Genomic DNA, 60931 nt, shown 5'->3' on the forward strand with positions numbered 1-60931 from the left:
TCCCACCTTCCCCTGGGTCTTTCCCCAACTTTTGCTCCAAAACCAACTGTTATGGTCACAGCAATCTCACATATTCCCTGAATTTTTGAAATTGAGAACAATGCAGCTTGACTAAGATATTTCATTACAAAGATGTGCCAGAGTCATCTCTGACCTTGCTGTGTTAACACTTCCCCTGATTTAGCCTAGAATATCTTTTTGGTCTGTGCCTTTTAAGAAGACCAGTAGTTTAACTGGAGCTCTTCAGGGAAGGGAATGTATTTATTTAATTCTTCAAGCTCTCAAAATCTCAGCAGAAGCTCTTTTTTAAACTTCACAATTTAAGTATTTTGAGTGACACAAGCCACCTTAGTCTGTACAGTTTATATTAGACAAATATAGTCTAGATCATGGAAAACGTAGCGCACAACCAACCCTTTTCCTCTCTCTCAGTAAAAGTACAGTGGATTTATATTGACTATAGCCACTGAATGACAAACACAAAATATTCCATTGCCCACTAGGTGTTGCTATATCACAGAATGAAGACCCAACACACACTTGCTGTTGTACACAGAATCAAATGTTACAAGGGAAGCAATCAGTGTACACATATGATGAATCTGTTGGAGAAGTCATTCTTTGGCAAAGCAGGAAAGAAAGATTCTTCACAAATCTACTCCTTCCTCTCTACCTCTAAACAAGAGGGCATATTGCTTTTTTTATAAAGGTTTGGAGATGCACTCATTTCACCCTGCAATGTCAGTATTCTTATAGATTTCCAGGTATGAAATTCAGAAACATTGGTGACTGTGGTTATAGTTGCAGGGGCACAGTAGGTTTTAATACCTTTTTTAAGGCAAAAGTTGTCAACTATGTAAATACCATACATACATTCAAAAAAAAAAAAAAAAAGACTACTAAAGTCATTTACCGATATTGGAATAACAAAATCTTGAACCGTGTCAAACCTAAAATACAGGCATCATTTAGACAAATAAAAATAGTCATATGAGAAAACACACTTTAAAAAGGTCTCACATGTTAAAAAGCTACTATGATCTTGGGACTCAGTACATTCAACCCTGTAAAGACTTAATCACAGTTAACTGGAAAGTGTCTGACAATATTAAGTTTCAACTTCATTCACAGCAAGTTTGTGCCAAGTTTAGTTCCAAGTCACTTAAATAATTTCAAGTACTTTTACAAAATAATTTAAAAAAATTTACATTTAATTATAGTCTTAGTATCAAAAATCTTTTTGATATCAAAATATTTCAGTTTAGCTGGCACTTAAAGTGATTAAAACACCCTCAAACTTCTGTATTTGAGCCATGCTACGTTTAAGTGACTAATACATCTTTTCCACATTGTTAATTTAAACCTTTACCCCACACAGTTTATGTCCAAGTTACATTTCACATATATACTAGCTTTGTTACCAAGTAACAAGAATTCAGATGGGGGTGGATCGTTGATGAATTACTAGCTGCAGTCCATTTCTTGATCATCTACTTCCGGCTCAGGAGGATACAACTCATCCAAAGCCAGCTCTGAAACAGAATATCGTTTTACAAATGAACATCAGAAGCTAATTTTAGTCAGATGCCATCGTCAATGTATTCAAGTATAACTAAATCAAAGATATTAAAGGAAACAACAACAACACTCTGCTCAGGAAGTCTCCTCCTCCCAGAACAGGTTTAACAAGATTGCTATACTGGCAGAGTTTTCATTTCACAAAAACATTTTGCAGCCTAACAACGCTAGAATCATTTTCAGTCCCTTAAATTTAGCTGAGTGTTTCCAAATCTTCCTTTGGAAAATTCTACAACCTCTCCGTAGTACGTACAGTACTTTAGGGCTACGTTTCGTAGCTTACCAATTAAACTTACAGTTCCATCTTAAAAAATATAGGCTACGTCTACACGTGCCCCAAACTTCGAAATGGCCATGCAAATGGCCATTTCGAAGTTTACTAACGAAGCGCTGAAATGCATATTCAGTGCTTCATCAGCATGCGGGCGGCAGCAGCGGTTCGAAATTGACGTGCCTTGCTGCCGCGCGGCGCGTCCAGACAGGGCTCCTTTTCGAAAGGGCCCCACCTACTTCGAAGTCCCCTTATTCCCATGAGCTCACGGGAATAAGGGGACTTCGAAGTAGGTGGCGTGCTTTCGAAAAGGAGCCCCGTCTGGACGCGCCGTGCGGCGGCAAGGCGCGTCAATTTCGAACCGCTGCTGCCGCCCGCATGTTGATGAAGCACTGAATATGCATTTCAGCGCTTCATTAGTAAACTTCGAAATGGCCATTTGCATGGCCATTTCGAAGTTTGGGGCACGTGTAGACACAGCCATAGTGTTACATGGAAATACAGAAAGAACTTCAGCATCTCCAGTATGTAAGCTAGAGGAAAAACAAACACTTATTTGGTAAAAATGAATATTAAGGAGCTGGAATATACAGCCCACTGTTCAGCAATGCCAGAGGCAACAATATTGGCATAAGAAAAAGACTACTGTCCAAGAAAGTAACCCTGAAGAAAAGAATGTGAACTTGATCAGGCAGATACTGAGATCCAGCAACCGGTTATTTAAATATTGTGGTGTAACTAGCAGCTCAGTGGATTTCTACAACCTAATGTGATATGTCAGCATCAGTTACAAGATGCACATTCCAAATTTAATTAAAAATCATTTGGTGCCTGCTGTGGGCGCATTCATTAAGAACTACATCTACCCTGGAATACAAAGGCCAGTAAAACATGCTGGAGAAGGAGGCAGCTTCCTGCAGGACGGCAAAGAGCTGGACCTTCTTATGAAACTGTTACAAATTCAAGCAGCAAAAAGCCCATGAAAAGTTCCCCTTGAGACTGGCAAGGCAGTAAGAATGGATATTGTGCATTTGATTTCTAAGCTTTTAGTTTTAGCCAGGTTCTTACCTTCAGAGGCCTTCAGATTTGGAGTTTTTCTGAGGATGGCTCTGACACCAGACATGGCTTCATCATATTGATGGAGAACTTCCAGGCAATGTTCTTGAAACAGTTTATCTTTTTGAGACAGACTGTGCAAGAGCAAAACAGTGTCCCGTAAAAACTGAACAATTCGTTCTTTATATGCATTCAAGTTGCTCTCAGATCTTCTAATCTTCATCCATTGTCTATGCAACATTATAATAAGTGCTTTGACTATCTGCAGAATAAAAGAGTGAGTAATTTAGAAAACTATTAATATGTAATTTTATTCCGTTATTTTGTTATGACTTTTACTGGAATCAGTCAAACAAATGTCCAAGTTTCAGACAGAGTCTTGTGGAAAAATTCAAGCTTCATATTAGAAGGCATCTTTTAAAGGCTCCTAAGTCACAATGTATGTTGGTACCATGAAAATTTTAAGTGGAACTTGTCAGCTTTAGTATGTTTGTTTAAAACAGTTCTACTTACATACAGTAAAAACTCCGGGACCAGGAGGCTGCTGGATATTTAAATATGCCAATTAAGTTAATTCCCTCCCCCCTTCCGCCAAGCACCAGCTCCTATTCCGATGCTTGCAGGGCTTGAGCATGGCAGCACCACACGGGGAGCCATTGTTGTCAGTGGACACGTGATGGGGAGCTGCTCTGAGAGTAGCCGCAGCTGCTCAGTGAGCTGTTGAGGTGGCAGGCACTGGCCAGGGAGCCACTACTGGGGTCACCTGCCTCATGGCTACTTAGGGAGCGGTGGCTGGCACTTGGCAGGGAGATGCTCTGGGGGCAGCTACTGCGCACGGGAAAGCAAAGGAGCTGACTCTCTCTCTCTCTCTCTCTCTCTCTCTCTCTCTCTCTCTCTCTCTCACACACACACACACACACACACACACAGAGAGAGAAATGGCAGGGTGAAACAGAATGCCGGTTAATTGAGAATTCCGGTTTGAATATTGCATAAAGCAGCATTTACTGTACCTCAAGACTGCACTGGCAATCTGTACCAATGAGTAAAATCGATGGACTGGAGCAGCGCACACACTTTGTCAGGAATCGAACAGTCTAGTACAAAAAGACGTAGATTGCGTTACTCGGAGAACGCGGATTCTAGAGATCTGGCAAACATGATTAGGCCACAAACAAAGTGGGAGTATTTCACTGTAGTTATAACAATGTTTGGAACTACTACTGTGTACATTTTTATTGAAATTTAACAATTTTTGACGGCTACTTTATATTTTAGTCCTCTCTCTGACCAGCAAGCAAAACCTCCCCCACCCTGAAAAGAAAAGGTGACCGTGTTTGCAGACAGCCATAAAACAGATGTATTTACTTTTCACAGCAAACCCAAGCCTCCAGCTGCCTTTTAAATTCACATGGAAGTTACATTAACAGCAGCACAATAAAAAGGTAAAAACATGCTGAAGTTTAAGAGCTCAAGGTGAACTGTTTATCTCACTGTGATCAGGAAACAAGCAAACGTGTGAAAAGGAAATCTGTTTACCTCCTGTTCCAGCTGAAGCCAAAGTGTTTCAGACGCAGACTTATCTGGTCTTGAAGTGATATACATGTACAGTGCGAGAAGAAAACAGGTTTCTGAAAGGATATTTAAATAATTTCATTAATTCCTCTATTACATAGTAAGTTTGTTGATACAAGTATCTCTCCTCCCAATCAGGAAGGGTGGTCCAGTGGTTAGGATGCTCACGGGACTTGTGTTCAAATTTCTGAGACAAAGTGATTTCGTACATTCATTAGGAATAAAATGGGGATAGTCCATCCCTACCTCACATGGGGGTTGCAAGTGTAAAGACTGCTAGGCACTCTGACACTATGGTGAAGGGATCCTAAATACCTAGAAAAATTAAAATGCTGTAACAGGTTCTGGAAATCTGACCTAGGCAAAGGACACTGCTAGTGGTTCCATCTTCACTATGGGAGGTAAGAAGGAGTTGACCTCTCTCTGTCCTTTTATACCCAATCATGGAGCAAGGAAACTTAAGGTGCAGGCAGGGCCCAAAGGACTGCACATGTGCATAAAGAGGGAAGAGGAACAGGCTGAGGGTAGGAGTCTGGGAGGGGAGGGAGGGAGGGAGGGAGGGGGGGTACAGAAGCAGGATTGGGGGGCGAGTCTGGAAGGGAAGGTGGAGGAATAGGTTGAGAGGATGAGAGGAAGTGTGCAGGAGCAAGATGGGGTGTAGGGGGTGGTTGCTGGAAGGGAGGGTGCAGGAAAAGACTTGAGGACGGGTGGTCTGGATGGGTGGAGAGGGAGGGTGCAGGAGCCGGGGGGGGGGGGGGGGGCGCAGGGGCGGTGGCAGAGATCTGGGCAGGAGGGTAGGCACAGGAGCAGGCTGGGGACCTGGGGGTGGGGGATACTTGAGGCACACACCTTTGCACATCGCCACCCCCACTCCCCCGGCTGAGGGAACAGCTGCTCACTGCTCCATAGGGATGCTTTTTTTCCCCCCACCTCCCCCAGGCACTACCCCCCGCTGCTCTGACTGGATGGAATGCCACTGCTTCCTGCCCCACCAGGCAGAGCCTGGGGCCAGATCCAGCCCTAACATGCCCGAGCCAACCCGTGAGGCTTGGGCCTCCTCATCCCCCACAAGCCAAATGCTGGGGAGGGGAGCCAGGAGCCTCAGGGTCTAGATCCAGACAAGCTGTGTTCCACATTTGGACTGTAGACCAGAAGTTCCCCATCCCTGAACTAAGGAAACACTAGGGAGAAGTGGAGCACTTGAAATTTAAGAGAACTACAGTTCTAACAATCATCAGCGGTGGTAAAAAGCAGCTCAGTGGCAGTCAGGTGAGCAGGATCATATATAGAGCACCATGCTGGTACCACTCCAGGGGGTGGCACAGCTGACCTGACACATAGTCACCACAGTATATCTTCCTGAGAGCTGTGCATGCAGTGTGTGCACACCTCACTGGAATGGATACGAACAAACATTTGAAAAAAAAAATAAAAATAAAATAAAAAAGTCAACTTTTCTTTAAGGAATTTTTTTAATATTATATATGTATATTTAGATATACACACAACTATAAAACCAAATTAATGTAAACCCAGTTAAAATCAAGGTTTACTGTATGATCTTAATCATGAATAAAATCAAATCATTTAAGATCAATCCACTCTCTTACAGCTACCTCTTGTAAGCATTACCGAAGAAATGCTATTTCAATACATTCTGCATCATGACCAGACATGTCTGCTGCAGTTTTCAATTAGTAACAGAGAGGTACCCATGTCAGTCTGTACGCCAACAAAACCAAGCAGCAGAAATGTAGCACTTTAAAGATTATGAAAATGGTTTATTCAGTGATGTCCCATGAAAGCTCATCACCGAATAAATCATTTTGTTAGTCTTTAAAGTGCTACATTTCTGCCATTTGGTTTTGTTGTAGTTTTCAATAGTTCATTTACATGGCTTCGGGCAGCTGATACTCTGAATCCCACTATCAACTGGAATCTTTGAAAAAGACCTTCTACTTGACACTGGTGATATGATCTAGAATCCCCAAAGATCCAATGACCAGTGTCATTTGAGGTCAGGTACCAACTAGCGGGAAACTGATTTACTTCTCAACAGCACCTTTTCATATTAACATCTTGAATGCAGACCTGGAAAGTAGCGAGGAGAAATCCATGTGGTTATTAAAACAACAGATTGCTGAAAACTAGCACCAACTGGCCAGTTCTCAGGTAATATTGCAAAATTTGCTTTTCCAAGTTAGTAAGTGGAGCAAGACTTATGTACAAACATCCATAATTCAAAATACTAGTATTTTCAACTAAGGTTCACAATCAGATATTTAAGAAGCGTAATGATGATTAGTTATTTCTCTCCTACCTGAGTGACAACAAAATTGAGCAGCTAGCTTCTGACGATGAATAAACACGGCCAATAGCCGCACAGTCAGATGGACAACAGACAAAGGTGCCTCAGGACTCACACAGCGAAGCAGCATCTGGCTACTGGGCAAGTGACAAAAGCTTTTAAAAGGAAATCAGAGTTAGAAATTTGCAATACAGTGACTGTGGGAAGCAAATCATTTTATTCAGGACGTTAGACACGGATGTGAACATGACGATCTAATTCAGGTGTCGGCTGAGTGCTGAAATTTGACCTTTTGTCCTCTGTGTACAGTCCAAGTGCCAGTGATACTTTTTAAAGTCACTAGTTGTCCTACTTACAACAGCTTCGTTAATAAATAAGTTAAGATGCAGAGCGTTATCATTTAGGGGACGGTTGGTAGCATTAGCTGGTCTTTAGTTAATCCACAGGCTTTGAGCAAGCTCCCCGCTGCATGGGGGAGGTGGAGCCGGGCTGAGCTCCTGCCTCCCATGCCAATGAAAAATTAAATCAGCTTGCATGCCACTCTTGGCACCCATACTAGGGATTGCTGATCTCTGATCTAACTCATACCTGCTGTGTGTAAAAGACTATAGCCAAACAAAGCACAAATCTGCTACACAGCTGTTTCTCTAGCTTAGGAGAAAAGCTCTTTGTCAGAAGAGAAACCACTCAAACATACTCAATCAGCTACAATTCCAAAAGATTCTCTAATCCAGGGGTGGGGGGGGGAAGGAACACCCGGGGGGGGGTGAAATTTTATAAAGGGGTTGCACCATGATTGGCTGCTCAGTCTCAGGCTCATCCATATCAAAAAATTTAAATAGGTTACTGTTTGTATGTACGTGTACAGTAAACCCTTGATTTAAAATGGACTAAGGGGGCGGAGGGGTGTCCGTTAATCCCAAAAGTCTGTTAAATCCAAGGCTTTGCTACCCAACCATCCCCACTAGGCTCCCCCCAGCCCCAGTCCCTCTCCCTACCCCCTCCAAAAAAAAGAAAGCTGGCGACTCACCAGACTGCAGCTGCTAGAACTGCTGGACTGCGGCTGGGACCCGCCGTGTGGCAGCTCCTCCAGCTGCGAGCAGCATCAACGCCAGAGCTGCCACGTGCTCCTCTCACCAAGAGTGGGGCATGTAGGCGGGCACACAGCACTCGCATACGCACCTCACCCTGGCGGGGAGGAGCATGTGGCAGCTCTGGCACCTATGACTGGTCCTCCAGTCACATGCAGCTCTGGTGGTGGCTCCCCCAGGAGGCAGCAGTAAGTCCCTTAACTCTGTGTGGGGGGGGGGGGACGGGGGTGGCACAGGAAGGATAGTATTTTATGCGCCCCCTATGCACTTTGGGAACAGGGTTGTCTGTTGTTTCTGAAGTCCTCTAAATCAGGGTCCATAAAATGGAAGGATTCCTGTATTTACATTTATAAACTGATAATAAAGTTTTTATGTTCTATATATTTATTTTCTTACATGTGCTGAAAGGGTTTGGTTTTTTTTTTTAAATGAACATAAAACTGAAATTTCCATTGGTTTGGATGACATTAAAACAGGCTGGGAGTGGGTGGGGGTGCTGCTAACTGCAGGGAGAAAAGGTGGGACCCAATGTAAAAGGTTTGCTCACCCCTGCTCTAAAGCCAAGCCTGCAGTTATGCACATAATCACTTCTCATTTAGAGGTCTCCTGCATTCACTAAGAAATGGGATTTTATTCACTTATCACAATGCAAGATGTCTGCCTTCTGTACACATTTACCACATGACTGACGATGTAACAAGACATATTTAGGGGCATTAGGACCACGACAAAGGCTTGAAAAATTTTCACTTGTCAGGGGCAAATGAGCTAGTCTGCCATCAAGGGCAACAGCAACTGTGAATTATAAGCATAGCTGAATCAGTCCAGTTTTACTACTGTCGGGCACTTACAATGTTCATGAATAGAAGAGGCACTGATGTGATCCTCTACTGCTACTAGAATTAGCAGCAGAGAGACATCTGTGATCACCTCACACACATAACAAATTTTGCTATCATCTGTGTGAATCACAGTTTTAAAGTGGAAAATAGGAATTGTTTGGGAATGTAAAATGAAAGATATGGAATATTTTATAAACAAACATTCACAAACTGTTTTACCTTATTAGTAACTCAGCTGTTGAATTCTCAGCTAGTTTCACCAAAACCTTTAGGCTTAGATTCATGATACTGTCAGCCTGGGAGCCTGTTGCTGTAGAACACAAAGTTAGCAGCTGAAGCAACTTTTTGAACAAAGAAAGTCGGGACTGGTCGTTATTAGCAGCATCTTGTGGTTCTACAGTTAAGTCTTGTGGTCTGGAGTTTTCTTTTCTATCATCAGACTGATTATTGCACACCATGTTCTTCTCCATCTCAGATGACAATAATGTATAAACAACATCCCAGCTGTAATATACCAAATAATAAAGAATCCCTAGAGATGTAATTGTAGTCTCTTGCAGAGCAGATCTAAAATCCTCTGTACTTGATATTATACTTGAGCTAGTTCTAGAGGAACTAACTGACTGGTCTTCAGAAGGACTATTTCTTGACTTTGGCCACAACTGCAGAGCTTGACAATATGCACTGATATGGTATTCCACTAGTGGTAGAAGATGCACTGCCCCTGGGATCTTATAGCGTTTCAAAAGCAATAATCCTCGCTCACTTTCTGCTAGGTCTCCCTCAGATGATCCTTCATCCAAAGCAATCAAGTTCAGTCCTGTTATTGCAAGTTTTTGAATTTCTTTTAAAGCAGCCAGAGAAGGAGCCACATCCTGAGGATAAGTTGTCCTGATGCTGGATATTGCTGTAGATCCTCTAGTTTAAAAAAAAAAAAAATACTCAATACATGCAATGTACCAAAGATAGCAAAATGACTATACATATCTTTTGATCCCCTGATTATTCAGGTTCTATACGAAATACAAACTATTAATTTTATTAAGATGTCCAATTTCAAAGTAAGACAGTTAAGTCATTGCTTTATGAACATGTGGGAGAAAGAAAACTCCACTAGAGCACTCTTCCCTACCATGCAAGCAACATAAACTTGCCATTTGAGCTTGCCTTTAGTCCTCCCAGTGAAGTTGCCACTGAGAAGCCATTATTGCATTGCCTCAGTCAGCTACCTCGTGAATAAATGCAAGTCAGTTTTATTTAAATTGAAAAACATAAAATAAAATGTACTGTTTAAACACCTCAAAATTTAGGCATACGTTTTCAAAATCTCATTTGCATCCTTAATCTGCTGACAGTGGCACTGGGACTTCTGAGGTATTCCCCTCCTGCCCCCCCCACTAGTAACGTGAGGAATTAGCTTGCACATTTTTAATAAAGGTGTCTCTACTGTACTTCATAAAAATGTATTGTAAATGTTCATTAGATATATTATTTAGCAGGATTGCCAATAAGCATGAATAAAATTAAACGGATGTATTGCTCACTTATTTCCATTGTCTTTGGCAGAAGAACAATTTATATTTAAGGCCTATGCAGTTATCTCTTAGTTTCAGGAGACATGGTAACCAACAGGTCATTTTCATTATTGCACAGTTCTGCTGAAGTTTCAAACGCTTTTTCAAGAGTCATTTTTGTTTTTAGATCTACCGAAGAGGCTCATTTGCCAACACTTTGGGAACGGAAGCTGTTTATGACACTGAGCACCACATTACAGTTGTTCTTTCAAAAGTTTACAAATGAACACTGACTTAGTACAGCCTGAAGCTTTACTATGCGGAGCAAAACTGCTCATTTTCCTTTTTTCAATATTTTACATTTAATACTGTACTGTATTTGCCTTTTTGTCACTATTGTTCAGCTTCCACTTCTGCCCCAATTACATACTTCTAACTCCAAGTGAGATGTACGGTTGACTGGTCAGTTCAGAACTCTGAGATTCCACTGTACTTCCTGTCCCAAGTATCAGAGAGGTGGCCGTGTTGGTCTGTAGCTTTGAGAACAACAAGAAATCTTGTGGCACCTTACAGACTAATAGATATTTTGGAGCATAAGCTTTTATGGGCAAAGACCTGCTTCATCAGATGCATGAGTTGGGGGATGGCTTGCATCGTGCGTCTTTGCCCATGAAAGCGTATGCTCCAAAATATCCGTTAGTCTATAAGGTGCCACAAGACTTCTTGTTGTTCCTGTCCCAAGTTTGTTCTTAACAAATGATGATGCATAAAAAATAAATGACAGTGTCATGCCCTTTTCTTCAGGATGATCAGGAGTGGCCAAAAGAATGGATGCTAAAATACCATGAAACCTGAATTTCCATACAAGCATTCACATTGTAACAGTATTTCAATTGCACAAAAATTGCAGAGCCTTAGAAAAAGCAGCAGGGCTAGGGGCTGGCTGCCCAGTCACCAACAATAGCCGCAGAATTGGGGGCCAGCAGCAAGGCTGGGGGCTAGCTGCCCAGCCAGCCAGCAGCAGAGGGTTTGGGCGCTGGGAACCAGCTGCCCGTCACCAATAGAATCATAGAAGAGTAGGACTGGAAGGGACCTTGAGAGGCCATTGAGTCCAGCCCCCTGCCCTCATGGCAGGACCAAGCACTTTCTAGACCATCCCTGAAAGCCATCTATCTAACCTCTTCTTAAATATCGCCAGTGATGGAGATTCTACCACCTCCCTTGGCAATTCATTCCAGTGTTTGATCACCCTGACAGTTAGGAACTTTTTCCTAATGTCCAACCTGAACCTCCCCTGCAGCAATTTAAGTCCATTGCCTCTTGTTCTATCCTCAGAGGCAAGGAAGAACAAGTTCCCTCCCTCTGCCTTATGACACCCTTTTAGATACCTGAAAACTGCTATCATGGCCCCCCTCGATCTTCTCTTTTCCAAACTAAACAAGCCCAATTCTTTCAGCCTTTCTTCAGAGGTCATGTTCTCTAGACCTTTGATCATTCTCGTTGCTCTCCTCTGGACTCTCTCCAATTTCTCCGCATCCTTCCTGAACTGCGTTGCCCAGAACTGGACACAATACTCCAGTGGAGGCCTAACCAGCGCAGAGTAGAGCGGGAGAATGACTTCTCGTGTCTTGTTCACAACACACCTGTTAATGCATCCTAGAATCATGTTTGCTGTTTTTGCAACAGCATCACACTGTTGACTCATATTTAGCTTGTGGTCCACTATAACCCCTAGATCCCTTTCTCCTGTACTCATTCCTAGGCAGTCCTTTCCCATTCTGTATGTGTGACACTGATTGTTCCTTCCTAAGTGGAGCACTTCGCATTTGTCCTTATTAAACTTCATCCTGTTTACCTCAGCCCATTTCTCCAGTTTATCCAGATCCTTTTGAATTATGACCCTATCCTCCAAAGAAGTCGCAACCCCTCCCAGCTTGGTATCATCTGCAAATTTAATAAGTGTACTTTATATGTCAATATCTAAACCGTTAATGAAGATATTGAACAGAACCCGTCCTAAAATAGACCCCTGAGGAACCCCACTAGTTATACTTTTCCAGCAGGATTGAAAACCATTAATAACTACTCTCTGGGTACGGTTATCCAGCCAGTTGTTCACCCACCTTATAGTAGCCCCATCTAACTTGTATTTGCGTAGTTTATTGATAAGTATATTATGTGAGACCGTGTCAAATGCTTTACTGAAGTCTAGGTATACCACATCCACCGCTTCTCCCTTATCCACAAGGCTCATTATTCTATCTAAGAAAGCTATTAGATTGGTTTGACATGATCTGTTTTTTAACAAAACCATGCTGGCTGTTCCCTATCACCTTACCACCTTCCAAATGCTTGCAGATGATTTCTTTAATTACCTGCTCCGTTATCTTTCCTGGCACAGAAGTTAAGATGACTGGCCTGTAGTTTCCTGGGTTATTCTTGTTCCCCTTTTTATAAATGGGTACTATATTTGCCCTTTTCCAGTCTTCTGGAATCTCTCCCGTCTCCCATGATTTACCAAAAATGATTGCTAAAGGCTCAGATACCTCTTCTATCAGCTCCTTGAGGATTCTAGGATGCATTTCATCAGGCCCTGGTGATTTGCAGACATCTAATTTTTCTAAGTAAATTTTAATTTGTTCTTTTCTTATTTCAACTTCTAAACCTACCCCTTTCTCACTAGCATTCTCTATGCCAGGCATTCCTTCAGATTTCTCAGTGAAGACCGAAACAAAGAAATCATTAAACATCTCTGCCATTTCCAAATTCCCTGTTACTGTTTCTCCCTCCTCACTGACCAATGGCCCCACCCTCTCCTTGGTCTTCCTCTTGTTACCAATGTATTTGTAAAAAGCCTTTTTGTTTCCCTTTATGCTTGTAGCTAGTTTGAGCTCATTTTGTACCTTAGCCTTTCTAATCTTGCTCCTGCATGCTCGTGTCGTTTGCCTATATTCGTCCTTTGTAATTTGTCCTAGTTTCCATTTTCTATACTATTCCTTTTTTATTTTGAGATCATGCAAGATTTCCTGGTTAAGCCAAGACAGTCTTTTGCCATGTTTTCTATCTTTCCTATGCAGCGGGATAGCTTGCTTTTGGGCCCTTAATAATGTCCCTTTGAAAAACTGCCAACTCTCCTCAGCTGTTTTTCCCCTCAGTTTAGCTTCCCATGGGACCTTACCTACCAGCTGTCTGAGTTTACCAAAATCTGCCTTCCTGAAATCCATTATCTCTATTGTACTGTTTTCCCTTCTACCCTTCCTTAGAATTGTGAACTCTATGATTCATGATCACTTTCACCCAAGCATCCTTCCACTTTCAAATTCTCAATAATTTCCTCCCTATTTGTGAAAATTAAATCTAGAACAGCTTCCCCCCGGTAGCTTTTTCAACCTTTTGGAATAAAAAGTTGTCTGCAATGCAATCCAAGAATTTATTGGACAGTCTGTCCCCTGCTGTATTAGTTTCCCAACATATACCTGGATAGTTGAAGTCCCCCAATAGCAAGGTTGGGGGCTGGTGGCCTGACAAGGGCTGGTGGCCCTGCTCCAAGAGCCTCCAAATTTGCTTATCTGGTACCTCCTGTTCCTCGGGAGTGCTGGATAAAAAAGCTTATACTGTAGAATAGGTTAAAAACATACAAGAGACCAGAGTTCACTAGGGGGAGACAGAGTCTCATAATCCATGAGATGTTTTCATGGCCATCAATTTAGAAGCCTCTGAATAATTTAATCAAGGAAAACATTTGCATAGTATGAACCCAGCAAATACCACACAGCAATATCTAGATATCCTGAGCAAACAGATTTGGCAAGACACTGCTAACAAACGGAACACATGGGCTGTTTACTGGAATAATTAAAACAGAGAATAACTTTTGAGACATCAAGTGAAAAGAAACTGATCACAAAAAGCAATTAAACAGAAAAAGAGCAAAAACATGCTGCAAGGCCTATGCATTTAGGATTGTGCCCCAACATTCCGATTTATATAAACTTTAAATGTGCTCCAATTTATATCTAAAGAGATATTGTTAATTTTCATCATCACCATGACCACCAGCCTTTTATTGTTAAACTTACGTGTTGAAAAAGCCAGGCTGCAAGGCAGACCCAGGTATTGCTTCAGAGTTACTACTAAGAAGATTACAGAGTCCTAATGGTGAACCATGGACAATAGGCTGTTTCATCAGTGCATTTAGTAAGACAGCACCTGCAAAGAAATATAAACTCTTTATGATGTTCTTTTCTATTCAGTGAAACTTGAAACTAAAAGGCTCTGAAACAATGAAACTAAACCTCAGAGTACATTGTATTTGGGGGTGCACTTAAAAATGTAAATTTAAGATTTATCTAAAATAATTTTTTACCTTAATTATGGAAGCAGGTCTCCAATTGTGAATTAAAATGTTATGTCAGATTGTCATCAGCACATCCATAGATTCTCTATGGCATCACAATTTATTAAAATTCCTTATCCAAAGACCTAAGCATTCTATCTAATTAAATATTTAGTACTCAGGGCTATATCTGAGAGCCATCCTAGATGCTAATGAACATAATGAGATCATGACCTCAGAATACAATAGTGTTCTGGCAGCTTCAAAGTGCTGAAAGCTCAGAGATACTGCTATAGTCTCTTATTGAATATATTTGTAGCACCCCTCTCTCTCAAATTAACATTCTCTTTTTTACATCTGCTTTCAGTGAAAAGCAAGTAAGCAATTGATTTGGAGTCAAAGAAAAAAGCATCCACAGAAATTCTTCAAAACACATATCTTTCCACAGATGCCAAATGAAAAAAATTGAGGATTATAATCAATGTAGGAAGATGTTGTTCTTTAAGTTCTAGTTTAAGATCCCAGTCCTAATAATGAAAGCTATGAAGGAATTCGTCCATCACCGCCTTCCTGTACAATAATATTGTACTTCATACACTAAATAATAATAATAATGTTGCTTAATACAAAGCTTGCCCAGTGTTCCTTCAACAGCTTCTGAATCTGGTACCAACCTAAGCTTTGAATTAAGAGGCCGGAGTTACCTTGAGTGTTTTGCCTTTGAACAAAACTGTGAAACACATTTCTCTCCATGATTTCCTGCTTTACGAGTTCAGTTTCAAGACAGGGGGCCTTTCTATCTGAAACAAAAAGGTATAGTGATGCAAGAAATCAACGCAGCTCCTTATACATTTTTGAACTGTAAAAATCAGCACACATATTCAATCAGATAGCAGTTGTGACATAGCAAGTATACATTTGGAAAAGAGTGTGATTACAAATTAACTGAGTTAAGGCAAAGAAACATGTCAAACAAAGCATCAAGAGTTTACACTGATGTGGCAACCTTCGCTCATCCCTCTGCATTAGACAGTGAGGAAAACAAAACAAAACAAAAAACTCAACAGAAAAAAGCTGGCCTTTTCTATCCTATCTAGCATTTTAGTTCAGTATCACCATTCTCTGATTTGTTTTTATGTTAGTGGACAATCAACATTTGTTGCCAAGGAGTGAGTATATAAGTGAACGTGCATGATCAGAGTACCCATCCAGCCCACAACAGTACATAACATGTTTATAGTTCTTTCCACCCGAGAGCGTGAAAGCATTTTATTATATAATCAGTAACATCCTTGCGTTGTACTTAAAAGTACTGCACGGGATCTTTTCAAGTTAAAAAGGGCACATGCCACATTTATTGTTAACACATATAGCTGTTAACATTTAGCATATGTGTGCGCGCGCACACACACACACTCTTTTTGCTGTTCCCAACAGCTGCCCCTCCCCACCCCCCAACAGCACTGGCCACATGAGTTAGATGGAACCAGGCGTTTGCTGATCTGGATTGACATTCTAATGCTGATGAGATCCGGGGTCCCTCTGCAAAATGCCTTAGATTTATAGTGTTCTCCCTCTCATGCAGGTCAACACCAGCCATCACATGCATATGATGGCTCTGACCGATTACACATATGCACAGAGACATCTGTGGTGCTTTCTGCTGGATGGTGTCAATGCTGCCACATTCACCTTCAAAAGACGGAAATCATCATCATCATCATCCATCAACCATGGGCTCGGTGCCCATTGGTGTCCGACGTCCCCCTCACTTCCACTCTGCACTGGACAGGGAAGGATGGCTTAGGTTCAGTAGACTAGCTCTGCACCAATCATCTATCCATTCTCTGTGGGGTCTGCCTCTCCTATTCGAACCAACCATTATGCAAAATACCAGGGTCTTAATTTTTCATTCTGCAGATATGCCCGAATACCTGTAACTCCCATTGAAGTCCCATGGCACCTTATAAACTAACAGATATTTCAGAGCATAAGCTTTCGTGGGCAAAGACCCGCTTTGTCAGATGAATGAGTGTGGGGAGGGGGTGTCTTTGCCCACAAAAGCTCATGCTCCAAAATATCTGTTAGTCTATAACATGCTACAGGACTTCTTGTTGTTCTCGAAGATACTGACTAACTCAGCTACCTCTCTGATACTTCTGCAACAGGTTCTCTTTCAGCTGTTTCTTCCTATATAATTCCTCACTGGCGACCAGCTGCATCCATCTTATTCTCAGGATCTTTCTATAACCAGTCCTCTTCAATGCCAATATCCTTCTCTTCGAATCTTTTGTTATCATTCATGTCTCACATCCGTGCAACATTCTGCTGAATATGTTTTCAAGATGTTCAGCTTTGTGCCTAAGCCAATCACTTGGCTTTTCCAGATCTTATCCATCACCTTCAAACTTGCTCTTGCTTTCGCTATTCTAGTTGCTATTTCCTTCTTACAGTCTAGATCAGCAGTTCCCAATCTTTTTGAGATGACCCATTTTGACAATTCAGTAAGACTTTGTGACCCAAGCCAGTTAAAAACTAAAGGTGGCGGGGGGGAATTCTCCCCTAGGATGTTTTTTTAAATAAATCTTGATTTGCCCCTCTCCCCAGCCCCCAGGCTTAAACCCCTCGCAGCCCCAAAGCACCCCCCATTCTCCATGGGCTTAAACCTCTTGCAGCCCCAAAGCGCCCCCCCACCTATCTCACACAAGCACTGCTGCTGCCCCCCTCTGCTGCTCCTTCGCCAGGCCACTGCCATCACCTCCTCCACGCAGCTCCCCCCAGCACTCCTACTCCTTTCCCCCACCCGCAGTATGGGCAGTTCCCTACCCTGCCATGCTGAAAATGGGATTCAATTTAATTGATATAACAGCCGGATCCCTCTTGCTGGCCATTACACCAATTAAATTGAGTTCCATTTGTGTGTGCCAGGACAGGGACTGGGAGCTGGAGGAGTGTGGCAGCAGTGGCAGGAGCTGCAAATGGTTCCCTAAGGAGCCACATGTGGCTCAGAGACGCCCAGTCAGCAACCCTTAGAAAAATCTAATGGCGACCCATGTTTGGATCCCAACCCATACAGTGGGAATCCCTAGTCTAGCTCACGTGTTATGTTGCTCCCTAGATACATGAAGTTTGCTACATTCTGTAGTTTGATCCCATCTACACTGGAAAGTTAGAGCTGCTTCAAAAGGAAATGGAGAGATACCAAGGCAATATACTTGGACTGGCAGAGATACGTTGGATGGCACTGGAAGAGAGGTATGGGTGCAAAGTCATTTGGTCAGAGAATGAAACTAAGCACGAGGCTGGTGTCGGATTCCTTCTCGGCAAAAAAGAGCTAGAGGAGCATTGGTAGGGTACAAACCTGTGAGGGCAAGAATGATGGAAGCAAGATTCGAAGCAAGACTGTTCAACATCTCAGTCATTCAGGTGTATGCACCCATGTCAGACAGTACGAGGAAGATACTGAACTGTTCCATAAAGACTTGACAAAGACGCGGGAGGAGATACCAAAGAGAGATGTGTTGATCATCAGAGGAGATTGGAATGTGAAGGTCAGAATAGATAATGAAGGTTGGAAGATAGTCAGGAGAATGTTTCTTTCTCCGTATCCAAACCAAGGAAGAGAGAAGCAACTCGAGTGTACTATGGAGCACAAGACAGTGATCTGCACCTTGAGATTCCAACAAAAGGACTGTAGGAAGTGGACATGACAGTTAAATGATGGGAAGTCCAACAACATGATAGATATGATCTTGATAAGAAGAAGATGGGTAGCATCAGTACAGTAGTGTTGAACTTTCCAAGGAGCGGATATAGACTCGGACCACAAGCTAGTGATTGTGAACACCAAGAGAAAAGTATAAGACACAGGTTAAGAAAAGAAGAGACATGGCAAAGCTAAGCAAGTAAGAAATATGGAATGTGTACAGAGCAGCATGAAGAGAAGATTAGGAATGCAGGCACAGAGAAAGACCTAGATAAGAGAGTCGAAGGGATAGCCACAGTGATAAAAGAGGCAAATGAGCAGACTGTTGTGGAAGAAGAGATAAATAACTGGATTACACAGCACACACTGAAGTTGGTCCAAGAGAACAGAGCACTGAAGATAAGAAGGGATGTTTCTAAGAGGGCAGAACAGCAATTCAGAATGAAATGTAATGAGGTGAGGAAAGTGGCCAGAAAAGATAATGTGAAATTGTTAGAGGAGCAGTGTGAAGACATAGAAAGAGGTATTACGGCAAGTGTAAGACCAGGGAGGTATACAAGTTGATGATCAGGAATATTAGTAGAAAGTGGCAGCCAAAGCAAATGGTGATGAAAGAGGAGGATGAGGTGCTAATGAACAACAAGGCTGTGCAGCGGTGGATGAGATATTGCACCCATCTGTACAAAGCACAGTTGGACCCAAGCATCTCAAAAGGGACTGATTGAAGAACTGAAAGAGATACCTCTGCGGAGCATCAAGAGTGAGACCAATACTTCGAAGGAGGAAGTAGAAAGAGCAGTGAAACAGCTAAAGAACAAGAGCCCTGGAAATGATAAAGACTGGGAAGAGATTATTAAATACAGTGGAGAAACTATGATTTAGGAAATACAGTGACTACGTAATATAGCATGGAAAGATGGACAACATCCATGCTAGTGACAATACACAAGAAAGGAATTGCACTGCAGTGCAACAACTACAGAACAATTGCCCTAATATGTCATCTAGGCAAGGTGCTGATGATACTACTGATGGAGAGACTGAGATGGCAGATAGAAGAACATCTAGCGGATGAGCAAGCAGGATTCAGGAAAGTCAGAAGTACCATATGGCAGATATTGGCACTAAGATTGATAGTGCCAAAAGCTTGATGAAAGAACAAAAGCCATCTACAATTGCTTTGTTGATTTTCAGAAGGCATTTGACAGTATAGAACAAAAAGTAACTTGGGCAGTGCTGGAGTCGTACGGAGCGGATAACAGACTAATATGGTTGTTGAAGGATATGAACAACAATGTGGATGTGAGAACACTGAGAATGTGCAGAGTTGTTTTAGATGGTGATGGGAGAGTGCTTACCTGGCACAGCTCCCCAGCTGCTCCCAGGCACTCCTGTCTCCCTCACTGCCCTGACTGGCTGCAATGCCAGTCAATCAAAGCAGTGGGAGGAAAAGCCTCTCTAGGCAGAGCTGCCATCTCCCACCTAGTGAGGGTGGCAGCAGCAGCGCGCAGACTTCTTTTCCTGCCCGCAGCCTCCACACCAGCCAACCAGAGCCCTTGGACCAGATCCAACCACAGCTTGGCTGACTCCAGCCCACAAGGCTCATGGCTTTACGCCTTCACCCAACAGCAGGCCAGATGCTGCGGGTGGGAGCCCCGAGCCTCAAGGGCAGGATCCTGGCAAGCCACAGGCTGGATCCAGACCATGAGCCAGGGATTCCCCAACCCCTGCTTTAAGAGATTAGTTTGGCCACTGGCATATCTGAACAGATGCCCTACCTTTCTCCTTTCCTAGTACTACTGAGACTCTCACTCTGCTACACATGCATTACTCATTTTATACTACCGTATTTAGTTCTTTACTTTCCCAGCTTCAAATTGTCTTTTCAAGTATTTGTTACTTATCTACAGAATTTTAAAATATTGCTTTTTAACCAACAGATGAGCTACTAACTCCTTTGGGAAGACTTTCACCATATTAGCAACTTTCTGGAAGAAATGAAGGTTTAGTCATTGTTCATGTACATGGACCTGATCCTGCAACCCTTACTCTCACGAGAAGTCTAATGAATACTTCCGTTTTATTTCTTTTGGTGAGTCCTGCAGAGTCAGGCCTCTCAAAGTAGGGTTCTCCAATAGTCACGTACTCTTCCTGCATCCAGCAACTGAAACAAACAGTTTAACTAAATGGTATTTAATCCCCAAGCCCATGTACACGTAGTAAGTATATAAACAGCCTTCCAAATCTTTCACTGAGAATAAATAAAATAGAATACACACATCCATTCCTTTTTGAAGGGAAAGAAAGATCAGACTCTAAATCCAAAAATCCAGAAAAAGATGTTAAATGAGGTACCTATTGAAGGGGAAAAACTCATTTTTATTGGTGGGTGAGAGAGAGAGAGAGAGAGAGAGAGAGAGAATGAACATGTGTGACGTGTGCATTTTTAAAAGCTAAAACCAAAAGTAGCACAGAAAGCATAGTTGCATTCCTGTAACATGGCACATTTAAAATACATGCCTTTCAATAGAGAACTCCACTACTGTTTTAGAAATTTCGTGATTGACATGGTCCTGGCTAGAGCAAAATTTCAGCCATAGAGAGTTAATACAAATAGATGCAAAGGAAAGGAATGGAAACGCAGAGCATACTGCTATGATAAGTGAAGGAAAGGCGTTCTTACTGTTCTCACACACACGTGATAAATCCAAAGTTTTACATGTCGCTACATTTTGGATGCTATATTTAAACAAAAAACAAACACCAACCCCAACACAGTGCCTTACCTTCCTTGTTCAAAGTTGTCTCAGCAGGCAAGTTTGCTGCAGAGCATACTTTAGGAGACATGTCAGCACCAAAAGTCTCTTTTGTAGGAAAAGATCTTTTTCCAGTCTGAGAAGAACATCCTTCCAATTTTACATTTCCAGAGAGATGGGTCTTGGGGCTAAAAGATTAAATTAAATGCTTGGATAAAGTACTACTTGTGTTGTGCTCATTTCAGAACGTTAATAAGAAGCATCACATTTAAAAATATCCAGTAATTCTAGTGTGTCAGAAATATTACATTATGCACTAATTTACTCAAAGAAAATCTTCCATATTTTGAAGTGTTTGCTAAAAGACTTGTGAAATAACTTGTTTTGATTTCATCTATATAGCTCCTTTCCACCAGTATTCACAGTATTGTTAGTATGTATTATTTACACTTGCATCACTTAACCAGCTAGAACATGACCCAGCTGAAAATACACCTGGCTTTTTTGGACACGCTAGATGCTGACACTGGTGGAACAATCAGACTTATTTGGTGGAGGAAGAGGTCAGATCTCCAGGAAACACAAAAAGCACACCAATCTTTTAAGACAAACAGTGGAGAATCTCATCATGAGCCTCTCATCTTCTGTGCCCCATTGCTTATGGATCCACTGTCTCAACATTTATGCTGCACAAGCACACAGTATATTCCAATATTAACACTAGAGTAACTACCTCAACCAAGAGGTAAAACATTTGGGTGCTGTTCCAGCCCTCAACTTAAAAACAAAGCAGGCATAGAGAACTTTAAAAAAGTGATTCAAGTGTCTGGGACTGAAGTAAATGGGAGCAGAGCTGCTGCACCATGGGGAGAACTTCCTACTTATCTCCAAATAACCTTTTTTACACAGGGAAGAACTAGGAACATCCTTCCACCATAAGCCTTTTGTATCTTCTCTCCTAGCAGCAAGAAAGGACGCTGTGGGCTTATGAGGCATTCAGACAGTGGAAATAAGCTATTTTCACTACTTAAGAGACTAATTTAACAAAGCAAGATAAGCTGTGTAAGAGCCCATCTTTTCCTGTGACAAGCAGAAAAACCAAAACACACACTTTCCATGATCAGAGGAAACAAAAGTTGCTCAGCCAAAGTAAAGGAAAAGAGCCTTATAACTGTGCCCCAATGCCTTGTATACCATTTCTCCTTTTTCTCCAGCTGCTCTCCTCTTCCCTACTCCTCTTACAGAGCTGTAATGGAGTCACTATATCCCTCCCACTACCCACCTCTTTCAGGCAAGAAAGACTGAAGACAACAGTACATGCATTACTGTAAGAGTTTGAACTCAAAACTTTCCATACTACAGATTTTTGCCAGGCATCATATGAAAAAGTTGTCTTTTACCTCTTGAAAGATCCTGAACAATTGAGCAGTTTTTAAATCAAGAGTAAGAGGTATATTTTAGAGTCATACAGGTTGAATCTCTCTAATCCGGAACTCTCTCATCCGGTAACATCTGTAATCTGCACAATTTTAGATAGCTGGATGACCACTTATCATGGATGTGGCCAAGTTTCCCATGGCCCCACAAAGTTTGCTTACAGTCACCAGTCCTGGCTCTCAATGTTCTGGACTGTTATTTAGCTGTAATTTTCCTCAATGTTTTCTAAGGGCCAAGTGAGCGGTGGAAGTGTTGGTGATGTGCTAGACAATACTGACCTCCTGTGGTCTGGCAAATTCGCTTGTCCAGCACCGGTCAAGTACCAAGGGTGCCGGATGAGAGATGTTCAACCTGTATCAAAAAACTGTAATTTGAATAAACCTGAAACAAATGTCAATAAACCTAACATTTTAAAACTCACAGTAAAAGACACGTTTTAGCTAGAAGCAACTTTATTACTAACAGAAAAAAAATTAATAATGAAATGCGATTTTTAAACACCTTATCTCTTTTGCATTTGTATACAAAGACAGACAGTTACATTCTCACCCACCATAAGTCCCCTGAAGCCAATGGAGTTTTGTGCCACTACAGAAGGTGGTCTGCAATGTTCAAAAGGAATTCCATATGTGAAATAATTCATACATGAATTTTCTGTCTTCTAAAATGAGTTAGTACCTGGCATTTGTAACTGATGGAGCAACAGACTTAATTTTTTCATAGTTCTGAAGTTTTGCCCTCAATTCATTCATTTCAGCATCTTTAAACTGCAACTCTGACTGCAATGACTGTATCTGAAAAAATGCAAATGAGGAATTTTGCATTGAACACCACATAAACTGGAAAAGTTTAAAAAACAAGCAAACAAACAAACCAACCACAAAACATAGAAATAGAGGGGTGGCAGGAAACTCAACAGATCACCTGGTCCATTCCACTCCCTGCTTCCCTCCCCCAAGTGCTGTGGCAGAATTAAATATACTTAAACCATCCTGACAGGTGTTTGACTATGTTCTTAAATAACTTCAATGAGTGGGGTATCAGTTAAGTCTGTTGACCTTGATCTTGAGCTTAGAGTAGGAATAATCATTTAATCTCTTATGAGCAGTTAAGAGGTTTGGTAAATTCATGTGTATGAAACTAAACACTATAATGCAGATAGAAGTAAACAAAAACAAATATTTCAAAAATGCACTTTGCAGTGAGACTGAGGCTGTGTTTGCACTAAGAAATGAATTCAAATTTAACGCAGTTAGCTCGATTTAGGGAGCACTAATACAGATATCATAACGTTGAAACTGGCTGGGTGTAGCATCAAGTTTGAATTTAAAAGGCTGAATAAAGGCCAGCATGGAAGCTCCACATCTTAAAATCAAATTTATTAGCCTCCAGAGGTGTCCCATATGTAATTCACAGGCTGGGTCTACACTTGCCCCCAACTTCGAAGGGGGCATGTTAATCAGGGTGACAGGAAATTACTAATGAGGTGCTGCAGTGAATATGTAGCATTTCACTAGGCTAATTCTCCCCCGTGGCAACTTCAAATCTTCAAACTTCGAAGTGCCAGCTTGCGTGTAGCCATAGGCACTTCAAAGCATCCATGCTACTTCAAAGTCCATTTGCTCCTCAAAATTGTTTAGTTGGGCTTCCTTATCCAAGCTGCATACAAAACCATCTACCAGTGCAAATGTTTACAATAGTTGTCCAATAAATGAAGAGCAGGGATGGCAAATATAAACAAAAACAAAAACCCCAAGATTTAATTCAATATGGCCATGGAAATAGGTGGGTGTGAAGAACAGTGGGCTAAAAGGGGAACCAAACCCTGCCCTCAGCAGGACTTTGAGACAGCAGAATGCTGACAACGTTAATGCTAAATCTCATTCTAAGGGAAACCCACAATTCCTGGATTCATGAAATATATGGTGTGGATTCTGCAGCCCCTTTACACAATCAGCTGATTCGCAGCTGTTCACGCTCTGGGAGGGAGGAGAAAGGGACACAGCACCAATCAGCAGGTTCTTGGCACTCCAAAAGTGCCTGAAGGGACTAGGTGGAATAGGAATTTTGGAGCTCCAGTGCACCACAGGCAGCACATGGTGGCACACAGGCCACAGGCGGAACCCCACCACTGCTTTAAGTCACCAAAGAGCAAACTTGTTATTAGTGACGAGTGCATTCTGCATCCTCAAAATTATTAAGTTTCAAGGTTATGGTTTGAGAATCTTTCAGATAACATGCCAAGTCAGTGCCAGAAAAGGGCTTTGATGTAGTGGTGCTTGCTTACACTAAATATTCACCTTTTGCTGAGCTACTGCCAAACATCTCGCATTTGCTGATTGCCTTACTACTATACATTATTTAACTCACTGTAACCTTAGCCAGAACACTCAGTTCCTTTGTATGTCATCCCCAATGAGACTCAGATACAAAAAACAACAAAACAATAAAGGTAAATTCCCCATGGTGGTTACAGATATTAGTTCCTACTCAAGGCAGGACTGCAGTAGAGGACCTGAATAGTAGAGTAAAGCAGCAACAGTAACCATTCAGAGAACTTTGGGGAAAACAGAGGATAAAGAAAGCTGGTGTTCGGATTTCTGATTTTACACCCATTGTGTAAGTTTTCAGTTACGGAGCTGTAATTCTAGCTTGAATGTTCCACATCCTTCCAAAAGCCACTTTTTTTTATCCTCTTACACTTTGTTATAAAAGCTTCCTCAGAGGGAACAGTGGCAATGCTACCTCATAATATAATTGTCTATTTTTTTTCCTATGCATAACTTTGCCAGATTTAAAAAAAAAAAAAAAAAAAGCCATCAGAGGAAAGTTTGGTTTACATGTCACTCTCTTGATTGGGTAATGAATGGGACTCTAGCAAAATGGTGAACAACTGAACTTTTCAACACAAGGAGTTAAGACAGCTTTCACAGAAAACCCCCCTCACAAACTACCTTTTTGGAGAACTCTTTTTCTTTTTCACATAGTATTTGATCTTTTTCCTTTTCTAGCAGGATGTATGATTTTCTTTGTTCTTCCACAGCACACTCCATCTGCAGCATTGAGTCCCGCAAAATTTTAATTTCTCCATTTTTTATAAGGATTTCATCCTTTATTTCTTTCAGCTGTAAACAGAGCATACTTTTAAGAAGTGTGGATTTATACCACTGACACTAGGGATGCAAGTCAGACAAAGACAACAAATCACAATTTGGCCAAGAGCTCTTCTCTCAAGGAGTAAGCTGATTTGTTTGTTAAATGGACTGGCCGATCCAGATATCACATAACCAAGTGATTAAATATACGTTCAGCGGAACTTTAAGCCAAGGCTCACAACTAAAACCAAAAATGCCTTTAGTAAACCAGGAGATTAAAAGACAATTTACCTTTTGCTTAACTTCTTCATGTTGTATTTGCAGTACTTCAAATCCAAATATGTCTTTAACATGAATATCTTCAGTGCCATTTCCTGGTGAAAAGAGGGTACTCTGATAATAAGTACACTTTGAAATATATAATAAGTTATTGATAAAAAAGTGAGATGCTGAAATATTATTATTCATTCATTCAAAATTATATATTCATGCTTGTAGGGTTTTTTTTTTTTTTGGGGGGGGGGGGTGTAAATATCAGTAAATAGTCTCACCGTACACATATCAGTTAAAAATATTGGGAAAGTGAGAAGTATATTGTTTGGGCACTTAGATTTAAGCATATATAGTGGTATAATTTGATACATGGAAACAGTTTTTAAACAAGCAATTACAAAGCTTTAACTATTTAAATATCAATTGTCATTAAATAGTTGTCTGACCTCATCATATAATTTTCCACAATTGTGAAAATTTTAACTGCTTGATAAAAATTGAAAAAAAATGCTTTAAAATAGTCATGAAAGTTTATATAATTTCTCCCAACCCTCCATACATTAATATTTTGGACCCAAGTCAAGAAACTGATACTATTCCACAATAAAGTTACTACAACCTATATATTTTTATATTATAGTGAGATGAATAAAAACTACCTTTTTAAAATTTAAAGATTTTTATTTTGTCCCTTAGATTAGTGTTTCTTTTAAAAAATAAAGCTGTTTAAAATTAAATCTGAATATAATTCAAAATAAGGCCTTAACATATTTTATAATCTCAAAACATTTAAATAAAATATAAAAAGCTGAATCCAAAAGCCTCTCTCAAAACCTTGAGCTGAACCATGCTTTTCTAAATAAGAATCAAGGGGAAAAAAGCGTTAAGTTTGCAAGCTTTATAAATATGGCACACTAGGTGATGTACTGCAATAAGGTATTTTTAAAACAAACAAAAAAAAGTTTACATAGCATTTCACATGTTTAATTCCATTTATCCTCCTAAAGTTTATCCTTGACAAATTATGAGCAAAATCTTAATTATATCTGGTAAATAAGCAACATATTACCATTTTTAAAACATACTAAAATGTACAATTAAGAAGCATCTGCAAATATTAAGTTATATCACTTCTTAAAATAATGTACATCATAATAGCGTACGTACTATCTCAGATAACTAAAAGATGTACCAAATCTAGGGTAAAGGCTCTACTTAGTTGTAAATCAACATGTTTTAAATGGTTATATTAACAAAAGGTGCATCCTCAATTCATCCTGTTCATAGTAACAGACTCTTAAAATAATTTGCTATGGGTTGATTCATCCAATCTTTACCATTGGTTTTAAGTGCATAGGAGATTATTTTATCCCATTTTCAGATACACCTCTTAGATACTGAGCCAAATTTAACAGAAAGTGCCCTTTATGTGCACACATTGTTATCAGAGGTAAGCAACAAGCTCAGAACACAAGGTATTTTAATATATGGAGATATGCATCTCATAGAACTGGAAGGGACCTTTGGAGGTCATTGAGTCCAGTCCCCCTTCCCTCTTGGCAAGACCAAGCACCAGCCTTTTTTTTTTTTTTTTTTTAAATATTTGCCCCAGAACCCTAAATGGCCCCATCACGGATTGAGCTCACAACCCTGGGCTTAGCAGGCCAATGCTCAAACCACTGAGCTATCCCCCCTCCATATTTTCCAGTGCCCATGCAGCAAATATTAAACCAGTGTAAATCTGGGCTCTCCATTTGTGACTAGTTCAATGCTCCACCACTGACATCCACAAATTAAAAGCTAATGGTTAAGGATCTAGTTAGCTTTTATGACTTCAGACACTGATCGATTAAAGCTAAATTCATAACAATTAAAATATTCCTTTTCTCATTACAGATTACTTGAATTCAACTGGTAGGCACTCATACTTTAGGGGCTTTTTTTTTTTTTTTTTTTTTTTTTTAAAAAAAAAGATGCTATAACTTCCATACAGCATTGATTAAATACAGCTAATCTGTCTGGATAAAAGGAAGAAGGGGGAGGGGTGGAATATTTTGATCAGGACCTGGGCAAACTTCCACTCACAAAATGCTATGGGACCTTCCACATACTGGCCAAAAAGTTAGGAATAATGTTGTCTCATCTGAAAGACTTCTTACACAATAAGGACAACATACAATTTACCCACTCTGAAAGGATGCAGAGCTGATCTGAACGTTGCTAGGATTTGAAATTGATGTTCTAGTGAAGTGAGGTATTTCGTAACCAGTGCTTACAGCGACAAGAGATTCTCATTAATATCACAAATGATATAAACAATGGTGCACATAACTACTGAGGTTTGTTTTTGCCAAAAAAAAAAAGTTATTGATCAGCAATTAGTAGAAGATTCCACCCATTTAGAGGATTGAGGTTTGTTGCATGATATTTATGAAGAAGTCATGTTCCCTTCTCTCATAAAGGGGAATTTAAAAAAAAAAATCACTTGTGAGGACCTCAGCTATTACACAATCATGTTTAGCCTATTGACTAAAACTGCAGCCTGGGAAGCCAGGTCTCCTACTTTCTAATTCCATTTTTTCATCACACTACTTGTACTCAAGCAAGCTACAGTAAAAGCCCAATTATCAGGCATTCAGATAACTAGCACATTTATTTAACCAGTAAGCCCCGCTGGGGCTAGCTGCTGCAGGGCCAGTGGCCTGGCCAGGTCCAGCTGCTGTGTGGCCGGCTGCTGTGGAGCCAGCATCCTGCTACCATGTGGCTGGCTGCCATAGGGCCAGCATCCACTGGCCACTGCCCACCTGGGGGTGGGACGTAGAGCAGAGCCGAGCCAGCTGGCCCCAGCTCTACTAACCAGCACATTTTATTATCCGGCATCCCTAGGAATGCTGGATACTAAAACTTTTACTGCACTTCACTTTATTGTGCCTCAGTTTAACCATCTGTAAAACAGGTACAGTAGCATATGGTTCAGAGGAATTGCGATACTGAGTTAAATTAATTTAGCAAGCTTTACATGCCTTAGAGGAGACAGTGCACATACATAAAAATAGATTACTAGTACTGTCATACCTACAGATATCTTGAGCACAACTTTTGGGTATTTCTTACTTTATGCTATTTTCTGCATAATGGCAAGCTCTATAACTTGTTCTTTAAAGACGTGTCATCAGATGTGCATGCCAACTCTGAAATGCTGACAATTAAGTTTCCAGAAACTAAGATTCGCCCAATGATTAAAACATTTTTCCACTAATTCTGGTAACTCAAGATTGTTTGTTTAGGTACTTGAAGCTTTTTTGGCAAAAACGAAATTTACTTTTGGGCCAAGGTCAAAGAATCTGCTCAAAAGATAATTTCTTTAGACATTTTTCTAGGAAGAACAACTTTAGCATTTCAAACCTGAGATGTGGAACATAAGGAAACACGAAGCCATTCAACCCCCCCAATACATTCCCCTATTCAAGACTACACATACCAAACTGACCTTTTGCATTTTTTTCAGCACTGGATGGAACACTCCGTTGTTCAATATTCACACACTTTGGGCTGGCATTGTTCAGTGTTAATGAGGATCTGGCATTCTGCTCATTTTTCTGGATGTGTCTTGTTCTAGAGACAGCATTTGAATCTAGAACTTGTGATAAAGCCTGAGTGGCAATTATATCTATTTCTTCCAAGTCATCAGCTGTGAAGTCATCATTGTCTCCAAAAGGATCCTCTGTTGATTTGGACTTGGATTCAAAGCTTTTGTAACGCTTGTTTGGTGGAAAACCATCTCCATGGTTCCCAACACAACCTCGACTAGTGGATTCTCGACACACAGAAGATGAAGGTATGATCTGTGCTTCATCCACACCATATAATATGGAGCTGTTTCTCTTCTTATTCCCAAATAATTGGTTCACCGACATTCTGCGGAAATATTTAACCTGCGAAACAAAATAAACCATTTTCATTGAAGAGCCTTTTTCCAAATTAAACTCATTCTACAAAAATACAAACAACTGAACCTCTGAAGAAACCCCTGTGCTACCCACACAGTGATCTGGATTCAAGAGTCTCTAGTACAGTCCCTCACTAACTGACTGACTGGGAAAGATAGCATGTGAACTCAAGATTCCCATCTGTTTCGAAAATGATGTTGGGTCATTTAATGCAGAGCTTCATGTTACCAGAAAAGAACAAAAGAAAACTGTTGTTTTGTTAACATCCATGAGAAAAGAGTCATTCTACGGAATACTATCTAACACCATGGAAATTTAACTATAGAACTCTAACTGCGTCTACACTACAAACTTACTTTGAAGTAAGCTGCTATTTTGAAGTAGCATGCAGAGCATCTACACACACTTTTCCTTACTTTGAAGTTAACTTCAAAGTGAGAGAGGCTAGCTTCGAAGTCACTACTCCATTCCCGGGAAAGGGGTAGTGGCTTACTTCAAAGTTAAGTGTGTGTAGATGCTCTGCATGACTTACTTCAAAGTAAGGGGTCAGCCAAGGAGGCAGCTCCCCCAGAGGACAGAGACAGTCTGGCCAGTCATCCAAAAGTTACTCAGCCACCCCTCATCGTCCCAGTCCTCCAGCACTAGCCAGTCCCACCACAGGGAAGTATGAAGGGACAGTGCTGGCAGACAGGGGAAGGCCACAGAGCCCTGTGCCTCCTTCCTACAAGGCCACAGGGATATGTTGGCCCCTTCTGGAGGTGACATGGAGCAGGGAGCCTACCTCAGACTCACTGTACTACCAAGAGCCACCCGCAATAAGTGCTACGCAAGTCCCTCCCATTGCCCGCCCTCCATCCCCTCTTCTGCGTCCCTACCCACTATCCCAGCCTGATTCCCCTCTCAGGGCCAGGACCCATACGTAACCTGTCCCACATCACAAGGCTGCCCCAGCTCAGAGCCCACTCCTGTACTCAAACTACCTCCCAGAGTTTGCACCCATTACTAGAATCCTGAAAATCCACATATCGCCATAGCTTATTTTTGCAGGTGCAAATACAAATTTGTATCCATGCAGGGTTCCACCCATCACCCCGTTCTGCACCCCAACCTCCTTCCCCCAACCGGTGAAAATGAGTGAGGGTGGGGGAAAGAGAATGACTGAGTAAGTGGCGCAGGGCAGATTTTAGGTTGCCCTTAAATTCAGAAAGTGATCTTGGGCATAAAAAGGTTGGAGACCACTGCCACAGATGATACGGTAAGTGTCATAATTCTCCAGTGTTGCAGAGATGTTTTAGAAGGTGACGCTTAACTCTAAGGCCTGATGTACACTATGAAATAAGGTTGGTACATGTGTATTCATCATATATGTGAAAAATATACAATCTGGAGTGATACGATTAAACCAGCCTAACCCCCTAGCATAGACAATGCTAGATCAAGGGGAAAATTCTCTGGTCAACCCAGCTACCATTTCTCAGGCAGAATGAGCATCTATGGCTTTGGTGTCCAATACAGTCTCCATTTGCCACATGTGGCGAATAGGAGACTGCATTATGGTGAATGGGGTTCTTGGAGCATGGTGGCAGGCTGGAGCTCGAGCCCCCACCAGAGCAGGGGACCGGGATGGGGCCCCCTTTGGATTCCAGGGCTGAAACCTGAGCCTCTGTCACTCACACACTCACACACACACACACACACACACACACAAAAGAATGCAGCACTGGAGCCTAAGCCCCTGCAATGGGGTCATACGGAGGCACTGGACCCCCTGCAGCGGATCCCCACCAGTAATGGGGGATGCAAGACAGAGGGGTGGGGAGGCCTAGGCAGGCACTCTGCCTCAGAAAGGTTGCTGACTCCTGAGCTAGGAGGTATCTGGTTCTGGGGGAGGGGCAGAGCACTTACTTAGAAGGCAGAGGGGAGGAGATGTAGCAAATAGGGAAAGATGACAACCACAAGTGTGGCAATCTTTGAACTCCTGTTGGACACCACTCATCTATGGCAACAGGATAAACCCTCCAGTTGATACAAATAGCATCTTCACTGAAGCACCACAGCAGTGGAACATTTTAAGTGTAGATAAACTATAATCATCCTGTGTTCTTTAAAAAAAAAGATCTGGGAAATTTGGGGCCATAAATAATTCTCCACCATCTCTTTCAATTAAGAAGTGCCAAATTAGGGCAAATATGCAAAAATACTAATTTCTATAAAATTACAAAATAATTTCTCCCATAGAAAGTGCTGAAAACCTCATTCTTTTTCGGTACACTCAAAAAGCACCACACACACGGGAACCCACCCTAACAGACGGAGGTATTTTTAAGTAGCTAACCCGACAGATGATCTTTAGCAAACAGCCTAGAACTCAGGACAGACACACAATTAACCTGTCTGTGGCTTCGGGGCTGTTCTGATACTTTCTTGATCGCTCTCAGGGTAATGCAAGTCAGACCACGGCGAGAGGCTGCGACGAGGTCTAATGCACCCCAGCCCAGGTGCGTTACTCAGTTCAGCTGCCAAAACAAGCCCCCGCGCGGGGGTGGGGTGGAGCCCGACTGGGCGCTAGGGTGCGTGTCCGCATCCCAGGCTTTAGACGCGGATCGGTGCCTCTGTGGCCACATCGGCTGGTCTTTGGGACTTAGGCGGGACACGGCCCCGCTGCCCCTGAGCCGCACCGGGCGCGCAGCCCCGGCCCCTCGCACCCACCCTCTGGCGGACGGTAAGAACGCTGAGCGCCCGGCGCGCAGAGCTGGCCTGGCCTGGCCTGGCCCGGCCCGGCCCCGTTACCGTTACCGTTACGCTGGCTTCCGCCTGCCGAGAGCCAGGCTCCTTCTCACCGCTCAGCTCCCGGCACTTGCCAACCGGGCTCGCACCGCCCACGCTCAGCGCCCGCCAGCCCGCGCTGCCCAATCACATCATCGCTCGCTACGGGAGCCCGGGAGGCTCAGCTAGATAGCGGGCGTGGAGCGACCCCATGTAAGAGTCTCAGCGATTGGTCGGCTCTGTAAGTTTACAAGTGATTGGCCAGGCGCTCCCGTGAGCGGTAAAGTCGACAACCGCAGGCTGCGTTTGCTGCCTCACCGCCTCGTGTTCTGTTTAGGAGCTAGAGCCGGGGCCGGTTGCGGCGTCGAGCTGGTCCTATGGATGAAGTGTGGGGCAGAGAACACCGCCACTCTCCTCCGAGACAGTGCAGCCTGTGACACAGCCCGGTCTGCTTACCGCACAGCCTTCCCAAATGACATGACGGTACGTGACATGACCCGGTGACGTCATGGCTGGCGGATGACGGCACAACACGACAGTACGTGGTTTGCAAGGGCGGTAGATTTGCAGAATGCCGGGATCTGCACCCCTCCCCCACCTGCTTTGGGCTGTGCGGAGGTTGGGGTGGGGGAAGGGCTCCGGGAGCATACCCTGGGATAGAGTCTGCGTAAAGAATGAGAGCTGGAGCAGGGGTTGGAACCCAGGGGGCGAAGGTGCAGGATCGGGGAGGGAGGTGGCATGCAGGGCTTACCTGGGTCACCTCTTCTGTCTGCAGCTGCTGAGTGGAGGAGTATCCGCATACTGCTGCCCATCGCCACTGCCCCCACAACTTCCCATTGGACACAGGGGTATTTGGGTTGGTGCAGCCCATAGAGATACTGACACCACCCTCTCTCCCAAGCTACAGGGGCTGGCTGGCAGCCTCCAGGAGTGAGTGGGCAAGAAGCTGCAATAGCCCCACAGCACTGTTGATGGGGTGGAGGGGGGCTCACTCAGGTCCTTTTAAATTGCCCAGGAACAGCAGGTGACTCAGGGGACACAACCGGTGGGGGTAGATGCATTACTGTGGTGGCACGTGGGACTGCGAGAGCGACCCAGAGATTATTGATGTTCAGATTTCCATCTAACGAAAGGGGTTTACTCTTATTTTGTCTCAGTGGCTTAGAAGTTTCTTATTTCTACTTGTATTCACAAGAGTGCAGAAAAATTTGATATTTAGCATACACAAAATGTATTCCATGAACGAGTGGCTAATAGGAATAACTTTAGGAATCCTCAGAGATGTCAGTCTCCAAGGTTGGTTGTGGAGTGAGGTTGCCTTGAAAGAAATCCACCTAGCATTTGACTTGCACAAAAGATGCTATAAAGACAATTTGGTAGGTCAGGGGAAAAAACCTAGAACCTAACTCTTGCTTGCAGTGAATAAGAGCAGCATCTCCCTTTGACCTGTTAAATAACTCCACTTCTTAACAAGAGAACTTTTTTCCCTGTGGTTCTGTTAGCCCTTTTCCTTTTGCTCACCATCAAAATGGACTTGGACCTTCCACAGGAGCATCATCTGAGAGTTCTAACATTATCTGCATAATCTTGGATTAGTTTTAACTTCAGTGGAAGCATGTTCTCAGCTAAACAACACAAACTATGAAATTTCAAAACTGCTTGTGGGTGGATAAACCAGAATGACTATCGAAGTTACACGACTTCATACTCTCTCAGACAAAGAGTTAATGGGCACAAAACGGACAGTAAAACACTCCTGATCCACAAACCAGTTAGTCTGCGTTTTAATGGAGTGGGCCATTCTGTTAATTACTTAAGAGTTTGTGTCTTATTGAAGAAGAATTTTCACTCTGCTTTGGAAAGAGAGACTACTGAACTCTCTTTCATATTCAAATTCGACACATTAACACGTGGTTTGAACCGGGATGCAAATTTTCTGGGACACTATAGGGGATCTTTTGCATACTTGGCTTAATCTAATTCTTGACTCTCCCCCCTGCACCCATCCCCTGCCCCTCTGCTCTCTGATTTACTCACCTTAATAATAATTTTTTCTGATTTGTCAACCTTGATTACTATTTTTGGTTCTCTATGTCTTAAATATTGAGTCTGTTCTGGTATGGCTATGGTCTGAAAAAGTGGGTCTGTGCGACGAAAGCTCACCTAATAAATTATTTAGTTAGTCTTTAAAGTGCTACTTTACTGCTTTTTTGTTTTTTTAAGTAGAAAGAAAAAAAGCTGTCTTTGCAGCTCTTTGTCTAGTTCCCAAAATAATTCTGACACGGTTACTTTTCTTTAGAAAGATGCGGTCCCTTGCGTGTGGACAGGGAGCAGCAGCTGGGGAAACTGCTCCAGCGTGGCCCCCCAGCTGCCCTTCCCTGTCCTCATGTCATCAGTGACTTGTTTTATACTGCTCTGTATTATCATTTAAAATGTAAGTATAATGTTTATATACCACATGATTTATTTCATAATTATATGGTAAAAATGAGAAAGTACGCATTTTTTCAGCAGTGTTGTGACATTAGGCTGTTATTGAATTAAACTATGAATCACTGTTGCAACCGCTGTTGTTTGTGGCACCAGATCTCGTACATGGTACCAAGGGAGGTGTTTATAAAAAGTGTGTGATTTGCAGGTTCTGATTATACTATTTGTATGCATACATCATTTTTGTATTTGAAGTTAAGAGTATTGGCTATATACTACTTTTTCATATGTTTGTTTCTGAGAGACATCAACAGGAGGTGTGACCAACTATTATGGAAGGTCTACTAGCCAAGTGAATGGTAGTCCTTTCAAATAGTCTGTCAAATGACTGTTAGTGGGCCTTGGGAGGTGCCAGTCTGCACCTGATGAGCTTTCCTGTGAATGTTCTCACCAGTGTGGGAGCAGTGGCACCAACCTATATAAAGAACTGGGTAGTGCATGGGCAGGTGACTTGCTCATGTGACAAACTCAATCTTAGGATATACTTTTGCATGGGAGAACAGTAGGAATCCCGCCACGTGGCTAAGGATATTAAAAGGACCCTGGAAATTCCTCCATTGTCTTCCGTCCTGCTTCTCACTTCTTGGGGGTGGCGGGAAAGGTGTCTTTGCTATGAACTGAAATTTGAAAAAAGGAATGATGACCCACCCAACAGCAGATGTACTCCAGAGACTTGATTTGAGCCAGTAGCTTATTCCATCAGTCCTGCAAGCCTATACCAAGAACTTTTCAATTGGCGTATGTAATTTGATTCCTTTAATAATTTTAATTCTTACCTTTATTTCTTTTTTTTAGAAATAAACTTTTAGATTCTAAAGAATTGGTCATCAGCATGCTTGATGGGTAAGATTCTACGTTACATATTGGCCTGGGAACTTGGATGCTCCTTTGGGATCAGAAAAACCTTTTTTTTTTCCTTTTCAATTTGGTGAAATTGGTTTTCATAACCTTTTCTCTTTACAAGGGGTGCTGCTAGTGGTGGCACAAGAAAACTGGAGTGTCTCATGGGACTGCTTGTCTGGTTTCTTGTTGGTTGGTGTGATAAACAGAAGAGGTCTTTGTAACTGGTTTGGTGTGCCTTATAGAATCATAGAATTCTAGGGCTGGAAGGGACCACAGGAGGTCATCTACTCCAGCCCCCTGCCTAAAGTAGGATCAATCCCATCTAAATCATCCCAGCCATGACTATGTCAAGCTGGGACTTAAAAACATCTAGGGATGGAGATTCCACCACCTCACTTGGTAACTCATTCCAGTCCTTCACCACATTCCTGGTGAAATAGTTTTTCCTAATATCCAACCTACACCTCTCCCTCTGTACCTTCAGACCACTGCTCCTTGTTCTGTCATCCGTCACCATTGAGAATAGTCTCTCTCCATCCTCTTTGGAGCCCCCTTTCAGAAAGTAGAAGTCTGCTATCAAACTGCCCCTCAGTCTTCTCTTTTGCAAACTAAATAAGCCCAGATCTCTCAACCTTTCCTCATAGGTCATGTGCCCCAAACCCCTAATCATTTTCATTGCCCTCTGCTGAACCCTCTCCAATGTGACCACATCCTTTCTATACTGGGGGCCCCAGAACTGGATGCAGTATTCCAGACGAGGCCTCACCAAAACCAAGTGGAGGGGAATAATAACTTCTCTAGATGTGCTGGAAATGCTTCTCCTAATGCACCCCAATATGCCATTAGCCTTCTTGGCTACAGGGGCACACTGCTGACTTATATCCAGCCTCTCATCCACTGTAATCCCCAGGTCCCTTTCTGCTGCACTGCTTCTTAGCCAGTAGGTCCCCAGCCTGTAACAGTGCTTGGGATTCTTTAGTCCCAAGGGCAAGACTCTGCACTTATCCTTGTTGAACCTCCTCAAATGTCTTTTGGTCCAATCTGCCAATTTGTCTAGGTCACTCTGGACCCTATCCGTACCCTCCAGTATAGCTACCTGACCCTTACGTTAGTGTCATCTCCAAATTTGCTGAGGGTGCAATCCATCCCCTCATCCAGGTCATTAATAAAGAGGTTGAGGACACCCAGTCTTGGGCTGTAAGTAGCCATCTCTCTAAGTAATTTGTCCTGATTTGACACTCTAAGAAATGTCCCGCAGGGCCCCTGTGTTACAGACACTTTTGTATTTTCAGATCTGATTTTTGTAAGCAAGTAGCTCTTAAGTGATGTGAACCTTCGGGGTATGTAAGACAAATCTGACTCCTGAAAGGGGTACAGTAGTCTATTAACAAGATCAATAGCTCTCAAACTTTTCAGTCACCAACTTTTGCTGGCCACAGTTCAGTTTCTGGCAATCTATCTTGTATTTTGTAAATATGTAGCAGTGTAAAAGCTCTTTTAGTTACTCTTTAATGTTTATCACAGTTGGAGAACTTTAATTTTTGGAGTGGGTCTTTGAATTTTTGTAAAATCAGAAGCATAATTTTGTCCCCTCTAAGAGTTGGTGGGTACATGGGGGAATTAATGTGGATTAGTTTTCCTAAACAGGAGAGAGCGTTTTCAAGAGTCCTCTTCAAACCTTTCTATATGTTTGGGCATAGATAGTCTTGGCATGGAGGTGGGGGGGTTGAATTCTCAAAGTAAGCCCTGAGTGGCTATATAGGCAGGAAAATAGGTGAATGAGTTTCCTTAGTCTTAATTTTACTTCTGTAGGATTTTTTTTCACCCTTTGATTTTAGCAAAAGCAGATTTGATTCTGTTCCATAATCATATTTCTGTGACATAGCTGGCTATTACATTTTGGTTTTAACTTATCTCCATAATTTAGAAAAAGTTTACCAGTATAGCTAGTTTATAGCAGAAAAAAACCCAAAAAAACAAACGAACAAAAAAGTACCAATAAATAAGCTATACCAGTAAAAGGATATTTTTGCCAGTGGAACTGCATGTACGCTAGATCTTTTGCCAGCATAGTGGTGTTGGTTAGGATGGGAGGGAGCAAATCACACCACAAACCAAGCAACATTATCTATGTTAGCAAAACTGTATCATAGACCAGGCCTAAATCTGTGGACATTACCAAGGTAAGGCCAAATCTACCATACAGATTTGCTGGTGTGGCACTGTTTGGTCGGGGCTATGAAAAGGTATGATCTATGAACAACATAGCCGTGCCTGCAGAAGCCCCTAGCATATGGGCAGTTAAACTGGCAAAACTGAGCTTTTCCAGTACAGTTTGCACATGTCTGAGGGTGAGGTGGGGGAGTTTTGGTTTTACTGTCGATTAAAAAAAAAAAACCAAAACCTATACTATTTTAATCAAGTGTAACATTTCTCACGTATGAGTCTTGCCGTTCCCTTAGGACAGAGAACGGTCACTGAGTTAGTTTCCAAAACAAAAAAGGCTGTACTATAGATACTTAAATCATTCTGAAATTTTTTTTGGTTGTCTGTGCTTGTCTACAGTATTAGTCACTGTGGATGGGATGGGCAGTATTGACCTTCAGTAGCTGAGTAAGCTGAGTAAGACAAAGCTGAGTAAGACAAAGAGGAGGGGAACATAGCACATCGTCCTATGGTATTAGTTGTATCCTGTGGTTACAAATATTCAGTTTGGTCCATTACATAGCAAATAGGAGTTTGTCTCATTATGAAGGCAGTACGCTGTCTGCAAATACAGAACCAGGGTGAAGAGATTCTAACTTCAAACTTAGTGCAATGTGGATGTAATAATTTCAGTATCTCAGACAACAAAGTGGCAGGAGCTAGCAGAAATAAATTGAGATTAGACTAGAATTCAGTTACAGTTTAATGAGAAAATTCTGTCCGTATTTAACTTCGGCTACAAAGGATTCAAAAGGAGACCTAAACTCTTCCAGTACAAATTGGAATTTTGGCTGTCTCTTGATCTTACAAGATTTTCCTTTTCATTCCCTGCACCATACACACTTGATGAAACAACTTTTTTGGGCCTGAAATGTAATATCTGCTCTAGGTCAGAAGAGATTTCTCCCCATGCCCAAATGTTAAGTTTACCCTGACTTAATTGTAAACTTTGGGTTTGTAATAAATCCTCAAATCAGACAAAATGGTATGCTTTTATTTTTTACAGAAGTATAGTTGTTCTCTAAGGAAGTTGCTAGAGGGCTTCCATTATTCTTGTTGTACCTTCCAGCTGGCTCTCATTAGGCATCATGGTAAGGGGAGGAAAAAAAACAACAACCAGCTATCTCTACCAAGAGAGGAAAAATAATATTCTCTTTCCAATCTTTCTAGGAGAGAACTTAAGGTAAGAAGCCCTGGAGACTAATGTCATAACAAAGTTTTCAGAGAAACAAAATGTCTCTCCAAACAAGGCTCTGTGGAAGGCTGAAGCCTCTGAAAGAAGAGATGGTCTAGAAGTAGTATCTTTTGCTGGGCCTTGGGAACAAAAAGGCCAGTAGCTGCCTGAATTTAGGAAAAAGAGAGACTCTTTTCAGGAACTATTGCATTTCCCCAAGGACAAGGAGTAGAGGACTTCAGTTTCCACTTCCACAAGAACAAGAAACTCTAGTAATCCCAATAATAAGGTCCTAACTTCCTTTAAACGAGTGAATGGATTATTTCCACACACAAGGCACTTTAATTACGAAGCTGAAAATATCCTTGTGTTTTTCCCCTGAATATTGGGCATTCTTGTAACCCTTCCTGAAGACTGTTTGTTTAACAAAACCTAGCTATATGTGAGACTGCCTAATTCCCTGGCCATTTTCTGGAGACATTGAGCTGGCTAACAAGTGTTGTCACAGTCTGGATACTGTCATCCTTAAATTCAGGGACTTTGCACCTGACTCCATTTATGAGCTGCATGGGATGAATAACTGCAGTTCATGACATACAAATTGTAACCACTGAAACTCACAAGAAACTTCCTTCTATGGAGGTTAGTCACTTTGGTAGATGGAGACATACTTATGCTGGGGTTTTCTTGAACAAGTTACAGTTAGCTAACTCTGAGGCAAACTTCTGCTTCAGTCCTCTTTGCTCTCAGGCACTGAACAGTTCTCAAACCATTTAATCACAGATAGGAAGAGCTAATGTTCAGACAAGCCCTCCCTCTACCAAACTAAAGTGTATCCCTTCTGTGTGTGCCTTATTTAGATTGGAATGAGAAGCTTGCCCACTCCCAATAACTCAGTCTAACTTTGACCTCATTAGTCATGGCCATCGGATGCCCCCGGAAACACACTCCTCAGTCATAGACAAGCTCTCTATTTCTTCAGTACTCCTATGGCTGGTGAAAAGCAGGTCACTGGGAATTATGGGCAGAAATATTCCATGGAGAGAGGGTTGCAGATTCTAACTGTCAAAAGTTTACCCTGACTTAATTGTAAACTTTGGGTTTGTAATAAATCCTCAAATCAGACAAAATGAAAAAAATACCTTTATTACAGGCCACATATCTACCCCAGCTCTCTCTAGAGCCATGGTGTCTAATACAGTCACTGCTCACCACGTGTGGCAAATGGGACACCATGTTGTGGAGAATACAGCTCTCAAGACACAAGCAGCTCTTGGAACCTTTAAAATTTAAGGCTCCAAGAGCCGCATGCCAGCTCGATAGCTGTACTTGCCACAACATGGTAAATGTGGCTCCCTCTGAGAGCTGCACACATGGAGTGCCATCTGCCCATTCTGCACACGTGCCCTGCCGCTTGGTGGGAGAAACGTGTGGTGGCAGCGGCCCTGGTAGCTCTGGTGAGTCGCCGGCATTTAGAACAGGAAGCTGGGGATGCCTGGCTCTGGGGGAGGGCATTCAGGAGGGTGAGGGGGTTGGGGGTGCCTGGCTATGTGGGAGGAGGAGAGCATTTATTTGGGGGGGGGGGCTGGGGCTGCCTGGCTCAGGGGGAGCTCATTCAGTTGGGGGTGGGGAAGCTGTGGCAAATAAAGAAAGACAACCACATGTGTGGCAATATTTGAATTCCTATTAGACACCGCTGCTCTAGAGACTTAGTGCCTCAAAACAGTTGCAACTTATGCTCGTGGCCTTTCACTTTTTTAATAGCATTGCAATTGAACAAGTGGTCAATATGGCACTTTTCAAACCTGAGCATTGTTTATGTGCTGAATAGGACTGGATTTGATGTGTGGCAACTAGATGGGATCTCTGCATGTGTGGTGAGTGGGCAGCAATATGGGCTAGAATTAAGTAAACAATTCAGAAGAAAATCCAACTTCCCCATCACATGAGAACAAATCCATAGTTCCTTACATACTTTGCACTGAAGATAAATCTTTCTGCTCCCTATTATTTAAGTAAACATGGACATACGCTCTTTAACTCAATCGCTCAAGTTTCTCTTCCTTTGTTAGGTGTAAATTACCAAGTAAAAGTACAGCTGGCTTCTAGCTCTTGACTAGCTATAAAAAGTGATAAACTGTGCTCTTGTACTAAAAAATCTTCAAACCACAAGCTACAGACATTCATAAACAGATGCTAGAGGTACATCCTTTGCATCAAATGGCAAGACTTGGTCACAAATGAGGAACTTTGGAACAGAGCAGGACAAAAACCACTTGATGTTCAAATCAAGAGAAGAAAGTGGGGATGGTTGGGCCACATTCTCAGAAAATCATCATCCAGCATAGTCCGTCAAGCTCTTACATGGAATGTGCAAGGAAAATGCAAAGGAGGAAGACCTTGGACAATGTGGAGAAGATCTACTGGGACTGAATGACAACAACTGAGGTACCCTGGAGTCAGCTAGAAGTTTTGTCTCGAGACTGAGTGAAATGGAGGAGATGTGTAGGTGACCTATTCTCCACTCAGAGTACAAGGATTTAAGTCAAGTCATTCAAAACCATTCATTGATTGTCCTACTTTATTTTTTTCAGTCTTTCCTCAGTTAAATCTAATAGAAGTGAGTACTTCCCTTGCTGTATTTCTTGGGAATGGGTCAACTTTCCAGTTTAAACAGAATTTGAGGAAGTGGCCAAAAGTAAATGAGAACAAAGTAAGTTGGGGTAGAGCCCTGAAGATGTGAGAATTGGTCAATTAGGGTATGTCTACACAACAAAGTTTTGTCGAGGAAACTTATGTTGTCACTCAGAAGTCAACAAAACAAAAAGTTGCCAGTGGGTGTTAAAACTTGCTCCCTCTCTTCACAGATCGTGTCCACACTGAACGCCCCATCATTGGTAGTGTGAACAATGCACTGTGGGTATGTGTCTCCCAGCGCAGTGTTGTGGGAATGCAGAGGTCTTAGGATTCCCCCCACCACCTCCGGTTATCCCAGAGCCTCCCGAGCTGCTGAGAACAGTATATCATGAGTAACTCTTTCAGCTCTCTGTGCTGAGTAGTGTCAAAGAAGTGCAGCAATCTGTCCTTCTTCTCAGGACAGCAGGCTGCCTGCCACTGGGTTCTAGTGCAGGACAGAAGGGGCATATTCTAGTGAGTTTGACACCATCAACAGAGAAGCCCTGTGGATTATCCCGTCAAAACTTGGCTGCCCGAGAAGATTCATTAACTTCATACACCTGTTCCACGATGACACAACTGGCTTGTTCTTTCCAATGGCAAGTCCTCAGATCCATTTGAGATATCCAATGGTGTGAAGCAAGGGTGCGTGCTGGCCCCAGTGTTATTCAGCCTCTTTTTCACATGCATCATCAGCCACACAGTTAGGGACCTGGACCCTGGTGTCTACATAAAATACAGACTTGATGGGTCACTTTTCAACCTTCGTCATCTGAATGCTAAAACCAAGATGCTTGAGAGGCTCATCCTTGAAGCCCTTTTTGCTGATGACTATGCGCTTATGGCACACAAGGAATCTGATCTCCAGCTCATCGTCAACAAGTTTGCTGATGCCACTCGCCTCTTTGGTTTGATGATCAGCCTAGGAAAGACCAAGGTACTGTTTCAGCCTGCTCCAGGATCTGCTGCTCTCCCCGGTTCAATCTTTATTGAAGGAACAGAGTTAAAAACAGTAGAGGAGTTCCAAGTACCTTGGCAGTGTGATAGCCAATGATGGCTCCCTTGACAAAGAAATCAATGCCAGAATCTGTCAAGCCAGCCAGGCACTAGGACGCTGGAGAGCGCAAGTGTTGAATCAGCACAATATCCAACAGTCCACTAAATTGAAAGTGTACAAGGCTGTAGTCCTGACCAGTCTCCTGTAAGGTTGTGAAACCTGGACCTTGTACGCAAAACATATAAAACTGCTGGAGCACTTCCACACATGCAGCCTAAGGTCAATACTGCACATTCGATGGCAGGACAGAGTTATGAACCTGGAAGTCCTGGACAGAGCAGGAACCCGAGCATCGAAGCCATGATTCTGAAAGCTCAGCTTCACTGGACAGAGCACATCATACGAATGGAGGAGTCAAGAATCCCTAAGCAACTCCTCTACGGTGAACTATCCCAGGGCAAAAGGAATCAAGGAAGGCCTCGCAAGAGATATAAAGACTGCATGAAGGCCAACATTGCTCATGCTGGTTTAAAACTAGATCAGCTAGAGCAGCACGCAAAAGACCGAATAGGCTAGCATGCTCTCGTACAACACGCTTATGACAACTTTGAAGAGCAGCGACACATATGCCTCATTGATGCTCGTAAGAGGAAGAAAGCACTAGCAGCAGCCACACCAACAGAACGAGGACAATTCCCTTGCCCCCACTGTAAATGCCCATGCCATTCAGAGCTTGGACTCCTCAGCCACATGCAAGTCCACAACCGATGAGCCTATGCAAGTTCAAGACGTCATCATTGGACACAACGGACTACCTACTAGTACTCTTTGTTTCTTAAATGCAGCAGCACACCCAGCTGCCAGATACTTCTTGGAGCTTTGAAAGGGAAAGGTGCATGCCAACAGAACACCGAAGATCAAAACACTCAGCAGAGGAATCAGAGAAGGCATTGTAGGATATTGGCAGAAGCCAGTTTTGTTGACAAAACAAACTACAGTGTCTAGACTGGTTCTTTGTTGACAGGGAAGGGAAAGAGGGAAAAATCTCTTGTAGAGATGGAAGTTTTTTTGTCACCAGTACCACGTGTTTTTTCCTGACAAAAGTCACATTACAGGGTGTACATTCTCACTCGTTTGTTGCCAAAAGACAGTTTTGGGCAACAAAACTTGGTAGTGCAGCCATATCCTTTATTTGATAGCTATGTGGTGAAAGTAAACTAGCAAAGGGAGTCAAAGGCTGCACTTACACTAGAAGCATCGGTCTACAAATGTTTCTGTCAGAAGAGATTTTCCAACCAAACCTCTGTTGACAGAGTGCAGCCATACACTAAAGTGACTCGAAAGAGCGATCCACTCTGTCAAGAGAGGCACTGGACTGCCAGGCCCTCTCTTGACACAACAGCAGACCAGAATCTCAGCAAACAGGGTTGCCTGGTGAACCCAAAACCATGTCTGTTGACAGAAGGCCCACCACAGTGTCCACACAGCTTTTTTGTCAATGGAATAAATATGTCAACAAAGGCACTCTTCCTTATTTGGGAGAGGCAGAAGGTTGACAGCAAAAGTGCCAATTTTTGCTGACAGTACCTTTTGTATGTGGATGCTCATACCATAACAGTATTATTCTGTCTGAAGGGTTGGGGTGGAAGGTGAGTAGTAAGGACACAAAGAAAAGGAAATTACTGTAGAAAAGTATTGTTTGACATCAGAGTTCTGAGCCCCATGTCAGATGATTTGCTCTAGCTGTATATATGACTGAAAGCTCGTAACTTTCCCCCGTTCCACTATAACAGAGCTCTTGCTTTGTCCAACAAGAGCAAGATGTACATGAAGTACAGAATTGTGCTTATTCATCGGCTGTAACCCTATTATATAAAAACGAGTTACCGTACAGAAGTGAATTGCACAGTGTACAAATTGCAGGGACTTATTTATAAATAACTCTTAGACCAAATACCCTTGAGGTAAATAAAGTCTTAAAACTCTTCATTGTTGGGTTCATCTCTAGCAGCTCCCAAAATCTGCCTCTGAGGTGTGATTAATACTGGACTGGCTGATGTTTCTCTCCTAAATCGAAAACCCTATTTTTCTTCCTAACCCCAAACGGTAGGGCCGACTCTGTACGTGATTCACGCTGGGCCGGGCCCAGCGCCGGACGCCCTGGAGCGCTCTCAGGCTCTTTTGTGTGAGGCTGAAAGAAGTGAACGATGCGGGGCGGACACTCGGACGGACATCGCTGCGCTTAGGTTCTGAGTACCCGTGTGGGCGGTTGAGGCGGCCCGCCCGCTCCCTACCCCAGCGCACCCCGCCCTCTGCCCCGATCTGTCTCTGGGGCTTGGCACCCCTCGCGGACGCTCCCGCTGGAGGGGGGAGGGGTTACCTCCCAGTCAATCGCATTGCTGGAGTTTAGGTTTTGGCCCCGCCCCTTCGAACTCCTTTGCTCGCGCTCCAGCCCTTCCTCCCACGAGGACACAAACGGCGCTTCTGTGCCAGTCCTCCCGCGGCGAGTCAGGCGGGAAGGGCGCTTGGTTCCCTCCTCCTCCCCCGACGGCCAACCAATCGGGGTGCGGCGGCCGTTGGTGTGGCAAGGGGTTAGGCTGTCTGTGACGTATGAGCACGGGGCGGTGCTATTGGTTCGGCTGGGCCCCGCCCCGCGGAGAGACTCTCTCACTGTTTACTGCCGCTGGGTCCCGGCGGCTGCGGTAGTAACGTCCAGTGGTGGCGGGACCGGGCGCGCGTCCCGCACAGCCCAGCGGCTGAGCCCGCGCGGATCGTGCGCGAGGTAGGCGCCGGACCGCTGAGGAGGCGGACAGCGGGGCCGGGGGCCATGAAGACGGAGATCTCCACAGCCGCGGACTTCATCACCCGCCTGCTGCGCACCGCCCGCGGCATCGGCGACGAACAGCTGCGCTGCTTCAGGGAGTCGCTGCAGGAGGCGCTCCGAGGTGCGGGGGTCGGCGCCTGAGCGCGGCGGGGCCCTGGGGGCGGCGCGGGGCAGAGCCCTTGAAGCGGCCCGGCGGTCGGAACTGCCCAGCTCCCCGCCCGGAGGAGCCCTCGCCCTCTGCTTCCTTGTTCGGGCCGGCGGGAGGCTGTCGCTTGGGACACCCCCGTCCGGCGGTGGATCTCCGTTCAGCAGTACAGGCTTAGCGCTGTGGATCTCGGTGCAGCTGGAGGGACGGGGGTGGGGGGCGGGGGGCAATTGTGTTGGACTTGCTTGGCGCCCTTTGTGCAAGCACTAACGTGTATCTGTTTCTTTGTTCCCTCCCACAGACCATTATAAACACCACTGGTTTCCTCTCACGCCCTCCAAGGGTTCAGGGTACCGATGCATTAGGATCAACCACAAGATGGACCCCTTGATAGGGAAGGCAGCCGGCATGATCGGACTGAGCCATGAGAGACTCTTCCAGCTCTTACCCAGTGAATTGACTCTTTGGGTTGACCCCTTTGAGGTGTCCTATAGAATAGGAGAAGATGGGTCTATCTGCGTCCTTTATGAATGCCCCCCACCAGGTCTGAAGACAACCAAAGCTCTGGAGAGTACAAACTGCTGTAAAGAGGAGTGGAGAATTGGCAGATCCAGTCCTTCCAAGAATTACAACATGATGACAGTTTCTAGTTAAAAATTAACATTCCTTGTACAATGATGTATGTATGTATGTATCCCAGTTTCATAATGAAGTTAGATGATGTAATGGAGATGTTGATTTTCACCCGATAGCCATTAAAGGTGTAGTAGTACTGCCAAGTTCTTTGTTGTGGCCAAGGGCTAATGTATAAGCAGTTCTTTAAACTGCATGTAATTTTCTGTCTTGTATACTGTAAATGAAATGTACAGTCCTCTGATTGGTCTACAGATTTATATTTTGACAGAATCCTTGGCTATTTGTAATAAAAAAAGTAACTTAATTTTCATGGTGGGTTTCAATTTTTAACTTTCTCCAAGATTGCTGAACTTACTGAGCAATAACTTCTAGGAAAAGAACACAGCTTTAGCTAGCTGTAATTATAAATGTCTCCACTGAATTGCCTGTACAAACTTTTCTCAGGGTCATAAAAATACAGCTGCAAGGCAAAATGACAAATATAACTTTCTTACTATGATATTTCGTGGTGAAGTCCTATCATGTCTAAGTAGCTTTCAAAGAATGAATTGGGTCCCTGTAAACAGATTGTTTTGGAGCAAAACAACGCAGTAGTGACGTGATCAGACAATTCTGTTTTAGCTGGCTTTCAGTAAAATATAGTAAATCTTGTAACAAACACAGATTATTTTTCAGAAAACTTATGGTTCTTTCATCATGTCCCTTCAACTTTACTTGTTTAGATCTATAGACTCACTCCCCACCTCCAAGAACTGCTCATACATACATTTTGAGCAATTAGAACACATCTGACTTAGTACAGAGCAGGGCTATGTGCTCCTGGGTGTTTGGCTGATAACAGGAAAACAAAATAGTATATTAATTTTAAACCAGATTGAGTTGTCATGTCTCACCTATATCCTATTTTACAAGAAACAAAAAAATTACAGTGCTAATAAATTCCTTTTAAAATTTTACATTCTAGTTGCTGTTTTTAAAGTTTAATTTTGTAAAATATAAGATCTACAATATTGTAACAGTTGCAGAATGATTGATGGAAGCACTGGTTTTGAAAAAGGTTCAGAGCCTGCTACAACACAACAGTGATCCTTTGAAAGCTCTTCTGAAAAAACATCTTTTGAAAGATTGCATCCACACACAAAAAAGCAAAAAGAAAGATCGAGCAGTTCTTTCAATAGAGAGTGTCCACAAAAACCCTGCTCTTTCGAAAGAATGGGCCAGGGATCTAAGAATCCAGTGCCATGAGGGCTCATCTTTTGAAAGAAAGGCCTGCAGAGCATCTACAGACACTTTTTTCAAAAGTACCTTTTGGAAAAAGGCACTCTTCATCATCTGGGAGATTAAGAGGGCCGTATTCTTTCTATTTTGTGTGTAGACATTCCACAGGCTTTTTTCAAAGAAGGCCCTGCTTTTCCGAAAAAGACTTGTTAGTGTAGACACAATCAGGGTCTGCTACATAGATTCTGGTATTAATGTTTCACCACAAAATAGAGTGAAATTGTTTGACGTTATGGGTTGTTTGTTTTTTAGTAGTCATAGTCTGTAAATTTTAATAGAACCTTTGAGGACTGCACTCAGCCAGTGCTCATGTTTTTAGTAACCCCGTAGTAGAGCATAGTTACACATTTAATGAAAGAGAGCTTTGTCTGCTCTCAGCATGTAAGCAATAAGCCTTGCAAAATGTCTCATTAACATGGTAAAACATGCAGTTGAGGGACAAGTCTAGGCAAATTAGAAGCACTGAAAATAATCCATTTCTGTTTTGGAAAAGCTGGTGCACTTTGTAACTGCTGGTTACATCCTAATTAACTAGGTGACATTGATTTTAAGTAACCAGCTATTAACCTAAGTAGAATGCATAATTGTTAAAATTTACTTTTTTAAAGAATGTAACAGTAAAATAACTATTTTTACTTGTTTCTGTCACTCCTACAGCACATATAACAGTCAGTTTTAAACAGATGTCTAGTAGAAAAAGTAAATGAAAACAAGAAAGTTTGAACTAAAGAGTTTGTAGATTATTTTTTGAAAGACAGTACAGTCTGTATTTTTGTTTCCTGATTTAAAATTACAAAATATTGTTTCATGGATTAAATTCTGTAAAAGGTGTAGTTATGTCTAGTTTTCACTGAATGGAAACTAAGAAAAAATATATAGATAAAAGTTGCATTAAAATGGAGTTAGTTGGACAAAAGCTGGCCTTGTCATATTTGAGCCCAATACTACATTTAAGGTATATTGTCTATGAAGAGTGGTCTGACAATGCTGAGGATTGTAGTATGATTGTCTTGTATGGTAGCACTGCCTTTTGCATGGAACTGCATAGCAAAGAATTCCAGAGAAACATCTTATGGAGTAGGTCTTTGCCCGTGAAAGCTTATGCTCCAAAAAGAAACTGTTAGTCTATAAGGTGCCACAGGACTTATTATTGTTTGGCAGATACAGATTAAATTGGCTACCACTCTGATACAGAGAAGCAGAATGAGGGACAGGGAGAATGAGAGAACCAGATCCAGTCACCTCTGGGTTCATTCAGGGCAGTCTTACAGAAGTTGGAAAATTATTATTTCAAACTATGAAATTACTGGGCTGTGCTTGCTTGCTTATTTATTTATTTATTTTAAGAACACTTCCTCTTTGGGTGCTAGCTGGAGAGCAGCAGTTACATTAGCTTTTTTAGGACATGGGGTGCCATGTCAACTGCACAGACAGTTCCCTGGCTGTGGTTTGACATTTGGACAAGCGTACTAAAAAGAGGAAAATGGTAGGTTTCATCAAAAAAATTTTTTTTCCTTGCCCGTTGCTGTCTCTGAAATTCTAAAGTGGAAGGATGCAGATAAACCATCATGAAAGTTTTGTTTGCTTGTTAAACAAACCATCTTAGCAAGGTCTTTTGGAAAAAATCTGCTTTAGTGTGCGCTGTTGTTTTAATTTTAAAAGGAGCACACTTTTCTATCCAATTCTTCTGAGTTCTAAAAGGAGCATGTTCGCATGGCTGGTGTAATGTGACTAAGGTATTTTGTACTCTAAATAAAAAAAGATACATAGTAACATGAAAAAAACAAAGTATTGCATATGTTTCATGGAAGATGTCTTGCCTCAAGTTTCACAAGACCCTTTACAAAAGTGACGCTGATACTTAGTTGACTGCTGAAATGCCATCATTTCTTGAGTGTTGTTCAACTTCGTATATCTGTGCTACGCATTGTAACACTCCTTATTCTGCTCCCTGGAGGGTGAAGTGATGGAGCTAGGGTGGTCTTTGGCTAAGATATTTGGGTTTACAACTCATCTACTGTAAAGTTTCTCAGCATATTTTTTTTAAATCACAATTAATAGCTTGTCTAATCGCATAATGCTCTCATTGCTGTGCTGGGGCTTTTGGTTCATTACTCATGCAGAGGACTTGTGTTTGCTACACTTCTCCTCCCTAAAATTACGTTCAAGTGGGAGCTGCGTTGCCGAGGCACTGGCAGTATTTTGTGTAATCTTATTGAACATGTGGTAACATAACTGATGACTTTTCAAGTATCGTGTGCACTTTTGGTCCAATGTGGATGTTTAGGAGAGTGTAGTCAATGTTCTACAGTAAGAATGATCAGATGAGGAGCTCTAGACATGTAGGTATGCCATTTTAAGTACCTCTGCGGAAGAGCTGATTACAGGAGAAACACAGCTGAAGAGAGAAACCTGGGGAGAAGGGTAAAGTGTAGTTTTAGGATAAGTATTGGTTTGGTTCTTCAAGATACTGCCTTGAGATAAAGTTAAGTAACCTTGTCGTTGTTATGTATTACAAATCTGTCGGGTTCTTGATGATAGTGATGCTGTTATGAAGAGAGCTATGCTAATTTTAACTTCTGCCATAGGAATTGACAGTGTGAGTGTTTGCGCTGAGACTTGCCCACTCTCTCACAAAAAACATATTACCGGGAATTGGCAGACTGGGATTTTTTTTGAGGAGTTAAGGGAATTAAAGCTCTTTCTTCACTAGACTATGAGTTTGCAGCTTGTTGGTGTTGGCAGATAGCTCCAGCTTTCAGTTGCTATAGACAGTTGCGTGACTTCTGGGAAATGAGGTAGTGGTCTTATTTGGCATTGGAATTTCTGTAGGCTGTTTATGCAAATCAGTCAAAGTTTGAATATAAGTGAACTTGGTACCTTTTGCGATACGTTTGATCACAGAGGTCCCCGTGAGACTGTCATCCAACGTGCTGATCGTACTGAGATCACCTACTTCACTTCTGGGGCACCTCACCACCCTGTCCTGCTAGTCCAAATGCCCTGGTCTCCCTCAGCAAAGACACAGGGTTGGAGTAACAAAACAGATTCTGTTAAGAGCTCAGGTCTGGGAAAGCTCAACTACAGGGGCTGTCAGCACTCAAGAGCACAGCTCCAAATAAGATCAAAACCCCAAATAAATCCATTTTACTCTGTATAAAAACTTGACACAGCCAAAACTCATAAGCTATGTCTACACTAGTGTGCAGTTTTGAAAGGCGCCCTTTCAAAAACAATGAATCAAAATACAGTGTCCACACACGAGCAGAGGCTGGCACTTCTGATCTGCCCTTTTGAAAGGGCAAGGCGCTCTTTTGAAAGAGAGCGTCTACACTGTCCCAATTTCCCTTTTGAAAGAAAGGGCCAGGAAATGCCACGGATGGGGTCGCATGGCAGACAAACCATTCCAGACCTGCAGCCAGTTGTCCCCTTAAAGGGACCCTCCACAACAGCCTTGCCCTGCACAGCATGTGGCCAGCGGAGCTGCCATGAGCCCAGCAGACACCAGTGCAGACAAGGCAACATGGACCAGCAGCAGCAGCTTGAGCTGCTTCTGGTCGCCAGCAGTGTGGGCTCCCTGCTGCCCTCAGCTGTGGCGGATGCTCTCCATCTCCTGCTGGGGGCCTTCCCCCCAGCATAACCATGGAGCCTTTGGACCTGCGACTCCTCTGGCACCCCTGCCCCCCAGGTTCTCCATCGAGTGGTGGGACCGCCTGGTGATGGGAGAATGGGATGACAACAGGTGGCACCAGAATTTTAGGATGTGGAGACAGACGTTCCTCAAGCTCTGCCAGCAGCTAGCCCCTGTGTTGTGGCCTCAGAACACCTGGCTGTGACCTGCCCTCCCCCTCAAAAAGAAGGTCATGATAGCTATCTGGAAACTGGCCACTCCAGATAGCTACCGCTCCATGGGTCACCAGTTTGGTGTGGGCAAGGCCACAGTCAGGGCCATCATCATGGAGGTAAGGCAAGCTTGGGCCACAGACCCACCAGGAGAAGGGGGACCTCGACCTGGAGCTGAACAGCGGTAGTGAGATGGAAGTCATCCGCGCTCTGCCTCTGGCCCCTGCTGGAGCAGGGATGCCCAGGTGCCAGTGTCGGGGCTGTCTGGTCTCCATCCCTCATCTCCTGGGTGCTGTCCAGCACAACCGAGAGTGTGAGGCTTTCCTGGTCCTCTGACGGTGCAGCTGTAGGAATGGAAAAGAAGAGAGGGACGGGCTGTGAGTCCTGAACTCCTGCCCTATGGGCCACACCCACTGTTCCACCATGGGCAGCAGGGAGTCCCTGGGGGCTCAAGGAGGCAAAAGGGATCCCTGACCTCTGGGGAGAAACCACTTTGTGAGGTCCGGCCCCACCAGCCCCTCCCCTGGGAGCAGGCCGTGGTGCTATCCATGAAAGCGGGTTCTGAATGCCACTGTCCGCCATTACAGAGTCCCGAGGGCCACATCCAGCAGGGCTGTGGCTGGCCAGGGTCTGCCAGGGGTGTGGGGGGCCCTCTGGCAGGTATGGAGACCCCGCCCTGTGAGCCGGGCTGTGCACCCTCTTAGGTAATTACCAAAGGGTCCACTGCCAAGGTCAGGGGATGGCCAACCTGCAGAGGCACGGCTGGAGGAGCGGGATGGGAGGTTGATGACCAGGTCCCCGTCATCACTTGACCACTCCAGAGCTGGATCTGGCTCTGGTCCCAGTGTGGTGGGGCTGGCTGCAGGTCCCAGCTCCTCCTCATCCCTGCTGTGGGGCTCCTCAGTGGCAGTGTGCAGGATGGAGGACAGGGAGGTGGTATCCCTGGGCCTGAGGAAGCTCTTTGTAGGAGGGGCAGGATGCAGGTGCTGCCTCTGACCAGCTGGCCAAGTCCTTAGCCTGAGCATATCCCTGCCTCAGCTCCTTAACCTTACTCCTGATCTGGTCAGGAGTGCAGACAGGGTGGGCCCAGGAGGGCAGGCCCTTGGGCAGCCGAGCAAAAGCAGCCACATTCTACTGCTTTGTCCCCATTTCTTGGAGGACCTCCTCCTGCTACAGGCTGAGGAGGTCCCTGAGCTCCTGCTCGGTCCCGGAGATGGCTCACTTTTTTCCAGCCTGGCTGGACCCTTGCGAGTCCTGGGTACACTCAGAGGGGGGCCTTGGGTCTCCTTAGCCACGTCTACACCAGCTGGCTATTTCAAAGTAGCCGTGCCAACTTTGAAATAGCGGCCGCCGGGTCTACATGTGCCGAGCGCTATTTCAAAGTTGAAATCGATGTAAGGCGGCGAGACGTCAAAGTTGCTATCCTCATCAGGAGATGGGAATAGCGCCCTACTTTGATGTTGAACGTCGAAGTAGGGCACGTGTAGCCGATCCGTGTCCCGCAACATCGAAATAGTGGGGTCCTCCATGGTGGCCATCAGCTGAGGGGTTGAGAGACGCTCTCTCCAGCCCCTGAGCTCTATGGTCACCACGTGCAGCAGCCCCTTAAAGCTCCCCGCCCCCTTATTTCCTGTGCAGGAAGCTGAGAGCTCATGCAGGCAGCAGCACAGCCACGTGCCCAGCCTGCACGTCCCTCAGCAGCCCCAACCCACCACCCTGCACCCCATGGCATCCAGCCAGCCCCCCAAGCACCCACAGGGCACCCCCCCAAGGGGACCCAGGGCTCCCAGCCTGCCAGCCAGCAGGGGAAGAGGCAGCGGGGCCCCTCCTGGACGGAGGCCGAGATCCAGGACCTGCTGGGGCTCTGGAGCGAGGAGGAGGTGCTCCAGGTAATGGGGAGCAAGAGACGGAATGCAGATGTGTTCGCTCGGATGGCCAAGGGCCTGGCTGCCCGGGGTCACCCTGCACGCACTCCTGACCGTGTCAGGAGTAAGGTAAAAGAGCTGCAGCAGGGTTACGCCCGGGCCCAGGACACGGCCAGCCGATCTGGGGTCGCTCCTGCTGCCTGCCCCTTTTACAGGGAGGTCAGGGCCATCCTGGGCCCCCAGTACACCTCCTCCCCTCCCGCCACCCTTGACACCTCAGCCGACGAGCCCCAGCAGCCCCCAGAGACGGAGTCCGCCCCGGAGGCCAGCTTTGCACTCCAGGGGCCCCCCCAGGAGCCCACCCCTGGGACACCGGAGGAGGAGGCCTCCAGCAATGGGGGGCTCCAAATCAACCTCCCCTCCCACAGCTCCAGCAGGGCATCCGCCCGATGGGTGTCCCCCGACCATGGGAGCGGAGCATCATGTATGTACTCCCCTGGTGCACACCCCCGGGGTTAAGGGGCGGGGACAAGAGACATGACCAGGGCCCTCCACACACCCAGATGACCATGGCCTCGAGGACAGCAGTGGCATGTCCCTCAGAAGAGTCCATCAGTCCCTGCCCCCCAGCAGGACAGCGCCATGCCCCATCCCTGGGGATGGGGGGAGCGGAACCTAGGGTCCCCCCGGGGGGGGGAGGGTTGGACACCCATCAGCAGCAGCAGCAGCAGCATCTCTGGGGGATGGGGATGGGGAACCAGCAGCAGAGGGGTAGGGGGACAAGGGCCACGGGTCAGGGCCCAGACTAACGACTGTCTCCATTCTTCTTCCCCTCTCTGTTCCGCAGCTGCACCATCGGAGGGTCCGGAGAGCCCACCAGGGCCATCCCACTGGGCCAGCCCCTTGGCGGAGTACGGACCAGCCCCAGGACGAGCCTGACAGCGGCGGAGCCATCTGCGGGCACCCACAGACCCCCAGCTGCTCGCCACCCTCCGGCGTCAGCTGGAGGTGTCCGAGCGGCGCCTGCAGGTGGAGGAGCAGCGGCTCCATCTCCAGGAGCGAGCGCTGGCCTGGCGCCAGGAGGCTTGGGGGTCCTTCCTGTGCACCTTCGAGGACATCGCACGGCACTTGGCCCCCCCTGCTGCTCTGCCCGCCGCTCCACCCGCCGCTCCGCCCGCCGTCCCTCCACCATCAGCCGTCCTGGGGCCTGCCACCGAGGGGGACCATGGGCCTCCAGACTCCGCCTGGCCCTATCTGCCAGTTCTCCCGGCCCCCACGCAGCCTCATCCGGGCCTCCGGCCGAGACGTGGGTTGCACCCCCCAACACCAGGCGCAGGACAATAGGGGTGTGTGGCCGAGGACGTTGTCCCCCAAGGCCCTCTCCTTTGGACATATTTCCCCCATCTTTGTAAATAGTTTTTGTTCTACCCCTGTTTTGTACCTGCCCCCCATGTACATAGTTCCCCCCTTCTTCTTCTGTTAATAAGTAATACAGGTTGCAGTTTTGTTTAAAAAAAAATCCATTTATTGCACAGAAGTGTGTGTGGGGGTGCTCTCAGGTGCTCTGTGGTGTGGGTGTGGGGGTAGGGAGTGTTGTGGAGGATGGGGGGTGCAGTGGGTGGCTCACCCGCAGCTGGCCCTGCCAGTGTTCACCCCGCAGCCTGGTCAAAATGGGCCTGCAGGGCCTCCTGGACCCAGATCCCCTCAGGGTCGACCTGGCGACTGGGGGCAGTGGGTGGCTGAACATCGGCCCTGCCAGCCTCCACAGCCCAGCCCTGGAAGAAGGCCTCTCCTTTGCTCTCCACCAGATTGTGGAGTGCACTGCACGCACCCACAACCTGGGGGATGTTGGTGAGGCCTGCATCCAGGCGGGTGAGGAGACACCTCCAGTGCCCTTTGAGGCAGCCGAAAGTGCGCTCGACCACCTGGCGTGCATGGTTTAAGCGTGTGTTGAACCGCTCCTGGCTGGCTGTGACATGGCCCGTGTAAGGGTGCATGAGCCAGGGCCGGAGGGGGTACGCTGCGTCTGCGACGAGGCAGAGGGGCAGGGTGGTGTCCCCCACAGGGACCTCCCACTGGAGGATGTAGGTCCCCACCTCCAGCCGGCGGCACAGGCCCAAATTTCTGAACACCTGGGCGTCGTGGGTGCTGCCAGGTCAGCCAACATAAATGTCCAAGAGGCGGCCCCGGCTGTCCACCAAGGCCTGGAGAACCACAGAATGGTATCCCTTCCTATTGAGGAAACATCCTCCGCTGTGCTCCGGGGCACGGATGGGGATATGGGTCCCATCCAGAGCCCCAAAGCAATTTGGGAAGCCCAGGCTGGCAAACCCCGCAATGGCAGCATCCGGGTCCCCAAGCCGCACGAGCCTGTGGAGGAGCAGGGCATTGACTGCATGGACGACCTGCAAGGAAGGACATGAGAGAGCACTGGTGAGGGGTGTGCAGGGTGTGTCTGGCCCTCCCCCTGGGCTCCCCCCCCAGGGATCCCCCCTTCCCCTGAGGGCTCCCCACCGGGCTCCCCCCCCGGGTCCTCTTACCTCCATGAGGACAGCCCCGACGGTGGCCTTCCCCATGCCGAACTGCTGCCCTACGGATCGGTAGCTGTCTGGAGTGGCCAGCTTCCAGACAGCGATGCCGACCTGTTTCTCTACAGTGAGGGCACGTCGCATGGGGGTATCCTGGTGCCGTAAGGTGGGGTGAGCCACTGGCAGAACTCCAGGAATGTCTGCCGGCTCATTCGGAGGTTCCGGAGCCAGCAGTTGTTGTCCCACTCCCTGAGCACCAGCCGCTCCCACCAGTCTGTGCTCGTGGGGTATCTCCACAGCCGGCGGCGGGGAGGGAGTGCTGGGAGGGCAGCAAGGTCTGGGACTGCTTCCTCATCCCCCGAGGACAGCTCATCTTCCTCAAATAAAAGATGGTCAGCTGCCTCCTGCATGGCACTGAGCAGGGCAGCCACTGCTCCTCCAGGGGCAGGTGTGTGGGCCTCTGGCTGCTGCTGCTGCTGCTGCTGCTGCTGGGAGTCCATGGTGCTTCACGGGGTGTGTGTGCCTGTGGCTCTGCAGACTGCGTGCTGTGCAGACTGAGTGTGTCTGGGAGGGGCCCTGTAAGGGAGAGGCTTGCTGTTGCCCTGGAAGTGCTGGTCCGCCCTGTGACCCTGTCTGCAGCTGTTCCTGGCACCTTTATTTCGATTTGGGCTGCTTTGGTGTGTAGACACTCCCCTGCAGCGCCTATTTTGATGTAGTGCCGTCCAACGTCGACATTGAACATCAACAGCACCAGCCCTGGAGGATGTGTAGACGCTATTCATTGAAATAGCTTATTTCGATTTCGCTACATTGAAATAAGCTATTTCGATGTAGCATCCCAGTGTAGACGTAGCTCTTGTGTGCCTGGCTGCTGGCCAGGGTGCTCCAGGAGTTGCTGGGGGTCTCTCTGGGGCATGCAGGGACAGCACATGCAATGGCAGCTGCCTGTACACTGTCAGCTTTCTGCAACGAGGTTTCTGGGGCCATGCAGCTTTAAGGGCTGCTGCACACATCGACCATAGAGCCCAGCAAGCGCTGGGCAGCGTTTCTCTGTGTGCCAGCTGGCTGGCGCCTTGGTGAACCTGCTCTTTCAAAAGAATTGGTTATGGAGTGTCTACATGTTTTCTTTTGAAAGAGGGGAGCTTTTTCTATTTCCAATCAGGAAGAGCGATTTCAAAAGCTGCGGGGTGTATGCCTTCAATTTTCTTTTCAAAAGAGCACTCTGTGTGTGTAGATACTCTGCACTCTCTTTCAAAAGAGGGCCTGAAATTTCAAAAGTACTCGCTAGTGTAGACGTGGCTATTGAATGGGAGTTGGTCATTCAATTTCCATGTATACTTTTGAAAATATTCCCCAAGTGGATGAGTCAGTTAGGAGCACATGAAAAGTAAATAACTTTGATGAGAATAATGAGGTGACAGGAGAAAGGAGAGGAGACAAAGAGGTCGTGAAGGACAGAGTGGGCTATATTCAGAGGTGAAGCAAAGGGAGTAAAAGAGAGTGTAAACTAGCGTTGTATGTTTTTTGGACATTTGAGAATCAGTTACCTCAGCATACACTTTCCTGGTCCCATTTACCATTGTGTAACTTGCTTTCCCTCAAGAACAATTTCAGAATTTGGTTTATTGTATGGTGGTGGGGTTCAGTAAGATAATTTATTACATGGGTGGAATTTGAAAGCAGAATTTGACCCAAAATATGTAACCAGTCATGATATATCATTTAGTTTCCAATGAAAGGCGTTTGTCATTTTGTTTGATCTTTCTGGCAAGTATAATGCATTCTGATGACAAAATGTGGGTTGGCCGTCTCAGTTGGCTATTCACTACTGATGGCAGAATTTTCCATACTTGGTGCATAGCTGTGAGTCATTCAAATAGTTGAACCTAGCAATGACATTTTTCCACATGTAGCTTGGGAAAGGGTCACCTTTGGGCAGCCCTAGACAGCAGAGCTGGATAAAGATGCTGATGATAAAACTGAAGGCTTCATATCTTGGTATTGATTGTGAGATTTTTTTTTCATATGCTTGAATTCCCATGCATTGTGTACAGAGAGGGACTTAGGGGACAATATTGAAAATAGTATCTCCACCTTTAGCTATAATCTAAAATTGGAGGCAAAGCAAAGAAGCACTGCACCCATATTCATAAAGATTTTGATTATTTAGGTGACTTAACCAGTGGATGAGAAGGCATCAGTACAGCAGAGACTGAAGCTTATGGTTAAATTTGGTAATGGGACCATTTGGATTCAGTGTCAATGATGTGCATAAATGCTTTGCTAGACTGGGGCTTTACTGTACATAATTCAGTTATGCAGGAAAAAAAATCTCATTCTCAACCACAAGAGCTGTGAAGCCCTCAGTTTTACTATGAACTTCTTCAGTTCTGCCTTTTAGGACTAGAGATAGATGCCATCCTCCGAACCTAGCACTGTGAAAATCCCCTTGTGGTCTTCAGACTATTTAAATGACTGACACCCATATTGAAGGAGAAAAAACCTCCTACCAGGATAGAATATGAAATCAATGAAACTATCCATGTGCTTAAAGTTAAGGATATATTGAAATGATTTACTGCATCAGAGCCTAAAGGAACATAGAAATTTCAACATCTGCATTGTTTAGCAGGGTCATGTATATTTGTTTCATGGTATTTGTGTAGGGTCCAGTCTTCTGACTTCTAAAGTACCAACATCATTTATTTTAGCTTTAAAGTCAAAACATCATTTTGTCAAGAAAACACCATCCTTCTGCTCATCCCACTTCCATCACCACCATACCTATACATGACTTGCTGCCATCATGACATATGCAGGCAAAGCAGGCAGTAAAAAGAGGCAGAGATAAACAGATACCAGGATATGTGCTTCATATATCAATGAAATTTATTCTTCTTCTAAATGTGAGTTGAAGGAATTATGATTATTTTGATAAGGTAGAATGAAAACTGAAATAATAAAAGCGGTTCTCTCTGAGTGGCAATGAATGGAGGAGGAATTAAACAGAACTAATCCATCTTCACTTGAAATGTGAATAAATAAACATGCTCTTCCCTTTTATTCCAAGACATGTTAATTCAAACCTTGAGGTAAATATGCAAAGAATCGTTTAATTTTCATTATGTCATTTGGAAGTTAGATGAAAGTCTGAATCTGACTTTTGCTTCTGCTCAGGGGTTTCCTTCAGCCGCAGTTCAAAGTAGATTGCATATAATAAAGTTTAGCTTGAAATCATTAAATAGACCAGATGAAATATCACTTGATCTTTCCTCTCACCCTGGACTGGCCTCTTATGATTACATTGCCCCACCCTTCAGGAAGTTTTCTACCAATAAAATTTATTAAAAGCCCCACTTCTTTGCCAGTGTGAAAGGAAGAAAGAAATTATTGTTGTTGGTTTTACTCTTGGAGATAGTCAAATAATAGCTCACAAAAAACAATCAGTTCAGTAGCACCTTCAGGACTAACAAATGTATTTATTAGGTAATGAGTTTCCGAGGGTACGACCCATTTCTTCAGATTTTGAGCAGAGAATAAGAATCTGGGGTTTACATAGTAAGGAGGGGTGAGAAGAAGGAGAAGGAGGAGGAGGAAAAGGAGAGGGGGAAGTCATCTGTCATTAATAGGACCATTGGAAGAAGAAAATTAAGTTAAGGGGAGGGGTGCCATTTGTGTGAATATCAAAGATGGGGAAATTGCCCTTGTAAAGTGTAAGAAAATTGAGATCTCTCTTAAGCTTCAAGTTAAATGTGTCAAACTTGCAAGTGAATTACAGTTCAGATGTCTCTCCCTGTAATCTTGTGGTAAAATCCTGGTGTAGGAAAATGGCTACTCTGCTCCAAATCTGAAGAAGCATGTCTTCCCAATGAAAGCTCATTAACAAATGTATTTATTAGGTAGCCTTTAAGGTGCTACAGAAATGCTTGGGATTTTTTGGGAGGCTACAGACTAACACAGCTACACCTCTGAGACTGTAATAATGGTTGCCAATGTAAGAAACATAGATATTAGTGTTCCTTGCTAATGTTTACAAGCTTGCTAATAGAGAGCATCATTGGTTGGTTCTGGAATGATTTGTCCAGAGACTTTATGGGCTCTGATTTCCATCTCATCAGAGCTACTTGTTTTTTTACCCATTCTCACTATTAAACACTTTCTCAATCTGCTTTATAAAGCCCTTTCCTGATTCCAAAAATTCTATTAATGATCTCCCAGACAAATATAAGGCCTTTGAGGAAGTAAAGAGCCCAAAATGTTACACATTATTCCAGATGGGGCCCTAAAAAGTGCTCAGTAACACAGAGTCTTTTGTTGTGTTTTCTGTCCTGGTAGCACACCCTTGACTGTTTGCCCTTTTTATTGTAGCTGTTTCCTTCTTGATGGTTTCAGAGGGTATTTCTTATTTTGTTTTTTTTACAGCATTTCCAAATCCTTTCCCCAACTACAGTGAATGATTGCTCTGTGCAAGCACATATTTCTCAGCATGGTTCATTGCCCCATATTAATGATTTTATCTATGTCTGGAGTGAGGTACATTTATGCTCCACTGGTTTAGTCACCTAAATAATCAACATCTTTATGAATATGGATGCGGTGTTTCTTTACTTTGCCTCCAATTTTAGCTTATAGCTAAAGGTGGAGATACTATTTTCAATACTGTCCCCTAAGTCCCTCTCTGTATTCAATGAATAAGAGACATACTAAATCTGGGTTGGATATCTTCTTTGCCATTTGAAAAGTTTCTGTCAACATTGTACATATAGATACTGCTGTCTATTGTGTGTGACAGTTTTCTGTTTAGCTTCCTATTTTACTTCTTTTTCCGTGACTCTTTTATTTCTTAATCACTGACATGAAACTTGCCTTCTGA

At 44.2% G+C, this 60931-nt stretch overlaps 2 protein-coding genes across 2 annotated transcripts; one reads left to right on the top strand and one right to left on the bottom strand.

Annotated features, from left to right (window-relative positions):
• Positions 1–418: 418 nt before the first annotated feature.
• On the bottom strand, positions 419–32609 carry ATRIP (ATR interacting protein). The gene is made up of 14 exons (XM_075005255.1): positions 32585–32609; positions 29329–29773; positions 25857–25939; positions 25425–25595; positions 23149–23264; positions 21064–21221; positions 15276–15371; positions 14315–14444; positions 8941–9639; positions 6801–6943; positions 4445–4536; positions 3919–4002; positions 2918–3167; positions 419–1532 (listed from the first exon to the last, which is right to left on the bottom strand). The coding sequence occupies exons 2-14, from the start codon at positions 29753–29755 to the stop codon at positions 1465–1467; spliced, it is 2517 nt and encodes an 838-aa protein (XP_074861356.1). The 5' UTR covers positions 29756–29773; positions 32585–32609; the 3' UTR covers positions 419–1464.
• Positions 32610–45607: 12998 nt separating this feature from the next.
• On the top strand, positions 45608–48716 carry LOC142019011 (protein BTG1-like). Its single transcript, XM_075005334.1, has 2 exons — positions 45608–45884; positions 46210–48716. The coding sequence occupies exons 1-2, from the start codon at positions 45767–45769 to the stop codon at positions 46560–46562; spliced, it is 471 nt and encodes a 156-aa protein (XP_074861435.1). The 5' UTR covers positions 45608–45766; the 3' UTR covers positions 46563–48716.
• Positions 48717–60931: the final 12215 nt, after the last annotated feature.

This window comes from Carettochelys insculpta, chromosome 11 (assembly GCF_033958435.1).
Source record: "Carettochelys insculpta isolate YL-2023 chromosome 11, ASM3395843v1, whole genome shotgun sequence".
Classification (NCBI taxonomy): Eukaryota; Metazoa; Chordata; order Testudines; family Carettochelyidae; genus Carettochelys; species Carettochelys insculpta.

Coding starts and splice junctions, on each gene's coding strand:
- ATRIP (XM_075005255.1), bottom strand. CDS start 29,755: ATGTCGGTGAACCAATTATTTGGGAATAAGAAGAGAAACAGCTCCATA. Junction 15,372..21,063: donor GACAACTTTGAACAAGGAAG/GTAAGGCACTGT, acceptor TTTTTGTTTCAG/ATAGAAAGGCCCCCTGTCTT. Junction 4,537..6,800: donor TCAATTTTGTTGTCACTCAG/GTAGGAGAGAAA, acceptor ATATCCTTTCAG/AAACCTGTTTTCTTCTCGCA.
- LOC142019011 (XM_075005334.1), top strand. CDS start 45,767: ATGAAGACGGAGATCTCCACAGCCGCGGACTTCATCACCCGCCTGCTG. Junction 45,885..46,209: donor GCTGCAGGAGGCGCTCCGAG/GTGCGGGGGTCG, acceptor TCCCTCCCACAG/ACCATTATAAACACCACTGG.